This window comes from Leptodactylus fuscus, chromosome 1 (assembly GCF_031893055.1).
Source record: "Leptodactylus fuscus isolate aLepFus1 chromosome 1, aLepFus1.hap2, whole genome shotgun sequence".
NCBI classification, from domain to species: Eukaryota; Metazoa; Chordata; class Amphibia; order Anura; family Leptodactylidae; genus Leptodactylus; species Leptodactylus fuscus.
The window spans coordinates 61,285,241-61,357,329 of NC_134265.1; the positions used below are offsets into that span (position 1 = coordinate 61,285,241).

The window sequence follows — 72,089 nt, forward strand, 5'->3', positions numbered from 1 at the left end:
TGTCTACCCCTGCAATATAATATCGGCTGCGTGTGGGATGCTGACAGCACACTCCACATAACCCCTGAGGCCTGACCTCAGCAGTGACGTCCAGAACGCCAGAACATGACGCTGGACGCCTAGGACAGGTGAGTAAAAATGATGCTGGGTCTCTTTCTGTTATTGATATGGCCAGGCCTGTCTCCAGGTATTGCCCAGTTTGCTCCCCCCCCCCCCCCCCCCCTTAATGCCGGCCCTGTATATAGGACAAACCTCAGAGGAATTTCTTCTTGGATAGAAAAAAATATATTCATGATTTATCTCTAGACAGTTTCCTTCTGTTCAAATGAATACAATACCGTGTAAGTACATGTAAATGAATTCATAAGGCTCAGGGATTGCTGTGAATGAAGCGGGAGGATTCCTGCCAGACTGGTAAAGTCTTTGAATTATTTACTTCTCCCTTCTGAGATTTACACCATCTGATTGAATAATCTGCGGGCCGGGTGCTCTGCTAAACTTGTTGGCCCACTTTGAGCTTAAATGTGATACTTTAGCCTATATTGACTGTGTCTAAGAGTTAAATAAACAACACTTTATATAGGCCAAAGAGATGTAATAATGGAATTTGGATACTGTCAAAAAACTTATAAAAATGAACACAATATTGCAATTATTGCTATAAGCAAAATGCTGAAACAATGGAATTGAGAAGAGGATTTTTTTTTATGTACGGTAGATTGTGAGCCCCATATAGGGATTACAATGTACATTTTTTACTATTATTATTTTTTTCCTATCAGTATGTCTTTGTAGAATGGAAGAAACTCCACACAAACATGGGGAGAACATACAAACTCTTTGCAGATGTTGTTCATGGCGGGATTTGAATCCAGTACTCCAGCGCTGCAAGGCAGCAGCGCTAACCACTGACGCTAGGTTCACACCTGCGTTCATCTGTCCGTTCTGGGCTTTCCGTCTTCTGCATGCCAGAAGTCGGAAAGCTCAGACCGGATCCGGCTGTGAGCGGCGGTGAGCGTTTTATGCTCTCCGCCGCGAAACCGGATTTTTTTTATCCGGACACAGAGTACTGCATGTCCGACTCTGTGTCCGGATTATAAAACCCGGTTTCGCGGCGGAGAGCATAAAACGCTCACCGCCGCTCACGGCCGGACATCTCTCTCACCCATTCAAATGAATGGGTGAGAGAGACTCCTGCAGGTTTCCGTCTCCTGCCTCTGTTTTAGGCAGGAAACGGAAACCTCAAGTACGGAGTTCACAACGCAGATGTGAACGAGCCCTGAGCCACCATGTTGGAGACTTTTTAGCAGCTGAACATAAAGGTGGGATGAGATATTATTCATTATCTGGATCACTGAAAAAACTGGTGTCACATCCCCTGTTCCCTTGGCGGATGGCAATGTCCAGTCCAGAAGTGCAGAAGCTCATGTGAATGCTGCACCCCGTCACTTGTCACAACAGCCACCTGATGGGGTCTGGAGAAATATCAGCATTTATGTCACCAAATCCCATCAGGTGCCTGCTGAGGCTAGTTATTGGTTGTAGCGGCAACCTGAGCGTATGCAATTTTGGCTTGCCAGTGCTGGTATTGGTTGGATGAAATCAGGAATGCAATGTGAAGTGGAGGATCGGAGGTGGGTGAGTATCACTTTATTTTTTATTTTACCTGGCCCCTCTCAGGATTTCCAGTGATTCTGCAAAATTCACCATGGACTTGACAAAAAAAACCCTAAAATATTTTCCAGTGATAAACTGCTTATAGCTTATATGAACCTCCTCAAGCACAATTACGGTATTATACCTATAACTCTTCTATCCACTGTGTCCATCTATAATTACATGTACATAACTTTTTCTTTTAGATCTTTTCTCCCTGTAACTATAGAAAGCCAGTGTCAGCTCACCTCCTGAGTGTGTGCGTTGGCAGTGAACTCCCACGCAGAAAAAGTAAGGAGACTGACAATCTAATGGACAGTAAAAGAATCCACTTTATTTCAGCACATTCAACATCATAAGTAAAAGCAACGTGAACATTTCACATTAGGCATGCATCCGTCTGACATCTCTCTCCCATCTCAAGACATCAAAGCCTTTAAATAAAAACATTTATCTTAGCATCCACTGTGGAAGGCCATTAAAGGTCATCTTTCACACGTTCCTTCACAGCCCATCCCCAAATTAATAAAACTATAAAAACCATAGGACCCCAGAGGTATTTTATCTGTAACTTAATATTAAGAACAGATCTCACATGCCAAGGTAATTGAATACAGCTATACAAGCCAATTGTTATTTGTGCACGAGAAACAGTGGTACGTCTTTTCGTATTTCAGGCATAATGAGACTATATGGCCTAATATGAAAAGATCAAATTATTAAATATATCTGTAATACATTGTAATGTATCCTTATATCACCTAAGCCGATTTACTTCTGGCCCAGCTAATGTCTGCATGAAATTGAACTAGGGACCCAATGCTGGACCAGAGGACCAGGGGTAGGTGAATATTGCTTCTTTATATTTTACTCCAAGCCTGGCCACCTAGACCCAGGCACAGTGGAAAAAAACATTAACCAGTTCTGGCTGCCTATAGACTATATACATCCAGGTGGTCCATTTTTGACTCTGTAAGGACATACCTGTACGTCACAGCAGTGTTAACAGCTACACAAAATCGTGCAGCTGTGGAACTTGCGGGTCGGCCATAACCACAGCCGAAGCTCCTGTAGAGAAGACAGGGACATTAATAAACCTACCCGATGGCTGTGTACACAGCACTAAATGAGAGCTGTATACATAGCTATGGGAGACTCCCCTCTGATTCTGTGGTGACATCATGCAGAGACTAGAGACAGTAAGAGCTGTCGGGTCCGAGGACCAAGATCAATTCTGCAGTTATGATCAGGAGGCTGTATTCCTCTTGTCCTGTATCTGGGGCTAATACATATATAGAGATATATATCTATAAATATATATATATATATATATATATATATATTTATTTAATTTTTGGAAAATGTTGTTTTTGTAACGTGTTAGCCAGTGGGTAGGAAATATGAAAAACAAAAAACTTAAAAGTCTTTAGTAGATGATACCTATTTTAACCCCTTCCCGACATCCGCCGTAATAGTATGACGCTGCCAGGAAGGACTTCCCGCAAACTGCCGTAGTACTACAGCGGCTGTATGGTGCGCACACAGAACCTGAGTGCGCACCATGCCCTGCGAGTGTCAGCCATATGTTACGGCTGACAATGCCCTGTAACACCCGTTGTTGGAACCGGGTCCAATCGCGGGTGTTAACCCCTGAGATGCCAGCGGTCAAACATGACCGCCGGCATCTCAGGGGTTTCGGTATATAATAGTGCCGATCGGCACCCCCCGCGACGGTTTCAGGGGGTGCCAGTGTTGGTAGTGGGCAGCCCGGGGTCTAATCAGTGACCCTGGGTCTGCCCCATCACTTCCTCCTCCACGTACCTGGTTGATCCTGCCAAAATGGAAGCTGTCAGCCCTGTGCGTATGCACGGGGCTGAGAGCTTCCTGTACACTGCAATACACGTGTATTGCAGCGTACATCTAGTTAAGCAGAGATCAGAAGATCACTGCTTCAATCCCTGATGTGTTTTGACACAGGAAGGTCCATTCTTTATTTTCTAATTGTATTGCGATGTGTGTTCACTCTCATTTTGAGCTTCTGATTGGTCTCTCCAACATACAGATTTTCAGTGGAACATTTGGTGCATATTATGTATCTATATAATATCTAATTTAAAAAAAAAATGTGTGTATATATATATATATATATATATATATATATATATATATATATATATATTTTATTATATTTTTTTTATATTTTATTAAGATAAAAATAACATAAATAATGCCGTATGTGTCACCGAAAAAAGCCACAAAGATTATTTGAATAATCCGAGTGAAAAAATTGTTTTAGCCCTCAAAACCGCATGTGCGAGAAAAAAAACGAAAACGAGTCTTGTCCTGAATCAGGGAACATACCCCGTTACTGAAGTGGTTAAATAATGTTGTGCTTCCAGTAAGAGAGCCACAGTACTATTACCGTGTTTCTCCAAAATAAGACAAGCTCTTATATTATTTTTGCTTGGAAAGATGGGTTAGAGCTTTTTTCGGGGAATGTCTTGTTTTTTTCCCATGAACTACAATCCACTCACTAAACACAAAACAATTAGAGTTGGCAAGTGCAGATGGTGGATGAGCTCTCACACACAGATCTGTATCACTCCTATCAAAGGTGTGTCACTGTCAGGGCCCCTGCTATTACAGCAGCATACCACTTCAGCCAAGTATAGCGATTGCCTTCTCCTAGTGACCAGAAGCAGTCACGTCACCCGGGCTCAGGAGTGGGGTGATGCCTCTGGGTAACGCCCCCTCAGTACTAGTCTATGGGTGAGTACTGTTGAGGGGGCATTCCTCGTCACTCAGCGACATAGCTGGGCAGTAAGGAACGCCCCCTCTGACAGTATAGAGCAATGGACACTACTGTCAGGAGGGGTGTTCCTCATAGACTGCCAGAAAGGCCCTTCTGACAGTGAAGAGCTATTGGTAACGGCACCGATAGCGCTTTCCCCGGGGCACATAACGGGAAAGCCAACAGTTGGCTTTCTAGAGGTATATAGAACCACGTGTGCCAGAAAACATAAAAGATCCTCTTTAAGGTCTTTGTCTGATTCTTTTGGGGTGTCTGCTTTCTTTGATGAAGGGTCTACTGTATTTGTTCTGCTGTATTCTATTTATTTTTTAGATGTATAGCTGCCAGGACACTATTTCCAATGAACTGTAAATGGGGCTTATTTCTGAAGTTGGGCTTATATTTCAAGCATACTCCAAAAGTCCTGAAAAAATCATGCTAGGGCTTATTTTCGGGGAAACAGGGTAGCTGTAATTTGTTTATATATTAGCTTAGAAATATCTGGAGATCCTGCAACTATTACATTTGTTCTTCATAAAAGTAAATAGTTTAGCGAGACAGGAATGACATCTTTGACCTTTCAGTATGTATGTAGGGGGTTAAATAATGGTGCCTTTTATGAAGCTTAGATCTAAAAAATACAAGTCCACCACATGACAGAAAGTGATAGCAACACAAACTAAAAAGAGCTTGTGTGTGGGCGGTAGATAAAACCACTGCAAAAATAAAAGGATATATATAAACAACTGACATATAATATCACATAAACCACTGTAAAGAAACCGCTGGCCTTTGTTATGCATCATCTGTAACAAAGAATACCATACCACTAATTCAGGGAAATATGTTGTCAGTCTCCTGAGGCAAGCTGATCTCTAGGGGGTCTTGCTTGCTAGGAGCCACATCAACAAATAACAAGGGGATGTTTAATAACTAAACCATCACATAGCACTTACCGTACTTTCCCTGCACTAAACCCTTTTTTCATAAAACAGCCAGATGCCCCAGATCCAGAATGGAAATCTATGCCAGTTAGAAACTAGTGCAGATCTCCATTATAACTCACACCCAAAAACTATTGTGGATTATAATAAATATACACTCACCGGCCACTTTATTAGGTACACCATGCTAGTAACGGGTTGGACCCCCTTTTGCCTTCAGAACTGCCTCAATTCTTCGTGGCATAGATTCAACAAGGTGCTGGAAGCATTCCTCAGAGATTTTGGTCCATATTAACATAATGGCATCACACAGTTGCCGCAGATTTGTCGGCTGCACATCCATGATGCGAATCTCCCGTTCCACCACATCCCAAAGATGCTCTATTGGATTGAGATCTGGTGACTGTGGAGGCCATTGGAGTACAGTGAACTCATTGTCATGTTCAAGAAACCAGTCTGAGATGATTCCAGCTTTATGACATGGCGCATTATCCTGCTGAAAGTAGCCATCAGATGTTGGGTACATTGTGGTCATAAAGGGATGGACATGGTCAGCAACAATACTCAGGTAGGCTTTGGCGTTGCAACAATGCTCAATTGGTACCAAGGGGCCCAAAGAGTGCCAAGAAAATATTCCCCACACCATGACACCACCACCACCAGCCTGAATCGTTGATACAAGGCAGGATGGATCCATGCTTTCATGTTGTTGACGCCAAATTCTGACCCTACCATCCGAATGTCGCAGCAGAAATCGAGACTCATCAGACCAGGCAATGCTTTTCCAATCTTCAATTGTCCAATTTCGATGAGCTTATGCAAATTGTAGCCTCAGTTTCCTGTTCTTAGCTGAAAGGAGTGGCACCCGGTGTGGTCTTCTGCTGCTGTAGCCCATCTGCCTCAAAGTTCGACGTACTGTGCGTTCAGAGATGCTCTTCTGGCTACCTTGGTTGTAACGGGTGCCTATTTGAGTCACTGTTGCCTTTCTATCAGCTCGAACCAGTCTGGCCATTCTCCTCTGACCTCTGGCATCAACAACGCATTTCTGCCCACAGAACTGTCGCTCACTGGATGTTTTTTCTTTTTCGGACCATTCTCTGTAAACCCTAGAGATGGTTGTGCGTGAAAATCCCAGTAGATCAGCAGTTTCTGAAATACTCAGACCAGATCTTCTGGCACCAACAACCATGCCACGTTCAAAGGCACTCAAATCACCTTTCTTCCCTATACTGATGCTCGGTTTGAACTGCAGGAGATTGTCTTGACCATGTCTACATGCCTAAATGCACTGAGTTGCCGCCATGTGATTGGCTGATTAGAAATTAAGTGTTAACGAGCAGTTGGACAGGTGTACCTAATAAAGTGGCCGGTGAGTGTATAGGGCTCAGGTATCCCTGTCCTGCCGCTTCCCACCCATCTCTGACCACATTTGTGGTGAGCGAGGTGCATAAGTTCTGTGTAATGTACTGATGTGATACTTGGCTCTGTGTAATATACTGATGTGATACCTGGCTCTGTGTAATATACTGATGTGATACCTGGATCTGTGTAATATACTGATGTGATACCTGGATCTGTGTAATATACTGATGTGATACCTGGATCTGTGTAATATACTGATGTGATACCTGGTTCTGTGTAATATACTGATGTGATACCTGGATCTGTGTAATATACTGATGTGATACCTGGTTCTGTGTAATATACTGATGTGATACCTGGTTCTGTGTAATATACTGATGTGATACCTGGTCCTGTGTAACATACTGATGTGATACCTGGTTCTGTGTAATATACTGATGTGATACCTGGTTCTGTGTAATATAATGATGTGATACCTGGTTCTGTGTAATATACTGATGTGACACCTGGCTCTGTGTAATATACTGATGTGATACCTGGTTATGTGTAATTATGGAGGTTTTGGGTGCTGTACATGGTTGTTGAATCCATTACACTTTAAAGGGGCTCTATCACTAGGAAAAGTCATTTTTAACTAATCACATCCTTGCATAGCCTCTAGAAAGTCTATTCCACACTTACCTTTAGTATGTAAATTGCCTCAGTGCTTTCTGAATAAGTCAGTTTTTATTCATATGCTAATTAGTCTGGTGCACGATACATCGTGCACACCTCTCCCTGTTGTTTTCTATGGGAGACTGCTGCTGCTAAAGACTCAGCTTCCTGTTTGCCTCACACACATAGGAGATAATAGGAGAGAGGAGGCTGCTGGGAACTTCCTGAGCTGGCTGGAGGCTCATTAGCATATGAATAAAAACGGACGTATTCAGAGACCACTGAGGCAATCTACATACTAAAGGTAGGTGTGGAATAGCCTTTCTAAAGCCTATGCAAGGATGGGATTAGTAAAAAGGGCTCTATCATCAAAATCATGCTGATAGAGCCCCACATATGCGTGAATAGCCTTTAAAAAGGCTATTCAGGCACAGTAAATGTTATATTAAACTACCCCCCCCCCCCCCCGTTTTAAAATAATACCCTAAAAAAGAATGTGCTCTACTTACGCATCGTGCACGCTGGGCGGGCATTCAGGGTGCGCCGTCTTCTTCATCCCCGCCTCTTCTTCCTCCGATGTCCTCCGGTTCCGTCCTCCTCCCGCGCTCGCGAACTGACACTGATATAAAAAATGGCCTGGGCGCATGCGCAGTAGCATGCGGCTTCTACTAAGGCTACTGCGTAGGCGCACAAGCCATTTTTTTTTTTTATCAGTGTCAGTTTCCGAGCGCCGGAGAAGGACGGGACCGGAGGACATCGGAGGAAGAGGAGGCGTGGATGAAGATGAAGACACACCCTGAATGCCCGCCCAGCGTGTATGATGCGTAAGTAGATCACATTCTTTTTTAGGATATTATTTTAAAACGGGGGGTAGTTTAATATAACATTTACGGTGCCTGAATAGTCTTTTTAAAGGCTATTCACGCATATGTGAGGCTCTATCAGCATGATTTTGCTGATAGAGCCCCTTTAAAGAGGACCTTTCACCACTTTTGGGCACATGCAGTGTTATATACTGCTGGAAAGCTGACAGTGCGCTGAATTCAGCGCACTGTCGGCTTTCCCGATCTGTGCCCGGTGTAAAGAGCTTACGGTGCCGGTACCGTAGCGCTTTACAGTCAGAAGGGCGTTTCTGACCATTAGCCAGGAACGTCCTTCTGCCTCGCGGCGCCAATCGCGCTGTGCTGTGGAGCGGGGAGGAACTCCCCCCCCCCCCCCCCCTCCCTCTGTTCACACAGCTCGTCCATAGACGAGCATTATCAGGAGCGGGAGGGGGGAGTTCCTCCCCGCTCCACAGCACAGCGCGATAGGCGCCGCGAGGCAGAAGGACGTTCCTGGCTAATGGTCAGAAACGCCCTTCTGACCATAGAGCACTACGGTACTGGCACCGTAAGCTCTTTACACCGGGCACAGATCGGGAAAGCCGACAGTGCGCTGAATTCAGCGCACTGTCAGCTTTCCAGCAGTATATAACACTGCATGTGCCCAAAAGTGGTGAAAGGTCCTCTTTAACCTGTATTCTTTTTTCTTAGAAAGGACCTATAAAAGACCATTTTTCTGTGCAGTTTTGAGTGGTTGGCTTAGAGGTTCCAGTGTGTGCACATGCATATATAGATATACGTGCATGCACACATAGTATATATACATATCTCTGGCCTGTGCATCATTGTAATAGGGAAGTGCTCACAATGCAATTTACCACCATTCATAATTATTGACCATACCCGTTCTTGTTTGTGCTAGTTTTTAAATAAAGATGTAATGTTATTGAATCATTTAAAAAAAAAAAAATCCCGTTCTTCCACTCTGCGCGCCGCTCACATGTGGGGAGCGTCCTTGCGCCTGATGACGTACGGTCGGAGGGAGGGGCCAGAGAGGCGCCTGCGGCCCCGCCCCCTCCTTCTCCATAGCCAGTTTGGTGTGTGGCGCCCCCTCCGTTGCCGACGGTCAGAGAGTTACGGGGAGGCGGCCGGAGCGCAGACGCCAGGGTGTGCGGCCACCGGGCTGACAGGCCGCAGCTCCCGTAGAAGGCAGACCGTGGCATACACCCGTTCACTTCCGCCGCCGGGCTGCTCTCAGTGGTGCTCGGGATGTCAGCGACTTATGGCTCGCTGGGGCTGATGACAGGAGGCGGGGAGGCGGCGACGCTGCCCACAAGTGCCCCGCTGCTGTCACAGCCTCCGGAGAGCTTTCCTCCGTTGCCCCCGCTGCCAATAGCCTTCGATGGCCTGGGGCTGGGCCCTGTGGAAGAAGCGGACTCTCTGGACGGACCGGAGTATGAAGAGGAGGAGGTGGAGATTCCTCTTAGTGCGCCCCCTACCAACCAGTAAGTACCCGGAGCCGTGGTGGGCAGTGATGCCAGGACAAGTGCTGCACTCCCGGCTGTTTATGTGTCTGCCCGGGCACACCCTCCCTCCACACCCAGCCCTGTCCTCCCATGCTTCCCTGCAGCCTTCCAGCCCTGGCTATGGAGGACTCTCCTGCATTCCTCAGTGTGAGGAGTGACTGCTGGGCCTTGTAGTCCCCTAGTAGTTGGTCACTGATACCACTTGTCACTGTATGAGATGGAGCCATTCCTGCGAGGTAGGGGGTTGGCAGCCAGCCAGCCAGCCAGCCACACTCAGCTGCAGTGAAACTACAGATCCCAGCAAGCCCTGACCGCTGCACACACCACATCTAGCATGGGACTGTAGCTTTCAGCTATAGCTGTTGCTGTAGCTTTCAGGGCATGCTGGGAGTTGTAGTTCACAAAAGCTTCAATGACCCTGAGTGCTTCATCCGTAGACATGCTGAGAGTAGTAGTTGCACAACAGTTGGAGTGTCGCTGGTTGCTGATCACTGCTGTAAGGTAACTTGCCATTCCTGACACATTTTCTCTCCTCTACGCCCCACAAGTTGTATTTCAAATAAGAGCTCATTCACATGTGCACTGGTGTTTCCTTTTTCTGCGTTTCTAGGGTCAGAAGTTATTGGACGCTGTTGATCTAGATGGAAACAAATGACACCCAACAGGTCCAATTGACTGTAATGAGGTCTGACAGGTTTCTGTCCGGGAGCCTCGCATTTTATCAGGCACAAAATCCCAGCACATGGCACTATATTGTCATTTTTTACAGAATCTGCGCTGTAGCCTAAGGATTACTGCAGTAAACACAATGTATTTGTCTATAATTGCGCTTTTTCTTCATCTTTATTCTCTATTAATTGTTTACACTCTTCCGGATCTGTGTTTGCCATCCTGATCATATGATGATCAGCCAGAATGATCTCCACAGAGCCTGTCCGTAACAGATCAGCACGGATGGCACACAGGTGATATCCATGTGCTGTCTGTGACCTCCGCAAACCAATACATTTTTCTTGGTTCATGGACCTGTGATAATACACGGCTGTGTGTATGGGGCCATAACAAAACAATGGGTGCTAGTCATTAAAAAAAAATAATGGCTAAAACACTGACAAATCAGGCAAGTTCAGACATAGCAGACCCAACATTGTAAATTACAGTACAGTACATGTGAATGGAGTTTTTAAAACTGCTATCCACATGGAATAGAAACTTTTTGTGCAGAAATCACACCAATATTTGCATGTACCACATGCTACTACGATATTATACCCTGTGTATGACCTGCAGCATCTGGTGAGCCTGTAGCTCACGTCATCTGTATGTTACAGAATATACCTTACAATCTCTAGAGAGTGAAAAGACGGAGCTGGTCAGCCTCCCATTCACCAACTTAAGACGTGTAAACTGAGAACTTAGGGCTAGTTCACACGGGGACATGGACGCTGATTTTGACAGCAGATTTTGCGGCCAAATCAGCGTCCATACAATGTCCACACTATGTGAACTGCTCCCGCCGCGACCATCGCGGTCGCAGCTTTCACCTCCGCTGTCGGCTCAAATGAATGAGCCGACATGGAGGGCGCTGCGGCTGGGCGGAAGCCGCGGCTCATCGCGAGCGGCTTCCGCCCGAAAGATAGGTCATGTCGCTTCTTTTTCTGCTAGCTCGCTAGCAGAAAAAAAAAAAGCGAGCAGTTCACATAGGGATACATTGTATGGACGCTGATTTGGCCGCGAAATCCGCTGTCAAAATCAGCGTCCATGTCCCCGTGTGAACTAGCCCTTAGGGATTTCATTGTAAGTAGCAGTATCTGATGCATATTATAAGGGCGCTGGCACACAATGCGGGGCTTCCTTGCTCAGTCCATACCACCTTGTGTACAACTACGCTTATTGAGTCTTACTTGTTACCAGTTTGCAGCAAGTGAGGGGTTAACAAGCAATCATTAATAAAAGTGATTGTAAATCCGAGCGGCACAGACCTGCTCACAGTAAGCTCTTTATCATGTGACTGCACCCTAAAGAGCCACTTGTCCTGTCTTGACAGTTTAAAGGGGTAGTTTGGAAATTGGACGGGCAAGGTGTAACATGAAAAAGCATATTCTCTTTTACCTAGTGATCTGTTAACTGTTGTTGGTGTCCTTTTGGTCTCCTGCCGCATCTTTGTCATCGAAAGTCAGTCACTGATCTCAGGGGTCCCTGGAGATGGACTGGTGACGTCACTCGCAGACATCATCAGTTCGCTACCAGCAACCACTGAGGTGACTAATTGGTCTTGGCGGTCATGGGATGTCTGTACTCCAGCATTGAAGACACGTCATAAAAACAGACAGACGTGGGGCTAGACGATGGCCCAGCGGTTAGCACTGCAGCCTTGCAGCGCTGCAGTCCTGGGTTCGAATCCTGCCAGGAACAACATCTGCAAGGAGTTTGTATGTTCTCCCTGTGTTTGCGTGGATTTCCTCTCATTCTACAAAATACATGCTGATGGGAGGGGGGGAAAAAAAAAGTACTTTGTGATTCCTAATGTACTTTTAATGTATGATAGATTCCTAGAACTTACCATGAAAAATGCGTAGAGAACGGTTCTGTAAGCAGCGCTTTTCTCTCCGCATTCTTTGTGTGGAAACCACACAGACCTGGGGCACATCCTGGTGGGGACTCTCCTGACAAACTGCACCAGCACCTTACTGGTATGGATTTCGGCAACCATTTATGCTAGAAAACACAAATGTATGACATAAATTTGTCTGGGACAATCATTCTGTCCATGCCGCGCTCCCGTTCAAGAAAGAGGCATGGGTGGCATAAAAACCCTCTTTGCTACAAATATCGTTGCACTTGGCGATTAAAAAATAGGCTCATGGTAAATGTGTCCCAGTATGTGTTAAAAATGGCCGTGTGACGGCTGCTATGAAAATTGCAGTCACATGGCTGTTTTTCACTGTCTTGTGAATAAGGCCTTAGGGATTTCTTACAGACAGTGAGACTGATTTATTAAAATATTGGTCTTTTGTGCTCCAGTCTTAATACAGGTCCCAACTGAATTATGAAGAGGTTCCCCCTCGGAATCTAAGTCCTGTATAAGCCCTCGTTCACATCATTGTTTGGATTCCGTCCGAGGGAGTTCACGTGGAGACCCTCGACCGGAATACAAATGCAATTGCAAGCGCTGTGCTGTAAAAGTACACAGACCCCATAGACTATAATGGGGTCTGCGTGCTTGCCGCGCACTGCCCGCACAAATCATGTGGACAGGAAAGTAGATGGTGAACTACTTTCCTGTCTGCACGATGCCTGCGGAGATCTGGTGGTAAGCACACAGACCCCATTATGGTCTGTTGGGTCCGTGTGCTTTTACTGCACATCGCTTGCACTTACATTTGGTATTCCGTTCACCATGCGGACTCCCCCGGACGGAATCCAAATGCAGATGTGAACGAACCCTTACTCCCAAGATACTTTGGTAATATGACCTATATAAGTATTACCCCTGGTCAGTTGCATTTGGCTGATCTGTAATGAGTATAATGCACTATTTTATATTACTATATATCACTCTCTGTATGTGTTCTGGTAATTCACAACTTCCTCTATAGCATGTTCTTTACTAGGCCAATACAAACTACCCCCTCTACTTCCTAAATCACAAGTAATTGTGAAAATAGAAGTGCAAAAATTCACTCTGTAGGCATTTTCTTTTCTGCCAAACGCAGCCTACTTCAATCTACTTAGCTCTGTTGCAAAGTGAATAGTTTTTTGCTGTGCTATGAACTAGGTAGGCCAAACCACTGATGCTATGTTACACAGAGTCTGGAGGACTTTAATGTTAGGTGTCCTTTTTTTGAAACTGAAAGCGGAGGAAAAAGCCCCCGATACAGGACATTTTTCATCTTCCCTCCTGATAATTGTCTATAGGCGCTGCTGTGGAGAAGGACGTTCCTTACAGTGTCAGAAATGCCCTTCTGACTGTGAAGAGGTACAGTACTGGCACTGATAGCTCTTTACCCGAGGCACAGATCGGGAAAGCCGACAGTGCGCTGAATTCAGCGCACTGTCGGCTTTCCAGTGGTATATAACACCGCATGTGCCCAAATCCATGAAAGGTCCTCTTTAAGTGATGGGCAAATCTTTAAAGATTTCTCTTGCGAGGTTCACCACAGCGGTTTTGTTTGGACTGAACAGGACCAATACTATTATTATACTGGGGAGTCTCTTCAGGGGTAAATGCAATATTTGTTAGTGCGCTTAATGGGCTATGCGGGTTAATCTTTACCAGACCAGTTTTAAGAAATGAAAGCTGAGTTCTGATTGGTTGATTTTTGCCAGTTTAAGTGAGGTCATTTGTGTGACAGTGTTGGGCCTTATTTGCTTTGGTCACTGGACTGTGAGAGTTGTAAGACCCCGGGTGTTAGGGATTGGCAGCTAGACTCTAGTCATATTACAAAAAGGAGGGCACTCACCACAGGGCAGATTTCTTCTAAATACACAGTCCTTTATGGCATATAAGGCTTGAGAAAGCGCTTCTGAGAGCGCGAAACGGCTGTTGCCTTATTGCCTGTTACGTCATCGCTCCCTCCCAGGACATGTTTTTAATGCACCTAAATAAAGGACTGTGTTTTTAGAAGACATTTGCCCTGTGGTGAGTGCCCTCTGTTTTTCTGCTGTTTTGCTATTTTCATGTGTGCTTTGGGACGTTGAACACCACCCTACACAATGGCAGGATAATGATGAAGGTCCATACTTCTGTTGGTCGATATTCCTAACCAGGAAGCATTGAGTACCTAGTTTGAGGAACGAGCAGTGCCGCCGTGTTTTTCCTTCTTTTCTTGTGCTCTGTTCCTATTACGTTTGAGACAACCATTTAACATCCAGTAAATGTCTTGGGCCTGTAGGAGACTTAGGACATGTGTAACATATATAAATTCTGTATTCTCTGCCCTGGAGAAGGTGGGAAAGTCTTTTCTTACACCAGGTTCACACTAGTGAGGCATGTCTGCTGACCTGGTCTTTTGAAGGACCAGAACAACAGATAGGCGGACCACTAAAAAAAAGCAGTTACATCCAGTGCCTGATGGACCTCATTGACTATAATGGGATCCGCCAGGTGAAAGTAGCGGACAAAAGCTGTGCGCCCAGGACGACTTCACCCGCCGATTTCAGGTGGACATTAAGACGGAGCTTCCCATGGAGTCTCTGGCACAAATGTGAACATAGCCTGTATCCTCCTCACATGTCACAATACTTGGTCTAGATTTTGGAAACCACTGCCCTAAAGGTTTTATGGCATGAAGAATATGTATCTTCTCTACATAGAGTAGAGGACAAATGTCTGATCGTGGACCCTGTACCCCCAGCCTGACTGCAGTGTATTTCCAAGAAACCTGGTTACTCTGTCAGAGACCTCCTTGCTGTATTTTGCAATTTAAGGACTAAACAGATTATCGGGTTCTCCTGTCTAGGTTGTTGAGGGATCTCCTCTCTCATTACCTGACGCAGCCAAGCACCCGCACTTTGCCAGCACAGGATACCCATACGTACTTTATTTTACCACTCTGTAAGAATAGGACGAGGACTTTTAATGACTGCTGCTGTAAAATGGTCGTTAAGGGTTAAATCCTAAATAAGCCAGACAAGAAAGTGTATAAGCATACCGTAATTAAATGCTTGCGTCGATTAACCTTTTATTTTCCATCTCACTTTCTGTTCCATTAACCCTTGCTTTTGCGGAGGATTGCAGGAAATGTGGCTTTTGTATTGCTGCAGACAGGATGTGGTTTCTACCTCAAATTACCACTAGACATGATGATATGTGCTCTGCTCTTTACTTCACCTCCCACAACGAATGGCTGAAGAGCTCGATGTCCTGGAACCATTACTGCTTTATAGTACTAGAAAGTGTCAGGTCCAATAATGGTGCCGTGTAGGGTCACAAGCTGGCAGCAGAGCTGAGATCATCTTTTTCTGGATATGCAAATCCTGCTCGCCCAGGGTACACTTGCAAATTGATTTGCCTGTAGACGGCCGCAGATGGTCCCGCTCTCATCTGGAATCACTGCCTAACATTGTCCCTTTAACTGTGACGGCTTCAGCCACAGCATGGGTCACAGCTGTCTGTAGACAAATCCATTTAACAAAGCATAATTCTTAAGGCCGGTGCCCCATGTTGCAAAAAAAAGGAGAATTTTAGTGGGATTTATGTAGACTAAAATGTAACTTTTATTAATGCAGCTAAAAGTATCCTATAAACAATCATAAAACCAAGTTCAATTCAGTTGGTATACAGTCAGAATTAATTGGGAGAAGTATAGACCCCCAAAAACCTATAGATTAACCCCAGATCATACACAGGGATGGACAGCCGCCAGACCTACAACCCTCCTTGTTGACCCAAGTGGTATATAGTAAATAAACTGTCTGAACCCTACAGAAAGGAGACTATTTGTTAATCACCAAGGATAACCTATCGCCTCCTGAGTTCGACGCTGGGTATTGCTATACTACCATCCCTTGGCGATAGCTCAAGGGTAAAATAATGATTCCAAATGGTATTGCAATATTGAAGAGCCCACCTGTTTATGAATGGCTTTGGGTACTTGAGATGTAGTAGCTAACCCTAAAGAGGAGCCCTCATATTAATCTGCAATACCACCTTCAGGCTTAGAGCCCACGTTGTAAAAAAAAAAAAAAAAGGCTGCCCATATATAGATAGATAGATAGATATAATTTATTGTTTATTTTTTTGTTGCAGATTTTGCAGAAGTTTGTTGAGCCAAACCCTGGAGTTGCTTCAAAAGAAATGGGTAATGGGAACACTTGGGGTACGTTCACATGGCGGAAAGTGAAGAGAAATTCCTCTTTATTTTTGTCCGCGATCTGATCAGTATGGAGTCCCGTTCCATGAAATCCACAGCAAGGTTGAGCAGGATGCTTATTTTTTTTCAGGCAAAATCGAGCAGACTGCCTAATTCTTTTTAGGGAGCATTCATACTACCGCCAGTGTCCGCTGCTAATGTCCGTGCAAAATCTTGTGCGGACATTAGCATTGGACACTAGCTGTGTCCGTGACATTTTGCATTGATTTAAATGGAGATCAGGTGCGTTCTTTTACAGTCCGTGTCTGTCCTTAAGTGTCCGTTCCTAAAGATGTCTGACTTTTCAAGCGGACAGCAAAACCCGACGTAGGTTTTTGCTGTCCCCTTGAAAAGTCGGACATATTTGTGAACAGACAGTTAAGGAAGGGCACGGACTGTAAAAGAACGCACCCGATCTCCATTTAAATCAATGCAAAATGTCACGGACACGGAGATTTTGAATGGACATTAGCAGTGGACACTAGCTGTCAGACACCTACGGTAGTGTGAACGCCCCCTTATCTTTTTTTCCAAACAGAATCTGCCGTGGATTCAGTGACCGAAATTTGTAGTCAATTTCTTTGTGTGAACGTCCCCTAATACTTCTCCCTTCTGGTTAAGCTCCACCTGGGATTGGCTAAAAAAAAAGTAGCAAAATCTGCAACAAAAAAAGTAGCTTTTCTGCAACATGTGGCCCCCCTGCCTTCACCTCCATGCAATTTATTTATTTATTTATTTATTGGCATTACAAAGTGCAGAGATGGGACATGTCTGTTGTTTGCAGGGGATGATCTTTCCTCTGGACACGCTGGTGTGCTGTGCTATAACACGGGCAGCTCGGCGTTTCTTTCTTACTTAAATCATTTGCACTTCTACGTATATCCTGTTTTTTTGAAAATGTGTACAGTGAGGGGTTTCCTGAGGATATTGAGTTCATGCTTTTCTTTCTCCTAATTGCTGAATACTGCCCAAATGAACCACTATCCCTGAAATGAGTTTGGCTTCATCCCATTGTTCCAGTCTTGTGTGTCTGCTCTTTTATTCTAATGATTGGTCAATGACATTATTCAGACTCGATGATATGGTGCCCAGACCAAGCTGGTGCATACCGTACTTTGGCTATCTCTGGCGGCCCCACTGAAATGAGCACAGTGGAAGGGAGGGCATTTTGGGGATCCCTCCACTGAAGAAGTTACCGCCTATCTTTGATTTGCTGGGCAAAATAACCCTTTAAAATCCACACTACCAGCCATTTTCCACAGCAATTTGTTTTTTCTTCCTGCAGTGTCTTTTTGCCTGGACTAGTATACACTGGATTTTCCACATGTAAGGCCCCATTCAGATCACAATTTTTACATCTGCTTAGCAGATCCATTTCATGGATGCAAAAAAACAGGAGTAAACAGGCCAAAAAAAAGTAAAAGAAAAAAAATCAATTATATATTTTTTAAGTTCAAAAATAGTATCCATATTTTTGTATCTGTCCTAAATAATGTACAGAATCTGATCCAATGTGTGCATTGATTTAGCTGTAAAAGGTCGTCCATCTATTAGTGCCCTTTTTTTTTTTTTTGCATCGGTTAAACAAATGTGCTAAAGGAAAGCAGAGATGTGATGTAAATGGAGTCGTATTCTCTGAGAATCTTTAGCCTATCTGCAATTTGTGGACATCCTCTGATGGATTAGATTTCCTTGTATTTTAGCTTAGTTACAGTAAAAGATTTTCCAGCATTTTTTCGCAAGGAATGCAAGTATTCGAGATTAATTCCCCTGAGCCCGGCTCTTTCACTTTAGGGTTTTTGCTATGCGGCTGATTGTGTCTCTCTGCCCACCCCTGGCAAACAGATCATTTTGTTGGGATAGACCCTACAGGGAAAATGTAGTAATATATGGCATCTCTCTGGGTTATAGACCCACCCCGTTTATGATGTCCATGTATCCTAAAAATGTCTTTAAGGGACATCCCCTTTAAAATACCTCTAATATGGTGGATTTGGTGTTCTTCCCATCATATCCTCTCATGTTAGGTAGGAGTCTCTGCTTTCCTGAGGTGCTCAGTTATACAGACAGCCAAGTGTGGTGGTTGTACAGTTTCCAACAGGGCTGTAGGCCAAACCACCAACTCACTCTTATTTTCCACAGTCTGACACCAACTCCTTCATAAGTAGGTGACAGTAGATGTCTTCTCCGCGCCGCCGTTCGGTAGAAATCCATATTTTCTTTGGTATACAAATGAGTTCTCTTGCAGTACTGGAGGCGGTCCTCAGCGCTCAAACAGCACTTGGGGCGTCCACAATGCTGCAAAAGAAATCTCCAGCGCCGCCTCCATCTTCTTCTGGAATGCCCTCTCCCTGTGTCTTCTTCCATCCTGGCTTTCAATCTTCTAGGCCTCGGGCAGAGCCGACTGAGTGTGCCCGTGCCACAAGAAAATGGCCACTTACACAATAAGCTGGTGTAAATGGCCATTTTCTTTTGGCCACGTACACAGTAAGCTGGGGTAAGCGGCCATTTTCTTATGGCCCGGGTATGCGTAGTCGACTCTGCCTGAGGCCTAGAAGATTGAAAGCTAGGACGGAAGAAGACACAGGGAGAGGGCGTTCCAGAGGCAGCGCTGGAGCGTTGTGGAGAAGCGCTGGGGACCGCCCCCAGTGCTGCGCAAGAACTTATTTGCATACCTAAGAAAATCCGGATTTCTACTGAATGGCGACGCGGAGAAGAAATCTAAAGGTAGGAGAATAGCCTTTCTTAAGGCTATTCCTACATGTTAGTTAGAAAAAAAGGGGTATCAAGTGATAGGATCTCTTTAAAGAATATCTGTGGCTGCTTCAGCTTGTTCTGACTGTCTGCCTACGTGTAGTGAGCCTTGCGATCTTCCTTGATCTGACATGCCAGTCTTATGGATAATATGCTTTTCCCAGTACAGAGCCAGGGGTAGTGTGTAGGCGTGCTGTTTGGTTTCTTCTCAAATGAGGAAAGGATTGTTGAGTCTTTGAGAAAGCCTTGTTTGTTTCTCAGAACAGTCTTGTGATTCACTTGAGTTGGAGGAATATGTCGAGTCTACGGGACACGCTGCAGTACTCATAACCACCATTACTAAAAGTGCTGCTAGTGAGCAGGGCAGTGCCTGCCAGGTACACCATGATCTGCAGTCTGAATAAGCATTTAGAGAATGTTTCATGGTCTTTATAAACCACTATATATACTTGTCTCTGTGTGGTTACCGCTGTAGCTGTCTATCATTGTCACATTTGCTGTGGCTGTGTCACTTCCTGACATGATACCCTGGCATAGCTTGGTCACTTCCTGTCACTGACACAGGGATTACAGCCAGCATAGTGTGAGTGGTGAAAATACATAAATACATCTGCTCTTCATCCTGTTGTATACCATAGGTGTGAACCAGAAATTACCGTATGTCTATTCGCAATCCGATAATGTTTACTATAAAATTGGGTCATGCCATGAGATTAGTACTGTTATCTCTAAAATGGAGGCCTCTGTTTCTCGTCCACTCTCAAACAATTGGCTGGTGAAGTGTTGAATGCAGCGTGATCTGAATACGCTGTGTACGAAATGTCGAAACACCAGAGGGGTGGCGGCGGAGTCGGAAAAATTATATTCTACAAACTCCACAGCCCTTGATAAGAAAATATTGCCATGTATCTGAGTGTACAGACCCCACCACCATTACTGCATTTATCACATATCCTGCCGGGAATAGGTGGTAAAACATTCAACACACAATTAGAAAAACAAAACATCCGCATGGAAAAAAATGTAGAATATAGTATGGAGACAAAGTCTAGTTTGTCATTGCTGGTATAGTGGAGGGTGCCTGTGACATGATCATAAGTCAGAGTCTTATATGGTTCTTGCCCTCACAGTCATAGCTATTATTTCAAATGAATGCCAAGTCATGCCCAGCGTCACAGGGGAATGTCCTACTGTTAGAATATGTATGCCATAGGGCAACACGGTGGCGCAGTGGTGAGCACTGGAGTCCTGGGTTCGAATCCCGCCAGGAACATCATCTGTAAGGAGTTTGTATGTTCTCCCCGTGTTTGCGTGGTTTTCCTTCCATTCTACAAAGACATACTGATAGGAGAAAAAAAATGTACATTGTGAGACCTAAAAAAAAATATGTATGCCGTGCGCTTCTGGATGACAGAAGCAACATGTATACGCTGCTGCATGTGAATAGGGGCTTAGTCTTTATTTCAGTGCTAGCTTTTATTTGAACACAGCTTAAGCTTAAAGGGATACTACAGTTACTACAAGTTACCCCCTAGCCAAACTATAGTGGGTAACTTGCTGATCGGTTGGTGTTGGCTGTCTCCCGCTGTCCCCATTCAGTTGAATGGAGTGGCACATGCTGTACGACCTGGCGTCCTGGTTGTAACTGGAGAACAAAACACATCAGTTCTCAAGATCTCTGGTTGTCTCAGTGGTGGGACACCCACCAATCAGCAACTTGGCCCTCTATCCTTTGAATAGGGGTTAACTTTTTATAACTGGAGTAATCCTTTAATTCGCATTGCATCCGAGTCTGGGATAAAATGTAATTTCTACACTAAACAAAACATTTCTACACTAAAAAAAAACAAAAAAACAAAACAAAAAAAAAACTTCTTGTGCTCCATATACAGCAAATGACCTACATCCATTCTAATCTATGTACATGGGAACCAGGGAAGATGTCATCAGGCAGAAAGAAGAAGTGTATGTATTTTTAGGTTGGTGACCATTGCCCTCTACACAGTTCCTTCTACACACAAGTTGACATTTCATCTTTCTTCCCTTTTCTAAAAAGAAACTTTTCCTATATCGACAGTAAGGTATGGAAAAATCATTGGAAAGTACAGAAGGTGCCACATACAGTATAGAGTGTAAGCTCTTATGCACAGGGTTGGAGAGTACCTGAAAAGACAGTCGGAGTGAAAAGCTGCAAAATATGTTGGCTATAGAAGGAAAATAGTTTATTATTAAACCGTGTGGTCAATAGAGGGCAGCATTTTAGATGCATAAAATAGTTGTCACAAGGGAAGAGCCTGCTGTGGTGGCTACAATATGGAGTGGGCATGTCGGGCTGTATGCTGCCTCTAGATGGTTGTAGCTGCCATTTTCTTTGGCCTTGGCTGACTTCCTAATGTGCATGGGGAGGGGGTTCTGACTGTTACCCCCATTGAGAGAAGGATCAGGATGCTGAACTTCAGTAGTGCTGGGTACTACTTTGCTAAAGCGTTACCATACCATAACTAGGGAGGGGGCAGGCTGTCTCGTGGCCGTGTATTTGAAAGACGTTGACCCTTTTGCTGTCTCTCCTCAGGTGGTATCATGGAAAGCTGGACCGAACCATTGCAGAAGAGCGCCTTTACCAGGCTGGGAGGACTGGAAGCTACCTTATCAGGGAGAGTGATCGGCGGCCGGGGTCTTTTGTGCTGTCTTTTCTCAGTAAAACAAATGTGGTCACCCATTTCAGGTAAAGCTCTAAACCTCGGGGGGAGGGGGGGGGGGGGGTTAGTGGCTTTTGTAAAAACATTGTGTTATGTGAGGAATAAAGAAAACCAGAGGCCACAACTATTTACATTGGTGACATGGCGTCCATTTATAATCGTGTCCTTGTATGGGTTTCACCGTAAAACGGATCCTGACTTTAAACGTCAAATGTCATTGTCTTTTAATGGGGTCTATTAGAGTTCAGCCAAGGTTTGTCAAATGTCATGAAACCCTCAATGCAGGTTTCTGATGCCCATGCGGATATGGATGCTTTATGGATGCCAATATTTCTAATCTCTTTTCTTCATATTATTGCAGGATCATAGCAATGTGTGGGGACTTTTACATTGGAGGGAGACGGTTTTCTTCACTTTCTGATCTCATAGGCTACTATAGTCATGTGTCTTGTTTACTGAAAGAAGAAAAACTCCTTTTTCCTGTGGCACCACCAGAGGCAAGTCAGACCATCAGAATTTCTCGAGGGGAGGCAGGGATTGTTGACCTTCTTAGGCTGGATTTACACAGCCCATTGTCCAATTTTAGCATGTAAATATTGTTATTATTGTATAATCAAAAGTTATTCAGTTTTCCAATATACTTTCCATATCAATTCCTCATGGATTCCTAGATCTCTGCTTGCTTGTCATCTTTTTTTTTTTTTTTTTTTTTTTTTTTTTTCATGGAATAAAAATCAGTCAATGGTCGCGGCCACAAAGGTGCACAGCTCAATACAAGAGAGCTCGGATTACTGTGCTGCGACTGTAATGAGCTGTGCACTTGTGTATCATCACATGGTCATCGACTGTATCGCCTATCGACTTGTTATAAATCCTTACAACAGAAAACTTAGTTTGAAGCCCCTTTGCTACTCCATTTCCCCCTACACGGCAGCAATGACTTACATTATGCTCCAGGGTACTGCTCCTATCAATCACCCATCGACTGTGTATCACCCATCACCTGTGTATCACCTATAGACTTGTTATAAATCGTTACAACAGAAAACATAGTTTGAAGCCCCTTTGCTGCTCCATTTCCCCCTACACGGCAGCAATGACTTACATTTTGCTCCAGGGTACTGCTCCTGTGTATCGCCTATTGACTGTGGATTTGTATCAACTGGAAGTAAATAGATTAACAGTAACTCTGAGGAATTGATATAGAAAGTATATGGGAATATTGTAGAACCTTTCATTATACAAACAGTAACATTTATTTGATGCTGGACAACCCCTCGAAGTTGAAGGTTGCTGCACCTAATAATTTTTGATGGCCCATGTGTGGTGGCAATAACAATTGTGACTGTTACTGTAGCTACTATTTAATTTTTTTTTTTTTTTTTATTCTGTTAGCCAGTGGAAGATAGGAGAAGAGTACGTGCCATTCTTCCTTATACTAAAGTTCCAGAAACTGATGAAATCAGGTATAAAAATACACGAGGCTTCTATTTCTCTGTACATTGTCTATTACATAGCATTGCTCAATACATAGCCCAGTGCCAGAAATTGTTATGAGAAAATCTTGTTGGAAGCCCCTTTGCTCCTATCTCCCCCCCCACAAGGATTTGTTTACTAGACCTCAGCAATGACTTACATTAAGCTCCAGGGTACTGCTGCAGCCAATGCCGTGATACTTCATATTTCACCACTGGAATTGAGCATAGCTCCACCTCTATGGAAAGTGAATTGTTTGCCACACAAGCACTATGACTTCTGCACTATTTGCATTATTATTATTATTATTATTATTATTTATATAGCACCATTAATTCCATGGTGCTTTACATTTGGGGGTTACATACAATACACAGAATATACAGGTAAATATAATACTAACAGTGATCGGCTGGCACAGTGGGGTAGAGGGCCCTGCCCGCGAGGGCTTACAATCTATGCTAGCGGTAGTGGTGTAACACCCACTCACAACACTGTACTTCGCTCCTGGGAAATGTACAATAAGTGAATTTGAGCGTGCCTGGGATAAATGTCTATCCTGAGATAAAATGGAAATAAAGGGCAAACTAGATGAACCGTGTGGCCTTTTTCTGCCGTCAATCTATGTTCTATTGTAGTGGCTATTTTTGGTATTGGAGCACTGTCCCATTCACTTAAATGGGATGACTCTGCATTACCAAAAGTAGCTGCTATGGTAAGTGTAGTGTTCTGTGCAGGGACTCCAGACAACTGATCAGTGGAGATGAGTCTGTGCTTCACCCATCTAAAACTGATGGCTTGTCTTTAACCCCATCATAGGCAATGTTTGATTTTTCTTTTTCTGCTTTTGACTCCCCTACTGGGTATTAGTACGGCGAATGTCGGGAAGGGGTAAAAAAGCTGGGTGACCCCTTGAAATTACCAAGTCTGACATACACTGCAGAGATTACAGATATCCCTGTTCATGTTTTTGCAGCTTCTTGAAAGGAGATATGTTTATTGTCCATAATGAATTAGAAGATGGATGGATGTGGGTCACCAACCTGCGCACTAATGAACAAGGACTTATAGTTGAAGATTTGGTGAATGAAGTGGTCAGTAAATATGGTTTCCATCCTGTTTAACATTCGTAATTGAAGTTATGTTTTGGCGTGAAAGTTTGTCTGTTTCTAGACTGTTGATGCTTTAGACAGATTGATTCTCACATCGGGTTAATTTATGGTAGATGTCATTTTCACGGAATATATTGGTTTTAACTTTTTTTTTCTTTTTTTTTTTCTTTTTTTTTCCCCTCTTAGGGCAGAGAAGAGGATCCACATGAAGGCAAGACGTAAGCATTTTTAAGTTTGGTTTTCAGGATTTGGCTTTCCTTTCCCTAAATTATCTTGTAACTGTTTGTAGCCTCCATTTAATATCTTCTTGTACATCTTCAGTAGCAGTCAGCTGAACACTTGTTTATCCCCAGCTATTCCTGCTGACTGGTGTGTACACTTGGTTTGGCTACTTGTGTTATCAGTAGGAAGAGTAGAGTAAGTTCCCACCAGGCACCACAGGTGTTGGCTTATCTCAGGGATAAAAAAATGATCAGGCATCTGTAAGTTTCTTCCCCTGACTACATCTGTCCGATATAAATAACCAAAAACAAACAAACAAACTTGATAGTCTTCAGTAGTTGATACCTTTTTAATGGCTAACTAATAATGATGACAGATTACAACGTTTCGAAACGCCTTTCTCAAGTAAATTTAAAAACCATTTCTGAAGGATGCATATTTATATACAAAAGGGAGGAAGGGGGGGTAGAGGGTTATTAGCTATTGGTAGAAACCATGTAAACAATTCCAGGTTCTTATCAGTTCTCAGGGTCTCAGGTCAGTGATTTCTGTAAGATTCCATAAACCCATGTGACAGATTTAACCCCTTCTCCAGTTTTTGAAGCAGGGTCATATGTTTATACTCCTAAATTCATCGCTCTTTCCTTGATTTAAAATTCCCTTTTAAAACCAAAATTTTCATGTGATCTGTGATATTATGATCCTCATTGCAGAAATGTTTTAAGAGGGAATTTTAAGCACAGATAATGGTTTGCTTTCAGATCAGATGGTCTTAGCGCTATCTAACTCTGCTGTTTTTGCTTTTCTTAAGTTGGTTCCATGGGAAAATCAACAAGCAGGAGGCGTATAATCTACTCATGACAGGTACATTCAGGTTTTTCAGTTTACTGAATGAGCTGCGAGTGTAGCATTTATCAGAGAGCATTCATTGATTTAATAATTTTACTTTGAGTTTGACTACACAGAACTTTTTTTTTTTAACCCATCAATGACAGTCAAAAACTGTCTTAAAGGGGCTCTATCAGCAAATTTTTAAAAAAGGCTATTCAGGCACCGCTAATGTTATTTTAACCCCTCCCCTGTTTTAAAATACCCTAAAAACATATATGCAAATTATACTTATCGTGCACACTGGGCGGTCCTGCACTGTCCGAAGTCATCTTGCTGTCACGCCTTCCTCTTCTTTCTTCTTCCAGCGACGCCCTCCTATCCTCGCTCTTCCACACCTTCATCATCTTTTCTTCCGGAATGAAGAAGTTCACAGTACGGAATGAAGACGTTCGCAAGGCGGGGAAGAGCCAGGACAGGAGGATGTTGCTGGAAAAAAAAAAGAGGAAGGCGTGACAGCAAGATAACGTCGGTCAGTGCAGGACCGCCCAGCATGCACGGTAAGTATAATTTGAATAATCGTTTTTAGAGGGGGGTTTTAAAACGGAGGGGTAAAATAAGATTAGCGGTGCCGGAATAGCCTTTTTAAAGGCTTTTCAGGCATATGTGGGGATCATACAGCATACTTTTTCTGATAGAGCCCCTTTAAGGACCAGGCCGCATTCTACAAAACCGACGTGTCCATTTCTATGGCAATAACCTTGAGAAGCTTAACTAGTGTGACACATTGCTCATCATGTTAATGGTAAACTTTGATTAATATAGTATGCATTTATGAAAAAATTGCTAATTTTTCCAAGTTTCCACTGGGTATTTGAAAAGCAGATTTTGCTGAAATAGTTTTCAGATGGCATGTCTCATTTGCAAATCCCCTAAAGTAGTAGTACAGTGGAATCTCCCCAAACGTAACCCAATTTTGGAAACGACACCCCTCAAGGGTGTACACCCTTTATCTAGTGGTATAGTGAGCATTTTGACCCCACAGCTGTTTTACAGACTTTATTAACTTTGGCATATGTAAATGAAAGATTACTAAAATGTCACTTTATTCCCAAAGCTTTCCTTTTCACAAGGAGTTAAAGGAGAAAAATCACTGCAAAGTTTGTTACCCAATTGCTCCTGAACACGGCAAAACTCCACATGTGGTTGTAATCTGCTGTAGGGGTACATTGTGGGGCTCAGACTGGAAAGAGCGCTATTTGGCTTTTGGATATTGGATTTTGCTAGAATAGTTTTCAGGTGCCATGTCGCATTTGCAGAGCCTCTACAATGGAAACCCTCAAAATTGACCCCATTTTGGAAACTACACCACTCACAGAATTTAGTGTTAAGGGGTTAAAATAATAAAGGATATAAAAATCTGTTATTCAAATCTGTCGTAGGTATACATTGTATATATGCTGGAACAATGTGTAACTTGGTGGCTGTGTTATACAGCAGATACTGCTGTCAATAGTGCATGACCGTCGGTGATCATGGCGTTTATAATTTTAATGGCGTCTGCCATCTGTAAACTGACTGGTACACCCCCACAACACTATATCAGGGCAGGATTCAGTTGTCGCGAAAGCCAGGAGCCTATTGAAGACTTCTGGACTTCCCATATCACTGTTATTATACCCTAACATGGGTGTGTTTACATGTTCAAATTCCCTAGGGGGAGCTGCTAATTTTTTTTTTTTTTTTTTTTTTTTTTTTTTTTAATGTAGATTGTGAGCCCCATATAGAGATCACAATGTACATTTTCCCCCATCAGTATGTCTTTGTAGAATGAGAGGAAATCCATGCAAACACGGGGAGAACATACAAACTCTTTGCAGATGTTGTTCCTGGCGGGATTTGAACCCAGTACTCCAGTGCTGCAAGGCTGCAGTGCTAACCACTGAGCCACTGTGTTCCCCCGCTGGGGATCTGATAAATTTCAGTTTTTTTTTTTTTTTTTTTTGTTTTTTTTTTTCTTTTTTACAGTTGGTTATAAAAACCTATAAAAAATAAATTGCTATTACTGACCTTGCAGTTTATTATACATGTAAACTAATTCCACACTTTGGTCTTTCACAGTTGGCCAGATCAGCAGCTTCTTGGTGAGGCCATCGGACAATACTCCGGGAGATTATTCTTTATATTTCCGCACGAATGAAAACATACAGCGATTTAAGATCTGTCCAACACCAAACAATCAATTTATGATGGGAGGTCGGTACTATAACAGGTAACAGATTGATAGAATGTTTGAAATTTTATATTTCTTCATGTATTGTAGGAAAAAAAGTAATGCGAAAAAAACAAAGAGAAATATTTGAGGGATGTAGCAATGGGACCACTTACTAAAACTACTGTATCCATTGATAGGTGATGTCAATGCTTTCTAATCATGGCGTCCGCCTTCTGAAACTATGCCACTACTGAGAATAGGACAGAGGAATTTGGAGTTGCTTTTGAGGCGGATTTCATCTCAAGATCAGATTCATATTGCATCTGAAATCAGCCTCAGTATGAGGCATTTTTTCCTTTAGCTGATATTTCTTCAGTTAACAGAAAAATTAATAATCATACTTGTACTTCAGGCAAATTCTGCCTGAAAACTGTCATTGGAATTAAGATATACCTTCAGTTTGTGATATATATATATATATATATATATATATATATATATATATATATATATATATATATATATATATATATATATATATATATATTTGCGCACACACACACACAATATGTATGTGTATTCTTACACATAATATTTACTGGCATGTTGCAGTCTACCCAAATATACCCTGGCGCTTCTCACTCTACAGGCTTATTGGACCAAGAGTCTGCTGAAGCCCGTATAGGCCGAAATGTCATACTGCTCTGTGTCCAAATGTGTGTTAAGTAATAACACAAATTAGTCTCATAAAAATCCACTACAGTGTAAGATCCGTTATTTTACTTGGATGTAAGGGGTGGGACCCTATCTTCACACCTTCCAAGGAGTGCAGCCTACACCCTATATTACGTTATTCTCTCTTTGATCCTTATGGTGTAGTTACACTTAATACAAAAAAAAATAAAAATCTAAAGACAAAATTAGTGGATTAGAAAAAAAGGACAAACTTCTTGTCTGGATACATGGATACTTAGCTTGCAAACAAAATATAACATGGCTGGCATTTGGGTTGCTGTAGGATTTCAGTAAACACAGGGGTAACAATTAAGTGCCCCCTCTATATTCTAAATGGAGTGCCCACCCATCTATTATTTTTATGTTTTGTTTTTTTTTTTTTTTTTTTTACTCAAGCCCCACACTTGCCCATTATTACTTACAATATACCTATAGTAAGGTCCCATGTGAATTGGCAAGATGCTACCATGGAAGATTACATCACCCTTGTGAAGTTGTCCTCTTTATTCCATCAGTCTCTGTGGTTTAATAATTTTATCTATTCCTATTGAATACATATGTTTGACTTATGTTTTTTTTTCTTGTGCTACACAGAATTGATGATATCATAGAGCACTACCGGAAAGAACAAATTGTTGAAGGCTATTATCTTAAAGAGCCCGTTCCTGTACAGGTAAGGTTACTGAAATTATGCATTACATGCATAGTGTGTGTAAGTGTTAAAAGTGAATGATATGCCATTAAATCTTAGAAATAAAATTTGGGCTCCATGCATATAAACTTCTGCTTTGTCAGTCTGCTAGCTATGGTTTTAAATGGCTAGCACACTGATCCATTATTTCTAACCTAATTTTCACTGGGGGACACAGTGGGTATTAGCACGGCCGCTAGAAGACTTGACACTAGTAGTACAAAAAGTTTGTTGGCTCCACCTCTGGGCAATACAGTCAGACACTATTGCTAATCAGTTTTGAACCTAGTGTGCATAAGAGATAGATATGTACGCTATACTAGTCGCACTCCCTGTGGACGCAATGCTCAATTGAGCACCTCGCCGGTCACTTGTCCCCAATTGCTGCATCTGCGGCTGGATAGCCGGTGACCCAACTTCCATGTGGATCGCCAGGCTGGTAAGTATTTACAGTGTATGGGTGAATCTTCCTACAAATCACAGTCCTCCTCTCCACCTGGGCAATCCTGGGCCTCAGCTCGCGGCTCCACTCTGACAGGTGGATCCCTGTCTCCCCCTACTCGGTCTGCTTCTCCTGGGGACGTCTCTGACTCAGACATGGACTATCAGCCAGGTACATCTATATCTGCTGCTGTGCAGGAGCTCATACGTGCGTCCCTTTCACTCAGTTCCATTCCTGCCCACTACAGTTGGCGATTCTGGCCCGCTGGAATCGATCTCTAGCTACCCTCAACCGACTGATTCTGCTTTCTCAGGTTCGTCGAAAGCTCCTTTGGTGGCTCCAATCCCCAGGAATATCTCGGGAAAAGTCCTTCCTTCCCTTCCGTTGGCAGGTGATTTCCACAGTTGCTAGCCTCTCTGGCTGGGGAGTAGTCTTCGGTACTTTGACTTTTCAGGGCCTGTGCTACAAAGAGTCCTCCCTACTTATCAGTCTGCTAGAACTGAGGGCCATCTTTTTATCGTTATCTAATTGGACCTCCCACCTCCAAGGACGTCTGGTCATAGTCGAGACTGACAACTCCACCACAATTGCCTACTTGAACCATCAAAGGGGCACCAGGAGCCGTGCAGCTTTTCAGGAGGCCTCCCGTTCTCTCTTTTGGGTGGATCACCATTTTCCAGCTCTCTTTGCTGTCCACATTCCAGGTGTGGACAATTGGGTGGCAGTTTACCTAAGTTGAGTTTCTCGACCCACTCCATCAGCAGATCTTTCTTCAGCTGTGCTGCTGCTGGGCCACGCCCGATGTCGACCTCTTCGCCTCCCGCCTGAACCACAGGCTACACTGTTATGTGGCCAGGTCTCTGGAACCTCGAGTCATCGCTGCCGATGCTCTCTTCGTTTCCAGGGCAGGCTTTTGCCTTTTGTACCTATTCCCTTCTCTTGCTCTTCCCCCTCACGTCCTCAAGAAACTCAAGAGCAAGGGGCTTCCGGCCATCTTGGTAGCTCCAGATTAGCCCCATCGGGCCTGGTACACAGATCTTATGTTTCTGTTGGCAGTTTCTCCTTGGCCTCTTCCTCTGCAGTTCAACCTTCTGTCTCGAGGTCCTCTGTTCCACCCCACCTTACTTCAGCTGAGTTTAATGGCATGGCTGTTGAAGCTGAGGTTTTGAGGCGTCATGGTTTTTTGGAGCCAGCTACCCAAACCATGAGCATGCCCGAAAACCTCAGTCGGCAAAAATTTTCCATCGCTCTTGGAAGGTTTATTTCCACTGGTGTGAGAGCAACAAATTCTATCCTCTTTCCTTTTCCATTCCCAGGATTCTGGCTTTTCTTTAGTCTGACCTGGACCAAGGTCTGGGTCTTTATTCCCTTAGAGGACAGGTCTCTGCTCTCTCTATTGTTTTTCAGAAGACCCTTGTGTTCTGGCCTCCAGTGAAAACCTTCCTACAGCGAGTGGCGCATTGTGTTCCACCCTACCGACCATGCTTGGAACCATGGGATCTTAACCTTGTCTTAGAGGTACTTCAGGCTCCTCCCTTCGAGCATTTGCGGGATATCCTTCTTAGTCTCTTGCCCTGGAAGGTTGCTTTCCTGATAGCTATCACCACCTTTTGTAGGGTCTTTGAGTTAGCTTCTCTTTTTACGGTAGCCCCCTTTATCATTATCGACAAAGATAAGATTGTCTTCCGTCCATCTCTGTCCTTTCTTCCTAAGGTAGTCTCCTCCTTCCACATCAGCGAGGACATTGTTTTTTCCTCTCTTCTGTCCAGACCCCAAGCATTCACATGAAAGCGTCCTTCACTGCTTGGATGTTATCCAGGCAGTTAGGATCTATTTGTTGTGCACTCACCCTTTTTGGAGCTCGGATGCTTTCGGGCCCTTAGAAGGGTTTGCTTGCCTCCAAGACTTCCGTTGCGCAATGGATTAGTTATGTGACTAAGGAAGCCTATCGGCTTAAGGGTAAGGTCCTGCCCTTCTGCGTGACCGCTCATTCCACAAGAGCTGTTGGTGCTTCCTGGGCTGTTTGGCATCAGGCTACTGACAACCTGGTCTGCAAGGCTACCACCTGGGCCTCCATCGACACCTTTTCAAAATTTTACAAGATCCATCCTGTGGCTTCTGCCAATGTAGTTTGGGTCGCAAGGTTTTGCAAGCAGCTGAGCGTTAGGTGATTCCACATGGCTGTGGTAGTGCTTCCGGACATCCCACTGTGTCCCCCAGTGAAAATAAGGCGAGAAAAAGGGATATTTGTACTCACCGTAAAATCCATTTCTCGGCGTTTTCACTGGGGAACACAGATCCCACCCTAGTTATTATGTTTGTTCCTGTGCATTCGGGTTTTTTTGGTTCTTTTCGGGTTCAGGACATGTTGGTTCCATATTCCTTTTTTATCTCCTTAGGTTGTGTGATTCTGATTAGCACAGTGTCTGTGAGAGGGTATTGCCTGGAGGTGGAGCCAACTCGCGGCAATACATTCTACTAGTGTCGAGTCTCCTAGCGATCGCACTAATACCCACTGTGTCCCCCAGTGAAAACATTGAGAAATGGATTTTATGGTGAATACAAAAATCCCTTTTTTCTTATGGACACAATACATGCCCCCTTGTTTTATCACTGGTCCCTGTGTTAGGGGCTGTTTGCTCAAGACAAAAATCGGAACAGGTCGTGTTTGTTTTGGTGCCCATTCTTGTATATGAAATGAATGTGTCCATGGAGGGCATGTCTCACTCAGTGTTTTATTCATTAATACATGTCCGTACTTCTCTGTAATGTCCTATATGTTTCTGCTGATGCTTCTGAGTGACTGCCTTATGGAGCAGAGTCTTCTCTATTTTGTGTACAGTGTAGGGCACACAACATGGCAGCTTAGTCTTCACACTCCAGATAGAGCCCATAGAGACGAACACTGCTAAAAATGCAAGTCGTGGACCGCTCACATAATGTCATTGTACCTTTATAATCCCACTTGCTTAATTTTTTGCAATTCTTTGGCAGCATCAGGAGCAAGTACTGAACGATCTTGTGGATGGGAAAGAAATATACAACACAATCAGGCGAAAAACGAAGGATGCTTTTTATAAAAACATTGTGAAGAAAGGCTATCTCTTAAAGAAGAGTGAGTATATTAGAGAAGATTTACACCTGGATATTGTTAGATTTGTCTGACTTATAACCAGGTCTTGTAGTTTCTTGTACATGGCAATGATTATTGTGCGGAGGGAGTCTTTTTTTTATTTCCTTTTTGAAGCTGGGAATTTTTATTACAGATATGAGGATTTGGGGGGATTTTTCAAGACTGGAGATGAATAGAGATCAGCCGATCCAAACAGCATGCTCCCATAGAAATGAATGGAAGCACCTGTGACGCCGGTCGGCCGCCAGCAAAGTCAGCATCACAGGTGCTTCCATTCATTTCTATGGGAGCGTGCTGTTTGGATCGGCTGATCCGAACAGTGTTCGCTCCTCTCTAGAGATGAATGTATTAATCTATAATGGTCTTTTTAAAGTTTTTTTGTTTTTTTTTCCAAACCCAAGCAACAGGTCCAAAATCCCAGCATGCCCTCATACTGCTGGGGTTTGGGATTAGGGCCACAGACGTGCTAATCTCAGTCCCATCTGTTTCTTTACTATTGCGTCCTTTAGTATAGGTCCAATCACTGTGACTTTGGCCGCCAGTTCGTTCACTAACATGACTGAAGCAATCACAGCGCAACACAGCGATGTTTGGTCGTGTGATGGGCAGCCTTGTGTGTGTGTGTGTGTGTGTGTGTGTGTGTGTGTGTGTGTGTATATATATATATATATATATATATATATATATATATATATATATATATATATATATATATATATATATATATATATTTATTTATATATTTTTTTTTTCCTTCATAAAAAAGACCATGGTTTAAATTCCACAGCGTATGTGTCCTGTGTTACCATAATCTTAGGAATATGTGTGTGTCAGAGTTCTTGTACATATTTGGAAGAGACATAGGATACATCAGCTCTCGGCTAACATGCTTTGTATGTTTTCTTCTTTGTAGGTAAAGGCAAACGGTGGAAGAACTTGTATTTTATCTTAGAGGGTAATGACGCCCAGCTTATTTTTTTTGAAAGTGAAAAGCGTGCGACAAAGCCCAAAGGATTAATTGATTTGAGTGTGTGTTCTGTCTATGTAGTCCATGACAGTCTGTTTGGCAGGTGAGAGGCTCCAACCAAATGTCGTTTTTGTTTGGATGTTCTTTTCTCCTACTCTTTCTCCTGAAAAGATTTGCTTGGGTTGGGATTAAAGCTGCTACATCAGCAGAAGTTATTGGTGAGTGTCTTACATCAGGGAATCTGTGTGTACACCTACTGTACACCTCGCAGCAAATGAAAACGAGGGCTTATGCACACAACCGTATCACAGCTCGGTTTATTGTGGAACACAAAGGCACAGAACAGCCATGTTTCAGCATATGCAGCCTGGGAAAGGCCTCGATTCTGAAACGTTGCGATTATGCATTTCTGAAATACACTTTCTCACATATTACGAGGGGGCTGTAGAAAGACGCCATATGGAAATACACAAAGTATCTGCTCTCTTGTACTGTATGCCATCTTTCAGGCTGTCTGTGCACATGGTTCTACTTTAATTGAAAGCTTCTTTCAAGGAAACATGACACCAGATTTCGACCCCCTAAACCAGCAGCATGTCCTTTTCCGGAGATGCATAACTGGCAGATGTTATTTGGCTGTCATTTTGATTTTTTCTGCTTTTAAGAGGTTAGAAGCAGCTGCACTAGAGCTCTGCAGTAGATCGCACTCAAAGTAGGTCATGCAAGCTTTGTGTTACAGTCCACAGCTGAGAACCCGTTTCAGTTTTGTCAGTATGTGCCCTCTGTTGCTTATTTAACTGTTGTCCACATCATTCCCGTTACATATCACGTCCATAAATGTGTGCGTTTTCACTTTGAGGAACTACTTTCCATGTTAGAGGTTCAGGGTGGGCGTCTTTTGGTTTACATATGTAATGCGTCATTTCAGTTGCAGTCTTGTGGACAATAACAGGTGGTTTTTCCAAAATGTCTAAGCTCTAAACATGTTTTCATATTGCCTTATTGCGGATCTTATGTGCATAAAGTGTCTTGTTTCTCTTTCAGGCCAAACTGTTTCCAAATTGTAGTTCAGCACTTTAGTGAGGAGCATTACATATTCTACTTTGCTGGGGAAACTCCAGAACAAGCTGAGGTAATTTTGTATAGTGCACGTGGATTTTGAGAGTGAACACAAGAAAACCAGACTGTGTGGAGTCAAAGTCAAGGGAAAAAGTTAGACTCCGTCTCCAGAATAAAATGATTTATTTTTCTTATACGCTTTTTTTTTATTATTAGATGAATAGTTCAGAGCAGGAGTCGGTGGTTTGGCCTACCGACTCCACTGCATTATAAGAAAGTAATGATACTCCTCCTTAAGGCCCTGTTACTGAAAAACCGCCTTTAATTGAAGATTTTCTGCAAATTTTTTTTTTTTTTTTTTAAGCCAAAGCCAGGAGTGGAGGGGTGTAAGAACGTCCTCTATATATTTCCAATTCTTGGCTTTGGCTCAAAAAAACCACAGCAAAATCTACAACAAAAAAAGCAGTGTTTCCACAACGTGGGGCCTCAGCCGTAATCTGCTTATTATTGTTCTCAATAGAAAAAAAAGATATTTTCAGCTTACAGAAAAAAAGTGCCTCTGTTTTTTCGTGCAGGTTCCACAGCCAAAAATGTTCACTGGATTTTCTAAAGTATTGCTTGTGTTTTCTAATTTATAATTCAAAGCTTATGTGTATACGAAGTGCAAGTACAAATCTGCTCAGAGTATTCTCCATTTTCTTCATGTCTTTTTAGGATTGGATGAAAAGTCTTCAGGCATTTTGCAGCTTACGAAAAACAACGCAAGCCTCTTCTAATAAACGGCTTAGACAGGTTTGTCTTTCTGGAGTAAATCTTTTCATGAATGTATGCTGCCTACATAATGGAAATCTTCCTACCGTACCATACTAGTGCAAGTTGTACCACAGTTATCGCAATGAGCAATTGTTTTTTTGGAGAAGTGGTCGAGCATGCACGTTGTCACGCCATCTCCCATGCAAATACTTCATATATATCTGCCCCTGTGGGATGCATATGGTTTCATTACCACATTGTGCTGCTTCTTTTGGTAGCCATTCCTTATGGGGGACTTGAATGCATAGGAGTAATGTACAATATATCGAAAAATTGCCTACCAAGAAAGCATGTTACTGTGCAGACATTTGGAATCTTTACCGGCTTTATCTTTTTTCCTTTCTCTAGGTCAGCAGTCTTCATTTGCACATAGAAGAAGCTCACAAGCTCCCTGTCAAACATTTCACTAGTCCTTATTGTAATATTTACCTGAATAGTGTACAGGTAGCAAAGACACACGCCAGAGAGGGCCAAAATCCTGTTTGGTCAGAAGAATTTTTCTTTGAGTAAGTTTTCATTTTTTTATATATTCGTACTGCACTGTTTAGTGGTGTCCTTTTTGGTGTCTGGCGACTTAACAGGTGCTAAGAGGGTCTGCTATTGTCTGCAGCAGCATGCAGTGAAATACATCCATATGACACGGGTTGTAAACTTTAACACCATCAACTTCTTTATTAAAGGCGTTTTCCAGGAATCTGATAATGATGCCCTGTGTGTACGCCATATAGTGACTCTGCTGGGTTACTGTAGCACTCCCATTCAAGTGGCAGAGGCTGTTTGCTCTGTGTTGTGCTCTCAGCTGATCCACTGGGGGGTGCATTTGGTAAGGCTACAGCATCATTATCGAAATCCTGGACAACACTTCTAGGGTAAGGCTGGCGTCACATCTGCGTCTGATATCTGTTCGCTTGCAAACAGTTTTAAGAGGGAAAAAAAAAAGGTTTGGTACAAAAAGGATTCCAAACAGTTACACAACTGACACCCAGATCGTTTTTTTCAGGCTGATAAGGTGCAGTTCACATGTGTTTGGGTTTCTGTTCAGGGAGTCCACTTGAGGACCCTCCAAAAGGAAACCTATACGCATGAAAAAGTGTTTACCTCTAGGAAAGACGAGGACCCCATAGGCTATAATGGGGTCCGTGTGGTTTCCTCTCGGTGTCTGCACGAAACATGCAGAGAGGAAAGTGCTGGAAGCAGCACTTTTCTCTCCACATGAATCGTTCGGAAACCACACGGACCCCATTATAGTTCTGGAGGTAACAGATTTTCAATGTGCATAGGTTTCAGAGTCCAGAAGCGGACTCCCCAAACGAAAACCTGAACGCAGATGTGAACCGGGCCTTAGGCAAAACAGCTGAAATATTTCTGTGGCGGAAAAAAAAACCAGTCCCTTCCGTTGCGTATTCCATTCTTTCTTCTTACCCGTATGCTGTAAAGATATATTTACACAATAGTGAATAATGGCCATGTGACTTCCTTTTTCCTTTTTTTTTTTTTTTTTTTTTTTTTTTTTTTTAATGAACTTCACATAGCAACATGAAATTCAATTCAAGTGAATGGGGGCCATTCACATAAAGGGATTCATGGAAAAGTGTGTCCTTCGGGTTTGTTTCTTGTGTAGTTTTTTTTTTTTTTTTTTTTTCTTTTAAGTGCTAAGTTTTCAGCAGCAAGGACATTCATATACACAATGTGCGGTCTCAGCATCAAGGTTTTTGGTTTGTTTTTGCTTTTTAAATTATGGCATGCCGTTGTGATATGACAAAAGTCTGATCAACAGTAGTCTGTGTGCGGAGACCCCAAAATGGGTTTATATATGCAGCAGCATTGCAAGTAGAACGCTTCTGGGAAAAGCATAGCATAAATTCCTATTACGCAGGTTTTCAAGTCGCAGGGACTGTATTTGCAGCATCTATTATGCTGGATTCTGTACATCACATTGGGCTAACCATATGTGAGTGGTGGCGGCTTACTCACCGTGTGTATGTTATCTGTGACCCCAGCCTTTTATGTTTGGTTACTACATTCACATAACTTGGGTAGTTTAAACAGTGAAAAAAAATTAGTAGAAAGAACTATAAAACTGAATTCTTAGGACTGAAACTGTTTCTGAAATTTGGATTCCGTCTGTTTTGTAGTGATTTATCAACCGATATAAACAGATTTGAAATTAGCCTTAGTAACAAAACGAAGAAAAGCAAAGATCCCGACATATGTGAGTAGCCTCTTATATTTTTGGAATTGTGTCCTGCTTATACAGATATCTTAGTTGACGGTTTAGGAATCATACATGTGACTTGAATTCTTGTTCTCCAGTGTTTATGCGCTGCCAGTTAAATCGATTGCAAAAAGGACATGCAATAGATGAATGGTTTCAACTCAGCTCTCACATACCACTGAAAGGTATAGAGCCGGGGTCCCTGCGTGTGCGGGCAAGGTACTCCATGGAGAAGATCATGCCCGAAGAAGAGTACAACGAGTTCAAAGAGGTACCAGTCTTTAGTTGAGGGATTTTTTGTTTTTCCTCTGTTCTTTATTATATAGCTTTTAGATTGTAAACTTGTTCATCTGCTGTGATCATAGTCTTAATTACCCAAAGGTCCTAGGAAATGACCACAAATATTGTCCTGCTCCCTCCCACCCATACCAAATGTTCAATTGTTTATTGCCAAGGGAAGCAGATGTTGCTACTCTTCTGTGTGAAAGCCTCTTACTTAAAGCGGGGTTGTCTCCCATTATGGACACTCATCCCCTGTCTTGTGGATAGGGGATAAGTGCCCATTCACTAGGGGCCGGATTGCTGTCATCAGGATGATGGAGCGAAAGTCTCCCCAAAGGCATCCTTGTGAATGCAGCACCAGTGCACCATTTACTTCTATGGGGCTGCAGACACTGCCTGTGGACAAGGGGATAAGTGCCCATAGTGGGACAACCCCTTTAACAGCTCCCCTTTTAGATTAATAAAGGGGGTCTGAATATAACCCCTTCATTGCACGAGGTATGGTTCTGTAACCTGTTTCATTTGTCTCTTTTGCAGCTTATACTTCAGAAGGAACTGCATGTTGTAAATGCATTGTCACATGTATGTGGACAGGATCGAACACTACTTGCTAGCATTTTACTGCGCATTTTCCTCCATGAAAAAATGGAATATTTACTTTTGCGAACACTAAATGACAAAGAGATCAGCGTGGAAGGTACAAAACCCCTCATTTTTATGCATCTACTTGAGTCAAGTGATTGTTTACATTAAAAGTGCTGCAGGAGTCAAAGATTTATACTTCATAGGGCCATGATGGTGAACCTATGGCATGGGTGCCAGAGGTGGCACTCAGGGCCCTCTCTATGGGCACCGATCTGTGGAGCAGATTGTACTGTGTGGGTGGCCACTGTGGAGCAGTTTGGACAAAATGTTAGCCCCTTAACTGTTTATATCACACAGTATCTGTTTTATACCAGACGTGATATTGTTACAGGTCATAACAACATTGCATGGTCACTATAAAACAGATCTGTGTGATGTAAATCCAGTACAAAGTTGATTGTATAATTGAAAGCTCGTTAAAGCCTCATTGTCTGCAATTATGGATCTGCACAGTATTAAGGTTAAATTACCGCTTTGGCACTTTGTGATAAAATTAGTGGGTTTTGGGTTGCAGTTTGGGCACTCTGTCTCTAAACGGTTCGCCATCACTGTCACAGGGGTTTTCCTTCTACGATTTTTTAACATGGTATTCTTTCTAATGCAAATTGATTTTTAAAAATGTAAATTTCATTTTTTTATTTTTTTTTTAAACTTTTCCCACAATATAGATGAAGCCACAACTCTGTTCCGCGCAACAACGCTAGCAAGTACACTCATGGAGCAATATATGAAAGCTACTGCCACTCCATTTGTTCACCATGCTCTGAAAGACACCATTTTAAAAATAATGGACAGTAAACAGTCGTGTGAGGTAAGAAAGCTCTATCGATTAAAAGATCTGCCTTGATCACATTTATCTGCTCAAATGCTGGATTTTCTGTAATACAGTAGTAGTGCAGTATGTGATACAAGCAACCTAGAGATCATAGGGTAAAGCTTAATGCTTCATCTTCCCAAAAGGATGTTATACAGTGATCAAAACATCACACATTACTAAAGATTAGAGATGAGCAAATGGCGTTCCATCGAATTGATATTCGATCGAATATCAGGCCATTCGAGGTATTCGATTATAATCGAATACCATGAGGCAAACGCACTAAAAATTTGAATCCCCTCCCACCTTCCCTGGTGCTTTATTTGCACCAATAACTGTGCAGGGGAGGTGGGACAGGAACTACGACAACGGAGGCAGTGAAAAAAATTGAAAAAACCCATTGGCTGGCTAAATCAGGTGACCTCCAATTTATACGAATAGTGGATTTAATATCCGGGTCATATGAGACTGAACTATGTGACTGTGAGACAGGGATAGATGTACTGGGAGGGTTAGCTAGGGATTGGCTTTATTTAGGTGGAAATGTTACTGAAACAGCTCTTTGGGGCTCTATCTGATTGGGATCCCTGTCAGCTTGCGATATGCGGGAGCTGACTTTTTCCCATAGGAATGCATTGACCAGCGTTGATTGGCCGAATGCCATACTGAAGTACAGCATTCGGCCAATCAATGCTGGTTCTGCTGGAAGAGGCAGAGTCTAAGATCAGTCCACAGCTGTCTCCATTCTGGTCCGATCTCAGATGTAGTAGTGTTGAGTGCACAGCTCTGATACACCGGAGAGGTAGCAGAGCTGGCCGTGCGCTGAGATGGATTGCACGGATTGTACAAGACTTAGGGGTACACTTCTTAATAATCTTGGCACATCCCACTTCAGCTCTGCAAATGATTAGGACAGGCGTACTCAATATTTATGTAGTTAAATCCTATCCAGGCGTCTTACCTTTTCTTATTTAACCACATGGGGAACAATTTAAATCAAGATGCGCAGACAAATAATGTTATATGGTATCTAGTGGTGCCGCAACTACAAATTGTCACACACACACACACACACACACACACACACACACACACACAAAGTGTTTGAAATTGGGGGAAGCAAAATGAAATCTGAGATAGGAACAGTTAAAAATGTTCACCGTTCATTCACTATATCTATCTACTGTTCCTACAGCTGAATCCCTCTAAGCTGGAGAAGAATGAAGATGTGAATGTTAATTTGGCCCATCTCTTAGCTTTACTTTCAGAGTTGGTGGAAAAAATTTTTATGGCGGCAGAAATCCTTCCTCCGTAAGTCATAAGTTTTTGTTCTAAGTGATAAATATAAATTTATTGCGGGCTGTAGCTTGTTCACTTGTGTTGGCTGTACAGTAGTCCATCACTAGCAAGCAGAAGCAGTAATCCTTTCCTTATCTACGGGTAACCACAGGCCATATAGTCATGTTTGTTTTTTCATGTTTGGGGGGGAACGACGACGAAGACAAAGCTGTGGTTATCCATATTATATTTTTGTAAATGTGTTATGTCTTTAAGATGTGTGCAGACAGATAACCATCTCACACACTTTCTTTTACCAGAACCTTAAGATATATATATGGGTGCTTACAGAGATCTGTTCAGCAAAAGTGGCCTTCTAATACAACAATGAGGACGAGGGTTGTTAGGTAAGTAACATTGTGCAGTCAACCAAAAAATGATTTATATCAAAGGCATATTTGATTTAAAACAAAAAACAAAACGTAAAGGGATTTTTGAGGACTTTGATATCGCTGACCTACCCTTAGGAACAATTTTCGTGTAGAATAACTAAGGTCATTATACAAAGCAAATAGAAGGGCAGACTAGATTCTTCCACCAGTCTTTTACAGTATGTTTCCAGTTATAATATCGAATGACCAATGTACCAATAAATTGTTTAAAACTCCAACCTTTTTTTCTTTTGTCCAATTTTCAGTGGGTTTGTTTTTCTGAGATTAATCTGCCCCGCTATCCTTAATCCAAGGATGTTCAATATCATCTCAGGTATAGTATCTCCATTCCATTCACACACAATTGTTGTTGTTTTTGGGGGATTTTTTTGTTTGACATGAAGCCATGTCATTTACCGGGATAAAAAGTAGCCTATGTGTTGATCGAGGTTACAAACTACGGTAACGATGTGCCAAATTCCATTGAAATCTGTTCAGCCACCTTTGCGTGATTGTTTATAATATTAGTAGGATTAGTAGGATAGGATATAGTCCTAAAATGTGAGGGAGGTCCCACTATTGCTCACTATAACTAGATAATATGGAATCCAGAATGTGCTAATTATATCTCCCAAAGGAAAAGAGAATAAAATGTGCGATCATATGATCTTTCTGATTGCACCATTTCCATAGAAAGTGAATAGAGTGGAGGTCGCGCACTAGTGCTCCATTCACAAGACCTCCTGATCACTGGGGGGACCTGGCAATCAGACATTTATCCCCTGTCCTCCTGGATAAGGGAATGTGTCTATAACGGGACAGCTCCTCTCCTTTAAGTAAGAGACTCCCACTCTGAATAATAGCAACAGCATCTTCCCTTGGCAATAAACAGATGAACAGTTTGGGTGGGGGGGGAGGGGTACCAGGACAACCCCCTTTTAAACATGGGCTGATCCTTCTTTTTATTTCTGTTAACCTCCATCTCTCTCTACTCTGCCAGACTCTCCGTCACCAACTGCAGCAAGAACATTGACGCTGGTCGCCAAATCTTTACAAAATTTAGCAAATTTGGTTGAATTTGGAGCCAAAGTAAGACAAGTTTTTTTGCACAGCTTTATAATTGCATATTATGTGTTTGTTTGTATATGTTATCTAATGATGGACAGACCTTCCATATGCACTCATTCACACTGCTCTCCTCTACCACCTGCCTGTGATGATTCTCTCTGTCAGCTCTTACAAGCAGAAGGAAAGGGGAGCAGTGAGAATCTGCCTAGAAATACAACAGTGTGCACAAATTATTGCTGCTCAGAAAGGGTACTGCCATCTTGTAGAGTGTAGAGTCTTACAAGACCATAAATGCTCAAATAGGAATTCTGGGAAAGGAATATGCAAATAAGCTCTCCTTTCTATCGCCACCTTTTGGAATATAGCTCCCTATAGATTAGGGGTCAGCAACCTTCAGCACTCCAGCTGTTGTAAAACTACAACTTCCAGCATTCATACTTCCTCTGCTATTCTTGGACCTCTCATGGAAGTGAGTGTCGGATGTTGGGAGTTGTAGTTTTACAGCAGCTGGAGTGCTAAAGGTTGCGGAACCCTGCTATAGATCTGAAAAAAACAAACAAAAAAACATTGTCTGGCATTAAAGCCAAACCAGAACGTCTCCTCTGAAAGGAAGAGCCACCCATCTGCATACAACTGTGAAGGAGGGTAATAGTGTCTAGGTGAGTGTCCATAGTCATGGATAGAGATGAGCGAGTACTGTTGGGATCATCCGATCCAAACAGCACGCTCGCATAGAAATGAATGGACGTAGCCGGCACACGGGGGGTTAAGCGGCCGGCCGCCGTCAAAGCGGAAGTTCCAGGTGCTTCCATTCATTTCTATGGAGCGTGCTGTTGGGATCGGCTGATCCGAGCAGTACTCGCTCATCTCTAGTCATGGATTAGAAGAGGTACTACAGTATATCTCCTTAGGAAGACATTGCACATCAAAAGGAGGCCTCTTAAAGGCATAGCCTTACCAACCATGAATGCTCTACTAGGAAGTCTGGAGAGGAATATGCAAAACTCAGTCTGGTACCACTTTTTAGAAGGTAAAAATCTAAAGACGTTGGGGCAGATTTATGAAAACTATCATTACTCACGCCAGTCTTCATAGTCCTGAAGCCAGGGGAGGGTCTGCCTCATATAGGTCAAGGTACATATTTTGTAATAAATGATACACTCCCACCACTGGCCTGTGCGCCTTAGGTTAAATCTTCCCCTATTTACAAAGATTTCTGGTGAAAATGATGATAAATCACCTTTTCATGCAAGCAGTGAAGGCGGCAAAAAAAACCCAAAAAAACATTACCGTTTTAAGCAAAATGTATTTATATTTTTTAAAATGTACACCAGAAAACTACAAGAAATAAGAAATCTACCCAAGTGTCTTAGATTTAATAATAAGCTAAAATAGTTGTCTGTGGATGGATCTCAGCCTTCACTAGTGCATTGTTCAGACCACTAAATCAGCTATTACACTCTGAGACCAGCGAACCCCACTGACTGTAATGGGGTCTGTTGTTTTAAAATTGAAAGCAATAAAGTCCTCTTGTGCAGTACTTTTTTTTTCTTTGCCAATTTTCGGCAAACTGAGACTAGATGGAGACTCCAATGAAACCTTAAACAATATCTCTTAAGTTTGCCAGAAAACCAGGCATTGATCTGTAGGGAGCAATGGAGGCATATTGACACCATAAAGTGTAGTCTCCAGCTAAGACCATCCCCAGTGTGATGGACCTAAAGGTTGGTTGACTATGACTTTCCCCAGCAAAATCAACTGTTTGGTAGGGAAGGAGACCTGGAGTGATCAGCTGACACTGCTTGGCCCTTTATGGTAAGTTGTGCACAGGTTCTCTCGTCACCCTGACCCACCCTATATGTATTCAGTGTTCTATTGAGATTGCAAGTAGAGTTTATGTATTAAGTTTTGAAAGCGTCTAAATCCATATAGCTATATCTCTATTGTATAAGATGAATATATTTGTATTAACCGTTTTAAATATAAAGTAAGTAGCCCAAATGTTTTCCTTTAGGCATGTCCTCTGACTTGTCAGACAAGTTCAATAGTGCACATGAATATGAAATAATGTTGCATAATACAGAATACAAGTCATCCCTTAGACCATTCATTTCAGTTTAATCTATTGGCTTACACTGTGTACCTATAACCCTTGCTGCATTCTTAGTATACATGCACGAAGTACGAAATACAATCTAATAACAATTCCTTTTATTCTGGTTGGCACGGGAGGGACATGATGCTGCTGTGCCACAAAGCTGCGTTATTAACTCCGGAGCTGTAAGAAAACAAGCTTTTATTTCCTTTAATCTTATAACTGGAACTGCTTCTGCACTTGTCATTGCATGACTTCCATTTCATTGTAAGTGTAGATCATCCTTCATCTTATTTTGCCACTCTCACTGTACTGCAGCCACAGAATAAATATTCTCCATTTCTTTTTATTTTTTATTTTCCTTATATTGGATCTGCAAATTCACCCGATGTGTTTTTTTTTTTTTTTTTTTTTTTCAATTGGAAATGAGCTCAAACTCTAATGTGCTTCAACCTACTGTGAGAGAGGATTCACTATGTATACCTTCATCGCTTTAGTGTTCCGTGCCTGGGATAATGCATACATACAGCACACTGCACAACCATATTACATTTCTCAGCAGCCTCACATGACATGACTGGCTAACCGCATTAAAGCACCATCTGTCTGCCAATTTATAAGGTGTATTATCGATATTAAGCACAGGTTTGGAGCCACTGTTATCGGTTTTGACCAATCAGGACTGTTGACAGTGCCAAGTAGGAGCCCTGGAGAGCTATTCAGAGCAAAGGACTGCCTTTAGTGCACTTGAGGGTACACATACAGCATACACTAATATACATCTCTCTTTGGGGCTCCTACCTAGCACAGTCAGCAGCAGGGACAATACGTCTGGCAGGTTCCCTTTAAACTCCTCCATTGGGGAATTACATGGTAAGCAATTTCCTAATAATTTTCAGATGCGTTTCCTTTCTAAGCAGAAGTTATTAGGTTTTCATTTTTGTAGTGTCTCTGCAAGTACCATCAGCAGAACACAAATAATTGACAAGGGTATATTCACATGCTGCAGAGATTTCTGCTCCTCCTGATACATCTGCTTGTCCATTTATTCAGATGAATGGGACTGATTTTCAGTTGCAGATGTGTCTGCATAAAATCTGACATATGTTGACTCTACCCCAAGAGACTACACAGACTTTAGTAATACTACTGAGCTAAAGCTACAAGGCAGCATGGTTCATGGCAAACACAGACAACTCTAAATCAGGGCGCATATGTAAACTTTGAGACACGGAACAGCTGTAATGGGGGCACCATTGAGTCAGTCCCTTAAGTGATATTTTCCCTGTCCGCAGTATAGGGTCTGATAAATGGGGTTCCCTGAATCCTTTGTTTGAATGGAAATATACACTGTCTACCAATAAGTATTTGGACACCTGTGGTAGAATAGAAGAACAACATTTATTCATATTCAGTAGTTGGTAGAGCCTCCACGAGCGGCAATTACAGCCTCAACCCTCCGGGCATGCTTTCCACAAGTCCTTATATGATGGCTAGTGGTACTTTATTCCATTCGGCTGGGAGAAGACAGGTAAGTTCTTTCGCCGATTTGATGGCTGCTGCACCCCTTTCATATACGGTGAGCTCCGGAATTTTTCCTTTACCTGCACCCCTTAGTTCGACAATCCAACTCGATAGGGATCAAGTCTGGGCAGGCCAGTCCAGTTGGTTAACCTGATTGTCACTGTACCAAGCCGTGGTAGACCTCGCTACATGACAGATTGCATTGTCATCCTGGAAGTGACATTGGTTGGGTCTGTGGTACCCTACAATTACCCCTTTCCCGAAATCGGACAACTCTGCGCTTCATGGCATCTTTTATGCTACTAATGCCAATGCTGTTTCCTACACGTATTTAATGGCGGAAGGTGTGACATACATCATGACCGCAGATATCTTCATTTGTATGGGTGTCCAAATACTTCTTGGTAGACAGTGTAGAACTATAGTGTGGACAAACAAACACCACTTCATCCACTTTTATGGGACTTGGGAGTGCTCTTGCATGTGTAAGTACCGCCCAATTCACACGAGGGACTTGAACCCCCAGTGATCACAAAATTGAGGAAGCTGACCCCCGATCTGTCACAACCTTGTTCCCTTTTCCTGTGGATAGAGGAAAAAACTTAAAATACATAACATTTTTAAATGTTGTAGCCTAAGGGCTCATCCACACGGGGAAAGAGGGGGTGGATTTTGACGCTGAATCCACATTATAATCCGCCCCCTCACAATAGAGGTCTATGTAGATATGTTCCCGCTCATGGAAAAAAAAGAATTGAGCTGCCCTTTCTTCAGGTGGACTCTGCGGCTAATTCAGCCCCGGCGTCTGCCTCACGGCAGCACTCTGCACTAGGCCCATTCTTTTGAGCCTACTCTGGAGGGGGAGGTTGTGGCAGGCGCATTTTGGCCCTATTGTTACGTGGCTTCCCGCGTCCCAACTGGGACCAAAATGCGCCATCCCGCCTCCTCCCCGTGTGAACTAGCCCTTAGTGGAAAACAAGAAATCTTTATTTCTTTTCTCCTCAGTATACTCTCAACTGCATCTTGGTTGTGGAAAACCATGTCTCCATGCTATGGCCGCAGTGGAGGATTTCTGGAATTGTATATATTGATGACCTGTCGTTCAGATAGATCACCAATATCAGCTTTTAGGGAGTTTCCACCAATCAGCTGTTTGAAGAGACTATGGCTGAGCAGCGTGGTGTAGATTGTGTAGGGGCTGTGCTTTGGTATTGCAGCTCTTTCGTAGTCTCTCCAATGGAACTGAGCTAAAAACAGGTTATTGTGATCAATGTTGATGTCACTGGTCTGTGACCTGGAAATGGTGCTCACTTAAACAGCTGAACATTATGGGTCCTGGGTATTAGACCCTCACCAATCACATATCAATGTCCTATTAATGGCAACATGATTTTGCTGATAAGCCCACAGTGTTGCTGCATCGAGAGTACTGAACAACTCAGCGTTCTCAGTCATTATATTGACATATGAAATAAAACCCACCACTTTTCCTTGCCGAATAATCCGTTGCAGGAATTTACTCCATGTCCTATGGGGAAAAAAAATCCATTTCCAAATAATTTCTATGCTCTTTAAAATTTCCCGCAGAAATCTGCCACAGCAATCTGCAGTAAAACCTCTTCCATATACCGTAATACAAGGACAGAGTAGGTTTCAGATATTGTTCTTTTTTAGTCTAATCAGTAGTTTAAGAAGCACAAAATGTCTGTATACATAGAGGATAAGGAGGTTGGTGATCTTTGTGTATTGATCTGATGGTTACTGCAGCCATGTATCCTGGGCAGGGATTGTTCATACACCCCGGCCATGACATCAGTTTTACTGTGTAGGGAATAAATGATTGCTGGGGTTCAAACTACAGAAGCCACTGAGAGAACAGGGCCCTTCAATTCCTCAAATATCCCATGTTAATGACCAAGCAAGTGATCTGCTGCTATAAAGGTGAATGGATCATAGCTGGGGATATACAGCATCTCTTGGGACGCTCAGGAGGGCTTGTGATTACTGAGGGTCCCTTTTGTGGAATGGGGGGAAATAAGTGTTCATAGTTGGAAAACCTTTAAATGAGCGGATAAGTTTAAGGCTAGTTGCAGATAACCGTGCTGCAACTGGCCTACTGTGAATTAAACTGGGTGGAAACAGGAATTTTCTTAAATGTATAGAAACTACAGAAGGGCGGGCCGCAAAATAGGACCTGTCCTATCTACTGTGTCCCGTGCTGTCGGCCTGCACACAGGACTGTGAAAATCGCGGTCGTGTGTACGGGTCCATAGAAAAGAATGGGTCAGTGTGCTATCTGTGAAATACACAGCACGCTGACCCGCACCGCAGCTGTCTGCAAGGGGTCTAATGCATAGTCGGCTTGTCTACTTGATTTTTGATCATCTTAGGTTTCCTTTACCACTGGAAATTGGATTGCATACACCTTCAGGACCACAGTGACGCTAGGTTCACACCTGCGTTCTGGTCTCCGTTCTGTGGTTTCAGTCTTCTGCATGCCAGAAGAGGGAAACCACAGACCGGGTCCGGCCGTGAGCGGCGGTGAGCGTTTTATGCTCTCCGCCGCGAAACCGTTTTTTAAAAATCCGGACACAGAGTACTGCATGTCCGACTCTGTGTCCGGATTATAGAACCCAGCTTTGCGGCGGAGAGCATAAAATGCTCACCGCCGCTCACGGCCGGACATCTCTCTCACCCATTCAAATGAATGGGTGAGAGAGACTCCTGCAGGTTTCCGTCTCCTGCTCTGTTTTATGCAGGAAACGGAAACCTGCAGTACGGAGAGGAGAACGCAGATGTGAACGAGCCCTGACCAATAGTTCACTGAACATGCTTACATTTCTCCTATAGGAGGAGATTTGATATCGAGTATCTATACAATATAATTTATATTGTACCAGATACCATCCTTGTGCATCCCTCTGATAGCTAGAGTGAGAAGTTTTGCAGTATGACTGTCATCAAAATTAATGCAGCCAAAGCAAATGCACTGCATATTAGATAGATAGATAGATAGATAGATAGATAGATAGATAGATAGATAGATATTAGTGTGTATGTTGTCATGGTTAATAGGGGATAAGTGTCTTATTGCTTATTGCTCTCACTGCTGTGATCACTCACGTTTACTCTGTACTGTAGATTGGGAATCATTGTCCTTAGTGGAAAGACCCCTTTAAGAGCACAGAAGAGTGTCTCAGATTATCAAAGTGCAGAGTCTGAGAAACTGGTGACCATTTTGCAGAAATTAAGTAGGGGGGCTAGGAATTAGAGGAAGGACACCAGAGACATTAAAAAGGAGGGTGCCATGTATTTTAACTATGCTTTATGTAGTTGTGATATTTTCATTGAAGAGTGTAGGGTCGCTTTAATATTAGGGAACAGGGACTCTAATGACGCCATTAATATCCCCATGAGAATTAAAAGTGCAGAAACGCTTCAATGAGTTTTTCTGAGATTTTTATATTGATAACCTATCCTTAGCAGTGGTCTAAGTACCAGTTCAGTGAAGGTCCAACTCTTGGCATCCGGCCGATCAACTTAATAGGTCATCAATATAAAAATGAACAAACCACTTTAGATACTGGGCCTATATGTTAGCAGTGGACACTGTGTGAAAGCCTGTATGTGGCTTGTTTATCTGTATAGTGGCAGTATATACATGTGCAGTAATTGGACTGTATGCTCTTGCCGCACGTCTTACATTCTTACCATTTCTGCATCCTTTACAGCTGTCTTGTTGGTGCTTCTATAACTAAATGGGTGAAGAACAAGTCACTTGTCTGTAGATCCGGGGTGTGTTGTATATCATGACATGTAACTAAAAGCTGTAGTTGATGTTGCATTTTTCTTTGACTGCACTCTTTCTTCATTACTCACATAGCAGAGTCAAATGACCCTTTAAACTGAGCTGCACTTAAGCTTTTTATATTTATTTTTTTAGGAACCCTACATGGAAGGCGTCAACCCATTCATTAAAAGTAACAAACACCGCATGATTATGTTCTTAGATGAACTTGGGGTAAGTTCCAACTTTTGTACAATGACAATTGTGAGCTGTGACGGCACAATATGACATTTCTATCATAACCTGAAATCTGCCTAGCTTGCAGTAGTGGACTTATAAAATCTTAAAGAGAGGAACAAATATTCCAGCACTTCTAGAGGCAACACAGTTGGCTCAGTGGTTAGCACTGCAGCCTTGCAGCGCTGGAATCCTGGTTTCGAATCCCGCCAGGGACAACATCTGTATGGAGCTTGTATATTCTCCCCGTGTTTGCGTGGATTTCCTCCCATTCTACAAAGACATACTGATAGGAAAAAAAATGTATATTGTGATCCCTATATGGGGCTCACAATCTACTTAAGAAAAAAAAATATTCCAGCACTTCTCCCTTCATCTCCTTCTTTCCTTTTTATCTAACATATTAAACTGAGAAATATATAGAAAGAGATCTTTTCTCTGTGTCCCAGGAGCTCAACTATAGCATCCCCCCTTCTCCTCCTCATGCTTGCTGTTCTTTGTTGTAAGACAACTGGCTGGAGCAGCATCCTCCTTGCTGTGCCTTGTCTCTAGTAGGACAGAACCTTGGCAAAGCTCCACCATATTGCTTGGTCTCCAACTAAGAAGGAGCAGATCAGTAGGAGTTTGTACCCTTTACTCCTTTGTTTGTTGTAGGAGTTCTACGAGACAAGTTTTAGTGATTTGCATGTGCCGTCCTTTTTATTGCATTGTCTTTAGTGTTCCTTCAAACTTAGGCAGACTATGTAGGCACGTCTTGCCCTATTCATACTTCCCATTCAGCAAAGGGTCAAAATGCATTTTTATGACCAGTGCTGACCCTTTGCTAGTCTTAGATTTCCCTGATCCAATAATGATCTAACATTATATAGTTATGTCCAGTCAAACAAACTAAACAACTGAATGTAAAATCTGGATTATTAATGGTCAAGCATTTTGACAATTTCAGAATGTTCCTGAGCTACCGGATACTACTGAACACTCGAGGACTGACCTGTCCCGCAATTTGGCAGCTTTACATGAGATGTGTGAGGCACATTCTGACGAACTCCGAACCATTAGTAATGAAAGAGGTGCACAGCAGGTAAGGTATACTACTTGTACAGAGTCCAGCTCAGCCGTCTCATAGTCATATGTTGTGTCCTGCTTTAACCCACTATTGCCTGAAACGTTAACTTTTGCTATTTATTTTGTTCACCGATTCATTATTTAAAAAGGAGCTATCGGCTCTGGTGACACTAAGTTAGTAAATAAAGATGTTCAGCAAGATGTGTCACAAGAGGATTAGCTTTTCAACACAATACGGTGCCACAAACTGATATATCTTTGGCCACCCAGTAGTTTGGTTCAGGGCTGGTTTTTGGAGTGGATTTTGTGATGGAACACAGCCACAGAACCCTCCATGTGAACCCTTAGGGAGGGTTAACACGGTGTAACGTGGCACGTAGACGCCGCGTGAGCTTTTGCGGGCTGTTCACGCTCCCATTGATTTCAATGGGAGCGGGGATCGTATGTGCCACACTATTTTGCGGCCCGCAAAAGCTCACGCGGCGTCTACGTGCCACATCACGTGGCACGTTACACTGTGTGAACCCTCCCTTACACTATCTTCACTTACTACAGTCCGTTTGCAGTGTCGAGGAAAATACCCACTCTGTTTTTATCCTTTACCCCTTTGTTTGTTGTTGGACTTTTACAAGGCACGAAACACAGAATGTGCCAGAATTGTTATTTTATAGGGGTTAAATGTAGAGCAGGGCAATTCATTGAAAAAGCATCAGACTGTCAATCTTTATGGATGTTGTTTGCTTTGGTTCGGTTATTACAGTTAAGCTTTAACCTACTGGTTTCATTCAGAACCAGAACTACTATTATGCTCCGGGGTCCCTTCAGACACAAGAGTATAAGTAGCAGAAGCTCCGAGGAGGTGAGCAAACTTAAAAAAACACTTCCCTGGGCCTCCAGATCTGGTATTTGGCCTCTCCCAGCCTCCTGAATGATGTCAGACTGTTTCCTTTTGATTGGGTCTCAGGAGGCCTGAAGAGGAGCAGGATCAGCACTGGAGCACATGGGAGGTGATTGATTTTGTGCCAGTTAAAGGTTTTGGGTTGAATGGGGTTCAGAGAGGGCCCCCTCTATAATGTCTCTATCTACTAATAGGGAACTGGATAGATGTCATCTTGAGACAACTCTTCAATATTATGAGGACTTGGCTACATTGTCTTGATATGTTCTAAATGTTTTTCTGCCCCCAGCATGTCCTGAAAAAGCTTCTGGCAATCACAGAACTACTTCAACAGAAACAGAAACAGTATTCAGCATCGAACAACACCAGGTAGCACCGACCTCTGCCTAGCCTGCATGCGAACACCTGGAAATTACTTCACAATATCACTTCCTTTTTGCTCTTTCCAAAAAAAAAAATAAAAAAAATAAAAAATAGCACATGATGTTGGGCACATGTGATAAGTGGGACTATGCGGCAAATACGTTGCGCTGCCAGACCTGCGCTTGCAGCTTTGGGGACACCTGGTCCGGAGGAAATGCACGTTTCACACTTTGAACTGACTTCAAGTCTGAGCCTTTATCTACTGAACTCCAAAAGACCCCAGTTCACTGCATTATGCCAAAGTCTACAATCCCAAAACCCGGTGGCTGACGGTAGATGTGTTCTGCTTCCTGACAGTCACTTATAACTGGATTACAAGCTATTTTTATACTGGTATTTTTAACTGGTTTCTGTTCTTGCTTGCGACTGTTAAACCAACTTGACAATGTATGTAGTTTCGACTTCAAAAAAACTGACAATGGAACAAGTGCTATTATTTTTATTTGTGCCCTGTCTTACTGGGATCATGTTTTATGTGTCACTGATTTATGGTAGATGTTTTTTTTTTTCCCATCAATACCATGTATAATGAAAAGTTTTTGTAAAATGTTTACACCAGTAAATAATTCATTTCATTAAGTTTATTGATTGTTGTATCTGATGTGCATGCATTAAAAACATTTTGTAAAGTATTCTCTGGTGCCTAGTTTTTATTCATTTCTGTAGTTCTTTCAGTTCTCTTGTAAGAGTATGGTAGCAATAGGTTTGATCCTACCAAACGGCTGACAGTGCTTCATAGTGGGTAGAGAAGTGATTGTGAAGTCCCTGACACTGCGGTGGTAAGTGCTTGGGTGTGGACCAGCCATCTGCAGTCACCAGAACAATTTCTAACCTTTGCTATCGGCTTTGGTATTCAATAAGCTGACTACAAGTGCGACAGGTTGGGGAGTTTTTTTTATATGCACAACTTGCATAACCAGCGCCCTGCTGTCCTTAAAGTGGGGATATCCCATCTATACTGGTAGCTTATGTAAATTGAAGAGTTTTCCTAAATATATTGCTTTTGTAATGCTGCTTTGTTTTCCTGCTATGTGAAATTATTCTCCCCATGGTTTACACAGCGTTTCTTTAACACTAGACCTTTGTGATAGGACAATTGACGTCACTCACTGCTATCTACAGCTCTGCAATCAGTTCAGATAATTGCAGTTTGCTGATAAAGCCAAGTCTTATCTATGTAAACACATAGATAACACTGAGTCAGTTCTCTACAAGCTTGTATATATCTAATCTGTATAAGCATTGTGATACTTCATAGTGTCCTATTCAGCAAGCTGGGAGGAGGGATACAGGAAGTGTGAAGAGACAGCAGGTAAAGCTTCAGAGATGGGGGAAACCCCTTTAGTTCAGGGCCCCACGGGACAAACACAAAATTGTGTTTTACAGTAAGGGCAAAGTGGATGGGATTTATGCAAATCCCATGCCCACTTTGTGGGGAAAAAAAAAACGCAGTGTGGACACACTGCGCAAAGCCATTGCGGATTTGTAAATCGCAGTATGTCAATTATATCTACGGAAATGCCGGCAGCTTTCCCATAGATATAATTGTAACAGTCCACAGAGGTGTGTAGCGATACAGACGTAGTCCCAGTCAGTGAAGTTAGGGTCCCAACCCGTCTTCAATAGGAAAAGATGAACTTCACACTTTTGATGCCGAACCAATCACAAAATATTTTATTGGTAGAGAACGAGTAAAACGTTTTTGGTCCACTGACCTTCCTCAGACTACATGGGGTGCAGAAAACTGTGTAAGCAATATAATTGTTATGTAACATCTATGTAGATGTATGTGACAATGCTACATACATATATACAAATTATATACAAAAGAAGCCATGTCGTTGAATGGTCTGCAGAGGAAAACTCCGTGAACTTTCTCTTGAAAGCGCTGCTGAAAGAACCGCAGTGTGTTCACGCAGCTGTTCTTTCCGCAGAGCTTTAGCGCTGCAATTATGCCCAGTGGGGCCTTAGCCTAAAGGAGGCTTACAGGCTCAATGGTTAGCCATTTTCATAAGATTCATTATGTGGTATCTATATTGAGTCAAAATTCTACAGGCACCAGTCAGCTGAAGTGAATAATATGATCTATGTTACATGTAAAGAGTATCTGCCGAGAGGTGGGAAATATTGGGGAACTTCTCAGTTCTTGAAGTTGGTGTTGGAAGTAGGAAAGATAATGATTGATAGATGACGGGTCACAGAATAACTGATCCTGGAGTATGGTCGCTCTACAGGAAGTTTTGGTCTGTCCCTGAACTCAGTGTAAAACAATCCAGCTACACTTAATGGTAGGAGATATTATGCTGAGTACCATCATACCGTGGTTAGTCCAATAGATGCATCCTTTACTTACAGCCATCTTTCTAAATATACTTGAACCTCATTTGCATGAGGCTGTGATAAAGGGGTCAGAACCTAGGCCAGACCTGTCAGCAGGATAATAAACCCTGCAATAACATACAGGAAAGGTTTGAGGAACATGACATATCAGGCTATGTGCTAAAACCAGAAGTGTGATCTATGGAGGCCGCATCTTGCAGGTTACAGAACAAATGATTAGCTGCTATTGTCTTGGTGCCAAACCTCTTCAGAAAATTTTTTAAAAAAAATAAGTTTTTCTTCTATGGGTCTTTTCCAGTTTTCCTCTAAACTTTCTGCCCCTATTACATCTATACAGAAAACACCAGTGTTTCCATAAGTATAATAGACACGCTGGGATTTTCAAAAACGTATTTTTTCTGCAATACGTGGATGGGATTAGCCAGAATCCCTTCCTCTTCGCAGGTACTGTAAAATGCAGCACTTTTGTAACATGGAGCCCCAGCATCAGTGCAGCAGCAACTAATGAAGGATGAAAAGAGGTGGTAGGTAAGCAATGTGTACATCAGGGCTTTTGGACAAGTACAAATAAAGGCAGTCAAAAACATTACAACAAAACTTTATTGAAATGCAAAAACATGTAAAAAGAAGATATACAATTATATACACCATACGATGGCTTGGATAAGTTACTAGAGAGTGTCCACAAGATCATCATCGCTCCACTCCTTCTAGAAGAAAAAAGAAAATCAGTCAGAGCCAATACAGACATCAGCAAGAATGTAAGCTTGGAAGTTCTGCTATAGAGCTCTGCATGAAACTCTTCCCATCCCTAGTCCTATTACACCCCCCCTCAGATATGTGGTCTGTACCATCCAGACTGGGGGAGTGGTTGTGTGTGCGTGGATGGGGGGACACTACTACAAACATAACACCTACTACCAATGCCAACCTTATAAATTGAGAGTACAAACCTCCTCTGTTTTGGGCTTTTTCGATATGTAATCATCATCTTCATAACCTTTTCTTTTTTCCCTACAATAAAGCACATGTACACAGCTTAACATTTTTCACAGGTCTATCAGTTTAGGAAATCTCAATGCAGATTTATTTTTTAATTAAATTCATTACTGAAAGGATAGGTCAGTTTAAGAATTCAAAACCCCCCCAAAAATAATCGTTTAACACAGGGGTAGGGAACCTTCAGCTCTCCAGCTGCTGTGAAACTACAACTCCCAGCATGCTCCATTCATTTCCATGGGAGTTCCAAGAACAGCAGAGCAAGTATACAGGCTGGGATTTGTAGTTTTGCAACAGCTGGAGAACCGTACGTTCCCTACCCCTGCTTTAACATGTATAGGCCACCACTTACCAGAAGCAGGCCAAAGAGTGTCCACCACATATCTCTCCCTCCCTTCTCTATAGATCGATCTAGCTATATCTCTATCCATATACCGTATCTCCATGCAATGACAGGCTGGTCATTTCTTATAAGGTGCCACACTATGTACCTGGAATGCAGTTATTGCCACAAAGCCTGTATTGATATACAGGTGAAATTTTTCAGCCAGGGATGGGATGTGGCTATAATCACACCCAGGGTACATTCGCAGTTGCTCCTCCCTTCCATGTTGCAGAAAAGCAGTGGTCAAGGGGAGAAGAAAAAAAACAAAAAAATCCCCCTGCATGTTACAGTAACAGCAACTTGAATTAAATTCGGGTTATTCTCATCTACACACTACAGGCAAAAGAGACTCGCTAAAAAGTTGCATTTTGAATAACGTAACATGTATAGATTTAATAAAAGGAAAAACGCAGAGAAAAATGCTGCAGTTTGTGTACAAATGTGCATGTATAAATAGGATGAACTAGAGCAACTTCAGAAATGGGCAGCAAAGGTAACTGGACCTCCCGAACGGAAACCCGACTGCAAATGTGAACCAAGCCATGACATGTATTATATGTATATATGTTCTGGACCAGACATTACCTCCCTGCTGGCCAGAGTTCCAGATTCTTTAGCGGCCGTAGCCTCCTTCCTCTCCTCCCGCTTTCTCAAACTCAACCCCACCCCGTATGGCCCGTCCACCTGACCCATCTATCAAAGTTAATGGAACCACAATTACCCCTGTCCCACAGGCCCGATGCCTTGGGGTAACCCTGGACTCTGACCTATCCTTCAAATCACATATTCAAACCCTCAACACCTCCAGCTCAAAAACATCCACCAAATCCGCTCCTTCCTCACCCTGGAAACTACCAAGATGCTCGTCCATGCCCTCATAATCTCCCTCTTAGATTACTGCATCACCCTTCTCCATGGACTCCCAGCTAACACCCTCGCCCCCCTCCAGTCCACCTTAAACTGCGCTGCCCGCTTAATCCACCTCACCCCCCGATCTTCATTGGCTGCTCCCCTCTGCCAGTCCCTCCACTGGTTACCTATAGCCCAGCGAATTGAGTTCAAGCTACTAACAATAACATACAAAGCCATCCACAACCTGTCCCCTCCATATATCTCTGAATTAATCTCCCACTACCTGCCCACACGTAACCTCAGATCCTCCAATGACCTCCTACTCCGCTCTGCTCTCATCCGCTCCTCACACAACCATCTGCAAGGTTTCTCCCCTGCATCCCCCATACTCTGGAACTCCTTACCAAGACACATAAGACTGATCCCCACAATCACAGGCTTCAAGAAGGCGCTGAAGACTCAGCTATTCAGGAAGGCCTACAACCTCCAATAACACTATCACCGCACCGCCATCTGTACAGTCTCCCCCTCTCCTTCTGTCTCTACCCCCTTCCCCCATAGATTGTAAGCCCTTACGGGCAGGGCCCTCTACCCCACTCTGCCAGTCGGTCACTGTTCATTTTATATCTACCTGTATATTCTGTGTACTGTATGTAAACCCCCGAATGTAAAGCACCATGGAATTAATGGTGCTATATAAATAAACAATAATAATAATAATATATGTTATTTATTGTATTCTATGTAACATCTGTAGCAAGCACAATTGCCAAAACACACAAATATGTAGAATATCATTTTTGGGCTACTTACAAATTTTCAACAAAGCCACCTTCAGCGTTGTAGCACTTTTCCAATTTCTTTTCAACTATGTCAACGTCGTCAAGTCTGGAATATTCATGTTTTGACATCAGTAGCTGAAGTCCTAAAATTATTATATAACGTTAAAGTCTTATTATTAACTTGCAAGAATCTAAGCTAATGCCTCTACTGTTTCTGGGAACACAGAGGGGTAGAGCATCGGCGCCATATTAGATACTGCGTCACTAGGAGGCTCTGGGAGCCCACAATTGACTTCTGATTTCAGGCGGATGCACATTGAGATTTTGTTTTTAATTAACCCCTTCCCGCCAACAGCATTTTTACATTTTCGTTTTTGACTCCTCCCCCTTCCAAACCCCATAACTCTTTTTATTTCTCTGCTCCCAGAGCCATATGAGGTCTTAATGTTTGCGGTACAATTTTTCTTCATGATGCCGCCATTAATTATTCTGTACAAGGTACTGAGAAGCTGGAAAAAAATTCAGAAGGAGGGGGGGGGGGGGATTTGAAGAAAACGTACATTTGTGTGATTTTCTTATGAGCTTCGCTTTTACGGTGTACACTGTGCAGCCAAAATGACATATCCCCTATATTCTATGTTTTGGTACGATTCTAGAGATACCAAATGGTTTTATTTACATTTTAACCCCTTAACAAAAATCCAAAACTGTGCTAATTTTTTAATTTTTTTTTTGCATTTATTACTAATGCCATGCATCACTAATGCAATGCATTGCAAAAAATTGTCATTTCTTTTGCAAGCTGCATAGAGCAGCCTGCAAAAGAAAATTACTTCAGAAAGCTCCCGGCTGTCATGCCAACGTGGCGTCAGCCCTGGATCTTGCTCCAGGTGCTGTTTATCACCGGCAAAATGGCGGCACCCATGCACCGCCGGGAAAACAGCACCTCTGTCAGGTTTGACCGAGGCGCCAGAGGGGTTAATGCCCCTAATCGCTGCAGGCACCGACTGGGGGCATTAGCGCTGGGTGTCTACGGTGTAAAACAGTAGACACCCAGCAACTATGGCGGCCGCCCGACTCCCAGGCGGCCGCCATACTAGTACGGCAGATGTCGGGAAGGGGTTAATAAAGAAATTGTGAATAAAATAAAAAAAAGTAGCATGTTGTACCGTACAATGTAAAGCTCTGCTCCTCTAGAAGCATTATAGCTTATGGCACCACATGGAGTATTCACCGATCCAAATTACTAAATCCCAGGAGCTGTGTGCATGAGGAGTCACACTCCTTATATTACATGTATTAGCTGTAGCTATTAATCTATTAAAAAAATAAAATCTAAATATATAATTCAATGTATTTAAAGTAAAAGCCACAAATTACACCCTTGTTGCCAAGTTGGCAGGGTATGAAGGTTGGAATGAATGACTGTACTTCTAGGCTGCATTCTTCTAAAAGTAGCAAGTACGGCTTTTAAGTGTTACAGTCAAAACTGAATATGGGAGACAATTATGATCCAAATCCATTAGATTAAATACAGAGGGAACCATAGAGGCACAGAAAAAGTATATAACATACGTCTCATTCCATCCAGCAAATGTGCCATGGTTTCTGGATCCTCCTTTAGCGACAGACACTCCAACAAATAACTGGAATATAAAAGAATAAAATGGGTTGATTTGGGTTGTTAAAGGAACACTAAACACATAATATATACAGTCCTATGAAAAAGTTTGGGCACCCCTATCAATCTTAATCATTTTTAGTTCTAAATATTTTGGTATTTGCAACAGCCATTTCAGTTTGATATATCTAATAACTGATGGACACAGTAATATTTCAGGATTGAAATGAGGTTTATTGTACTAACAGAAAATGCGCAATATGCATTAAACCAAAATTTGACCGGTGCAAAAGTATGGGCACCTCAACAGAAAAGTGACATTAATATTTAGTAGATCCTCCTTTTGCAAAGATAACAGCCTCTAGTCGCTTCCTGTAGCTTTTAATCAGTTCCTGGATCCTGGATGAAGGTATTTTGGACCATTCCTCTTTACAAAACAATTCAAGTTCAGTTAAGTTTGATGGTGGCCGAGCATGGACAGCCCGCTTCAAATCATCCCACAGATGTTCAATGATATTCAGGTCTGGGGACTGGGATGGCCATTCCAGAACATTGTAATTGTTCCTCTGCATGAATGCCTGAGGATTTGGAGCAGTGTTTTGGATCATTGTCTTGCTGAAATATCCATCCCCGGCGTAACTTCAACTTCGTCACTGATTCTTGAACATTATTCTCAAGAATCTGCTAATACTGAGTGGAATCCATGCGACCCTCAACTTTAACAAGATTCCCGATGCCGGCATTGGCCACACAGCCCCAAAGCATGATGGAACCTTCACCAAATTTTACAGTGGGTAGCATGTGTTTTTCTTGGAATGCTGTTTCTTTTTGGACACCATGCATAACGCCTTTTTTTTTATAACCAAACAACTCAATTTTTGTTTCCAAAATGAAGCTGCCTTGTCCAAATGTGCTTTTTCATACCTCAGGCGACTCTATTTGTGACGTACGTGCAGAAACGGCTTCTTTCTCATCACTCTCCCATACAGCTTCTATTTGTGCAAAGTGTGCTGTATTGTTGACCGATGCACAGTGACACCATCTGCAGCAAGATGATGCTGCAGCTCTTTGGAGGTGGTCTGTGGATTGTCCTTGACTGTTCTCACCATTCTTCTTCTCTGCCTTTCTGATATTTTTCTTGGCCTGCCACTTCTGGGCTTAACAAGAACTGTCCCTGTGCTCTTCCATTTCCTTACTATGTTCCTCACAGTGGAAACTGACAGGTTAAATCTCTGAGACAACGTTTTGTATCCTTCCCCTGAACAACTATGTTGAACAATCTTTGTTTTCAGATCATTTGAGAGCGGGCTGTCCATGTTCGGCGACCATCAAACTTAACTGAACGCGAATTGTTTTGTAGAAAGAAATGGTCCAAAATACCTTCATCCAGGATCCAGGAACTGATTAAAAGCTACAGGAAGCGACTAGAGGCTGTTATCTTTGAAAAAGGAGGATCTACTAAATATTAATGTCACTTTTCTGTTGAGGTGCCCATATTTTTCCACCGGTCAAATTTTGGTTTAATGCATATTGCACTTTTTCTGTTAGTACAATAAACCTCATTTCAATCCTGAAATATTACTGTGTCCATCAGTTATTAGATATATCAAACTGAAATGGCTGTTGCAAACACCAAAATATTTAGAACTAAAAATGATTAAGATTAATAGGGGTGCCCAAACTTTTTCATAGGACTGTGTATATATATATATATATATATATATATATATATATATATATATAAAACCAAACACAACAAAAACTCACCACACAGAAAAAGCAATTAGCTGCCAAGACAGGAATAACCGCTCCCCATCCCAACCCCTACTACACCCAGAACTTACAGGAACACCCAGCAACACTGCACTGTTCTTGTAACTTCCATAGAGGAGAATAGGAGCTACAAAGACAGCAGCACAGCTCAGCTACATTGCCTTCTATGGGAGTTATGGGAAGGCGTAGGAACAGAAAATGCAGAAATAGAATGACATTTAGAATTTTCATTATACCTTTCCATATTAATTCCTGCCCTGGACGCACTGGATAAAATAGCTGTTAAAGCAATTATGGATGGTGTGAACAGTAGGCAGGCATCGGTCAGGACAACCCGATGCAAGAATTCATCAGCATTTTTTCTCAATATTTCAGGATTATCCAGTAAGGGGTATCGAGTCTGAAAAGAAAAAGTTGAGGCAGTGAGTTTAACCCCTTCCCGCCGATGGCATTTTTTGATTTTCGTTTTTTGTTTTTGACTCCCCTCCTTCTAAACCCCATAACTTTTTTATTTCTCCGCTCCCAGAGTCATATGAGCTCTTAATTTTTGCGGGACAATTTTTTCTTCATGATGCCACCATTAATTATTCTGTATAATGTACTGGGAAGCAGGAAAAAAATTCAGAATGGGGTGGATTTGAAGAAAAAATGCATTTCTGCGACTTTCTTACGGGCTTTGGTTTTACGGCGTTCACTGTGCAGCCAAAATGACATGTCCCCTGTATTCTGTGTTTCGCTACGGTTCCAGGGATACCAAATTTATATGGTTTTATTTACATTTTGACCCCTAAAAAAAATTCCAAAACGGTGTTAAAAATTTTTTTTTCTAAAAGTCGCCATATTCCGACAGCCGTAACTTTTTTATACGTAAGTGTACGGGGATGTATAGGGCGTCTTTTTTTGCGGGGCCGGGTGTACTTTTTAGTTCTACCATTTTCGGGAAATGTTATTGCTTTGATCACTTTTTATTCAAATTTTTATCAGAATTAAAACAGTGAAAAAACGGCGGTTTGGCACTTTTGACTATTTTTCCTGCTACGGCGTTTACCGAACAGGAAAAATATTTTTATAGATTTGTAGAGCGGGCGATTTCGGACGCGGGGATACCTAATATGTATATGTTTCACAGTTTTTAACTACTTTTATATTTGTTCTAGGGAAAGGGGGGTGATTTGAACTTTTAATACTTTTTATATTTTTTTTATATTTTTTTTACTTTTTTTTTTTATTTTTTTTTTGCATTTATTAGACCCCCTAGGGGTGTTGAACCCCAGGGGGTCTGATCACTAATGCAATGCATTACAATGCTAATGCATTGCAATGCATTGCAAAAAATCATCATCTCTTTTGCAGGCTGTATACACCAGCCTGCAAAAGAGAGAATTTGCAGACTGGCTGGGAGCCCTTAACAAGGCTCCCGGCTGTCATGGCAACGGGGGGGGGGGTCGGCCCTGGATCATGCTCCAGGAGCCGGCGATCCCTGCCAAAATGGCGGCGCCCATGCGCCGCCGGGAAGATGGCGCCTCCGGCGCCTTTGACAGCAGCGCCGGAGGGGTTAATGCCTCCGATCGGTCCGGGGACCGATCGGAGGCATTAGAGCCGGTTGTCTACTGCTTAAAGCAGTAGACACCCGGCGGCTATGACGGCCGCCCGGCTCCCGGGCGGTCGCCATAGTTACAGACCCGACACGCGCCGTACTATTACGGCGCATGTCGGGAAGGGGTTAAGGAACACAATCTTACTACCCAACTTATCAGAGCAATGGCTCTTCGACAACATAGAATATGGATGTATTATGACACTTGGGCCAAACCTGGGACTATGATGATCCAAGTTTACTTTACTGATGTCATGAGAGGTCCAGGCACTGTTTTTGACTACTTTCTTTTCTTGAAAACAGGCCTGAGCACCAGAAGCCATGTAAAATAATGAAAACTATTACTCATCCTTTAAATGCCCTTATATTCCCATAGTGTTGACTTCATGTATATCATTTATGTGACCAGTGCAGCCAATAACATGAATAATGTATGAGAAGTCGTCGTTGCAGGGAACTTAAAGGGTACACAGAGTAATGGATTTCATTTTATGTTCCCCTTGTTTCCTGTACTTAGTCCCCCAATAACCCTTTAAGGCACTGTAAGTACCTTATATACTCGAGTATAAGCCGACCCGAATATAAGCCGAGACCCCTAATTTTACTACAAAAAACTGGGAAAACTTATTGACTCGAGTATAAACCGAGGGGGGTGGGGCGGAATACACCATTGCAGATAAAAAGTCTGGTCATGTGTATTATTACAGCTTAGTAACTCCATGGGGATCATAGTAATAGCAGTTAACCCCATCATGTCCCTCACATTAACCCCCTGTGTGCCTCACATAAGAGTTACTGATATGTGGGACATATGGAGGTAATAATTAGATATCTTCATAATTAAAGTCCTTCATTAGTACCCTCATGTGTCTCACATATTAGTATCCCTTATCTGGGATACACAGGGGTTAATATGAGGGACATGATGGGGTTAACTTATTAATGTGAGGCACATGGAGTTACTGATACTAAATGAATAACCCCAAATGCCTGACATTACTAGGCAGAGTAACTAAAGGAAGGTCCCTGTGTGTCATGTTACTGTAGCTTCCTCTCCTCCATATAACAGACATCTTCCATAAGACACATTGAACCCTGGCCACTGACTTATCTGCATATATTACATTCTAGTGCAGCGGTTCTCAACCTGTGGGTCGCAACCCTGGGGGGGGGGGGGGGGGGGGGGGGTCGAACGACCAGAACACAGGGGTTGCCTAAAGCCATCGGAAAATACATATTTCCAATGGCTTTAGCCGCTGAGAAGCTGCGCTACGGTTTCACCAGCGCTATTCAGTTGGAACGCATGCTGTTATGGAAGTGTATGTGGTAGCATCATCCGTCCGGTGACTGCGGAGAGAGCGGCGGGGGAGCGTTGGAAGGTGAGTTTAAGTGGTGTTTTTTTGTGTTAAACATTAAGTCGGAACATAATGAAGGGGGCCCATGAAACTGGGGGGGGGAACGGCATGACACTGGGGCAGATGAAAGGGGGATGGAACGGCATGAAACTGTGGGCAGAGGCGGGGGGACATGAAACTGGGGGCAGAGATGGAGCGGGAACATATAATTTACGGGTGACTGTAGGAGGATTATACTGTGTGGGAGCACATGAAAAATGAATGAGAATAGGCGGAGTCAACATAAAAGTGGGCGGGGCTAAATTTGCTGCAGCAAATCTGTCCCTCTTTCTGGTCTTCAAAAGTTGGGAGGTGTACCCATGTTTATTATTATGATTATGTTTGATTTGTAGCAATGAGAATACATAATGCATGGCAGGTATTTACATTCTGAATCATAACTGTAGCTAAATTACAGTTATGAAGTAGTCACCAAAATTATTTTTTGGTTTGGGGTCACCTCAACATGAACTGTATTGCGGGGTCACGGCATTAGAAAGGTTGAGAACCACTGTTCTAGTGGCTACAGGACCTTTGATGACATCAGTCACATGACCTACATGACAAAGCCAATTACAGAGCAGTGGCACTAAAGGACCTCCCCCTTCATTTAATTTACGCAGGTCCTTCAAGTTTCTGTGCTCCGTGGACCCTGACTCGAGTATAAGCCGAGAGGCATAAAAACTGTGCTGAATAAGTCAGCTTATACTCAAGCATATACGGTAATTAAAGCAGAATACGAAGCACCTACGGAGTCACCATACAGAATTATAGGAACCCTACATGCCATTGTACAGCTTTTGCTGTAGAACTGCAACAGAACTAATACTAGGCATGCCATCAAGTGAACAGCCCCCATTGACCTTATATCCCAACACATTACACAACCTCTGGCAAAAATTATGGAATCACCAGTCCCCGAGGATGTTCCTTCAGTTGTTTAATTGTGTAGAAAAAAAAAAAAAAAAGGCATTTCATATGGCAACGTTCTGGCTTTAAGAAACACTAAAAGAAATCTAGAAAAATATTTGTGGTAGCCAGTAACCGTTAGATTTTTAGAACAAGCACCGGGAATAAATTATGGAATCACTCAATTCTGAGGAAAAAATTATGGAATCATTAGAAACAAACAAAGTAAGACTCCAACACCTCACTAGGACTTTGTTGCACCACCTCTGGCTTTTCTAACTGCAGAGGCATTGAATTCATGAGTGATAAACAGGACTCTTCATCAATCTGGCTCCAGCCTTCTCTCATTGCTATTGCCAGATCAGCTTTGCAGGTTGGAGCCTTGTCATGGACCATTTTCTTTAACTCCCACCACAGATTTTTAGTTGGATTGAGATCCGGACTATTTGTAGGCCATAACATTGACCTTATGTGTCTTTCTTCAAGGAATGTTTTCACAGTTTTTGCTCTATGGCAAGATGCATTATCATTTTGAAAAATGATGTCATCGTCCCCAAACATCCTTTTGATAGATGGGATAAGAAAAGTATGCAACATTTCAATGTAAACCTGTGCATTTATTAAAGATTCAATAACAGCCATCTCCCCAGGGCCTTTACTTGACATGCAGCCTCATATTAATGGCTGTGGAAATTTGCATGTTTTCTTCAGACAGTCGTCTGCATAAATCTCTTTGGAAGGACCAAACAAAAGTTCCAGCATCATCACCTTGCCCAATGCAGATTCGAGATTCACCACTGAATATGACTTTCATCCACAGTCCATGATTGCCTTTCCTTAGCCCATTGTAACCTTGTTTTTTCTGTTTAGATGTTAGTGATGACTTTCTTTTAGCTTTTCTGTATGTAAATCCAGTCTTTGAAGAGTCCTGTTTATCACTCATGAAGTCAATGCCTCAGAGACTGCAAGCAGTTAGAAAAGCCAGAGGTGGTGCAACAAAGTCCTAGTGATGTGTAGGAGTCTTATTTTGTTTGTTTTTCATGATTCCATAATTTTTTCCTCAGAATTGAGTGATTTCATATTTTATTCCCTGTGCTTGTTCTAAAAATCTAATTGTTACTGGCTACCACAATTATTTTTCTTGATTTCTTTTAGTGTTTCTTACAGCCAGAATGTTGCCATATGAAATGCCTTTGTTTTTTCCATGGCTGTGATCTGCTTTTTTTTTTCTACACAATTAAACAACTGAAGGAACTTCCTCAGGGACTGGTGATTCCATCATTTTACAAAGTTAGTATATGCCCAGCTGACCCTATTATCTTGACACTCCTCCTGGGAAGCTCGGATGAAATGGAGACTTCAACCAGCGGATATCAATGTAACATGGAAAAATCCAGCGTCGACCAGGGAGTATAATAAAACATAGCTTTTATTCTTCCTTTAAAAAGCAGTTACATGGTAGCAATGAAAACGAATCAGAGATGTACTGACATAACATGTTCTGAAACACGTAGCCACATGTTCTTTCCTCATGCCATGGATTTTTCCATGTTACATTTATTCCATAATTTTTGCCAGGAGTTTTAGGATGAAAGGTTTTTTTTGGACGCAATGGCATTTTTTTTTTCTACACCGATTACATATCCACATAGGCCATCAGTATTTGGTGGGGGTCAAACACCTAGACCCAGCACCAATCAGTTGATGCCGTTATCTCCAGGCCCAAGAAACTGCTGTGGATAGGGCCAGATGCAGGTTTGTACCAAATTAAGTAACAGACACAGAGTTGCAGCAGGGGTGCATCTATTCATTGAATAAGGGCAGAGCAGCTTCCCACCAAGCACACAGAAGTAGCATCTGGCGCTTGGAGTCAACCAAAACAACTGTCAGATACTAGAGGCCTACCCTGTGGCTAGGTCCTTAGAATAATAAAAAATAAAATAAAAAAAAAAAGTCTTTTTTGGGGCCAGAAAACTCCTTTAAAGGGATTCTACCATTAAAACAAATTTTTTTTTCTCATTGCCTTAAGAAAGGCTATTCTTCTCCTAACTTTAGAGGTCTTCTCCGCGCCGCCGTTCCGTAGAAATCCCAGTTTTCGTCAGTATGCAAATGAGTTCTCTCGCAGCACTGGAGGCGGGCCCAAGCGCTCAAACAGCACTGGGGGCGTCCCAAATGCTGAGAGAGAAATCTCCTGCGCTGCCTCCATCTTCTTCAGGTACGGCCTCTATGCACATCTTCTTCCGGTGCTGGGTTCAAATTTCTAGGCCTTGGGCAGAGCCAACGGCGCAGGCCCACAGCACAAGAAAAATGGCCGCTTACACAGTAAGTAAGCAACCATGTTCTTGTGGCCTGTGGGCATGCGCAATTGGCTCTACCCAAGGCCTAAAAGTTTGACCGCCTGCGCCGGAAGAAGATGCGTGAAGAGGACGTTCCCGAAGAAAATGGGAGTCGGCGCTGGAGAGTTCTCTCACAGCATTGGAGACGCCTCCAGTGCTTTGAGAGAACTAATTTGCATACCGACAAAAACCGGGATTTATACCGAATGGCGGCGCGGAGAAGACATTTAAAGGTAGGAGAACAATAGCCTTCCTTAGGGCTTTTCCTACGTGTCAACGAGAAAATAAAATGTGTATTAAAGGGGCTTTATCACTGGGAAAAGTCATTTTTATCTAATCACATGCTTGCACAGGCTTTAGAAAGTCTATTCCACACTTACCTATAGTATGTAATTTGCCTCAGTGGTATCTGAATAAGTCCGTTTTTATTCATATGCTAATGAGCTTCCAGCCAGCACAGGAAGTTCCCAGCAGCCTCCTCTCTCCTATTATCTTCTATGTGTGTGCACAAACAGGAAGCTGAGTCATCATCATCATCAGCAATCTCCCATAGAAAACAATAGGAGAGGTGTGCACGATCTATCGTGCACCAGTCTAATTAGCATATGAATAAAAACAGACTTATTCAGAAACCACTGAGGCAATCTACATACTATAGGTAGGTGTGAAATAGACTTTCTAAAGGCTATGCAAAGGTGTGATTAGTTAAAAATGACTTTTCCTAGTGATAGAGCCCCTTTAATGGTAGAATCCCTTTAAATGTGGAGATTCCAAACAGTATAGAAACAGAGTTGTGTATGTTCTGCGCACCTGTTTTTCTGCTCTGGTCAGAAAGCCCTATAAACATTTCTGCAATTTGAAATGGCTGATAACAGGGAACAAGATACAATCTACCTGCAGAATGAATGAAATTAATGTATTTTTACAACTTTAAGCCAAATGATAGGATGAAAACATGTAAATACCTTCAGATCGATTAAATAGCCTTCAAATGGTCGATATGGATTGTGCACTATAAGGTGAAAATTTAGCTGTTGGATTAGCAGCAATTCATACTCCAAGATCTGGTCAAGGATGTTTTCATGAGTGGTGGGGTGGTCTGGGAGGTTACAAACAAAGTGGACACTGGATACATTAAATTCATCTACTTTACAAGCCAGGAATACGCAGGTCCACCTATAAACAGGGAGCATTGAGATTCAGGTCTGAGTATATCATACAGATTACAACAACCAGATGACACCCAGCTCTCTACACGATGGGTATATATTCCCCATACTACAGGGTTAAACATTTACTACAGCCGAGGGAGAAGCGAATGTAACACAGAAAGTGCAAAATCTTCAGTGGTGACTAGGGCACCAGTTTAGGATCCCGACTCAAGATCTTGTCATATGTTGTCCATGATACAGTGACATCCTAGTAAGGCGACCTCAGATGGGGGGCGATTTATTACCTGTAATTTCATGGCAGGGGAGAATGGAGAAGGGAGGGTTACACAGAAAGTGAGATCAGGAAGATGAATCATGGGAAATATAGTTTGTCTAGATTCACTGCGTGTAAATAACAGCGATACAAATAAGCCAAACGAAGGCTGTACAGGGGAACAGTGAGGATTTACAAATGCTGTGGATGTATTTGCAGATAATTTTTGGAAGCTGGATAACCCCTGCCGGCCTCTTCCAACACCAATGAGAGGGGGAGGTACAGTTTTTTTAGAGCATCAATGCCAGACATAAAGCATTCATTGACAATAACTAATCATGTACAATTGTGTTTTTTGTAAAGCCACAAGACAACCCCTCTAAAGAAAATTTCTATTACAGGGTTTTCTCTCATAAACAATTATTAGCCACGGGAATCCTTAAGGTTTCACGAGAATGGTTGTTCAGGAGACACCTGTGTGAATAGAGTGGTACCGTACATGCATGGCCGCTCTATTCACTTCTACTAGACCTGACAGAGATAACCAAGTACAGCACTTATCAGTCCCATAGTAGTGGATAGAGTTATGGTTCCATATGTACACTACCACTGCATTCACAAAGAAGACCCCTGTTCTCATGGGACCACAGATCAGGCCCGCTAATCCCCTATACGAAGAATAGGGGGAAAGGTTTTCAAAGCTGGACTAAGCATACATTTCTGTACAAATAGGCAGACAATCCGCACTTACATTATTATACGGGGATAATGCTCCATGACTGAATTATTGAGGAAAAAGCGTTTGAAGTACATACAAGCTGTCCCCTGAAAGAAAAAAACTCCCAGAATTAACATTTTACACTCCTTATGTCAAAATTTGGTGGTAAAAAGGTTAAAATGATTACTAACCTACCTACAGTAAGTCATCAATATCAGATTGGTGAGGATCAAACACACAGCAACCCCCCCCCCACACACACACTTTTCTCTCAGTTTCAGCTGCTGAGAACAGATGATGACGGCCATGAAAGAAGACTACCGACCTCACAACCCTGAAAACCATTTTACATATAGCCATTTTGATCCTGACCCTACTCACCATTACAGATTTGGGCATGGTGGGTTTGAAGGTACTGCAGAAATCGCGTAACTTTTTCTCATAATATCTACAGATGATCAACTCCTCATGAGGATCCACGTTAAATATATCCAACAGATGAGTCTGCAAATAAAGGGTGGCAGAAAGTGGTTAGTGAATGTGACATGTACCGATGAGAAGGCTCGCAGCATCTTCTTGCACACATAAATCTAGCTGAAAGGGCTCTAGCAGAGGCTGAATGGAGCAGAACAGCTCACGTTCTTTCAGATTCAGCCATCCATATACAGATGTAGAAAAGGTTAAAGAGGACCTTTCATGGGTTTGGGCACAGGCAGTTTTATATACTGCTGGAAAGCCACAGGGCGCTGAATTCAGTGCACTGTCTGCTTTCACAATCTGTGCCCCAGGTGAAGAGCTACCGGTACCATAGCACTTCACAGTTAGAAGGGCGTTCCTGACAGTCTGTCCTTCACAGCAGCGCCTAATGCGCTGTACAGTGTGAGCGGGGAGGAATGCCCCCCTCCCTCTGCGCTCCTCCCCGCTCACACTGTACAGCGCGATAGGCGCTGCTGAGGAGAAGGATTTACCTGAATTCAGTGCACTGTCGCCTTTCCAGCAGTATATAAAACTGCCTGTGCCCAAACCCATGAAAGGTCCTCTAACTCAAATTTAAGGTTAATTCAAATGAGTATAAGAAACTTTGGGAAGAATATGCAAATCTGTCTTCCATGATGTAATTAGGAAGTCAGGTGCCTCAGTGTTGTAAACCAATAGAGGGCGCTCACTGGAATGTGCAAGCCTGTCTTCCCTGATGTAATTAGGAAGACAGAATCTCAGTGAAAATAGCCCAATAAAGCTTTGTTATATATTTCATCTCCTGCTCATTCATCTCTGATAAGTGGAGAAAGAAGCATTTTCCTCTGATAAGATATATAACAAAGTTTCTCAAATATTCACCTTAAAGGGGTTGTCCAAGCAAATATGGACAATCCTCTTAACGTTTAAATAACCTGGAAGCAGTGAAACTTTAAAGGGACCCTATCATTTAAAATCATTTTTTTCTGCCTATCCTGTTGGAATAGCCTTAAGAAAGGCTATTCTTCTCCTACCTTTAGACGTCTTCTCCGCGCCGCCATTCGGTATATAATCTGTTTTTCGTCGGTATGCAAATGTGTTCTCCCGCAGCACTGGGGACGGGCCCCAACGCTCAAACAGCACTGGGGGCATCCCCAAAGCTGCGGGAGAACTCCATCTTCTTCATGAACGGGTCATCTTCCGGCGGTGGCTTCAAACTTCCAGGCCTCAGGCAGCCAAATGCGCATGACTGCTGGCCACAAGAAAATGGCCGCTTACAATACTGTGTAAGTGGCCATTTTCTTGGGGCTGACAGGCATGCGCAGTCGACTTTGCCCTAGGCCTAGAAGTTTGAAGCCACCACTGGAAGACGCGAAGACCCGTTCCTGAAGAAGATGGAGGCGGCGCTGGAGAGTTCTCCCACAGCATTGGGGATGCCCCCAGTGCTGCGAGAGAACTCATTTGCATAACGAAGAAAACCGGGATTTCTACAGAACAGCGGCGTGGAGAAGACATCTAAAGGTAGGAGAAGAATAGCCTCTTAAGGCTATTCTGACGTGATAGGCAGAAAAAAATTGAGTTTAAATGATAGGATTCCTTTAAAAACAAAACAAAAACAAAAAAAAAAAAAACAACATTCACCTGTCCCAATTGATTCAGCGTCCTCCCACACCTCCCGGGTCTCTTCCTGCATTGTGCTGAAGCCACCAGAGCAGATGAAGCGGGAGAACACTGGAGCAACGGGGACAAGCGTTTTTTTTTTTTACTGACCTCAGCTTATTTAAACATTAAAAGGGATAGTCCTTTTTTGCCTGAACAATCCCTTTAACTTTCCATTTATGAAAAAAGTTAAATAGTTAAACTGTTTCAAAACATGGTTTCTGGCATTTCATATAAACTTATGAACATAAGGAACATCACTCCTCATCCCTTACTTTTCCATGGACATGGGTAAGCTGATACATGTGACCTTCTTTCTGCCTT

General features: G+C 42.6%; 2 protein-coding genes across 5 annotated transcripts in view; one reads left to right on the forward strand and one right to left on the reverse strand.

Moving 5' to 3' along the window:
- The first annotated feature begins 9,312 nt into the window (after positions 1 to 9,312).
- Positions 9,313 to 53,151, forward strand: RASA1 (RAS p21 protein activator 1). 3 transcript variants are annotated; one of them, XM_075271052.1, is made up of 26 exons: positions 9,313 to 9,733; positions 21,935 to 22,087; positions 22,423 to 22,562; positions 23,461 to 23,527; positions 24,514 to 24,631; positions 24,836 to 24,867; positions 25,683 to 25,735; positions 27,821 to 27,971; positions 29,244 to 29,322; positions 32,777 to 32,897; positions 33,829 to 33,985; positions 34,927 to 35,014; positions 35,656 to 35,733; positions 36,103 to 36,260; positions 37,890 to 37,966; positions 38,068 to 38,240; positions 38,789 to 38,948; positions 39,565 to 39,707; positions 40,909 to 41,024; positions 41,312 to 41,398; positions 41,689 to 41,756; positions 42,423 to 42,520; positions 44,723 to 44,770; positions 50,053 to 50,130; positions 51,080 to 51,214; positions 52,386 to 53,151. In XM_075271052.1, exons 1-26 carry the CDS (start codon positions 9,498 to 9,500, stop codon positions 52,467 to 52,469), a joined length of 2,898 nt encoding a protein of 965 aa, XP_075127153.1. In that variant the 5' UTR covers positions 9,313 to 9,497; the 3' UTR covers positions 52,470 to 53,151. The 3 variants fall into 3 exon arrangements, with proteins under 3 accessions (XP_075127153.1, XP_075127163.1, XP_075127171.1); XM_075271062.1 differs by having other exon boundaries at positions 42,423 to 42,511; XM_075271070.1 differs by lacking the exon at positions 44,723 to 44,770 and having other exon boundaries at positions 42,423 to 42,511.
- A 2,329-nt stretch (positions 53,152 to 55,480) lies between these two features.
- Positions 55,481 to 72,089, reverse strand: part of CCNH (cyclin H) — a 17,912-nt gene continuing 1,303 nt past the window's right edge. The window contains exons 2-9 of one of the 2 annotated variants that reach the window (XM_075271321.1): positions 70,032 to 70,154; positions 69,684 to 69,757; positions 68,473 to 68,683; positions 61,508 to 61,671; positions 59,453 to 59,523; positions 57,909 to 58,020; positions 55,813 to 55,873; positions 55,481 to 55,569 (exon numbers count right to left, since the gene is read on the reverse strand). In XM_075271321.1, the coding sequence (XP_075127422.1) occupies positions 55,531 to 55,569; positions 55,813 to 55,873; positions 57,909 to 58,020; positions 59,453 to 59,523; positions 61,508 to 61,671; positions 68,473 to 68,683; positions 69,684 to 69,757; positions 70,032 to 70,154 (855 nt within the window). In that variant the 3' untranslated portion in view covers positions 55,481 to 55,530. The remainder of the gene's footprint in view (positions 55,570 to 55,812; positions 55,874 to 57,908; positions 58,021 to 59,452; positions 59,524 to 61,507; positions 61,672 to 68,472; positions 68,684 to 69,683; positions 69,758 to 70,031; positions 70,155 to 72,089) is intronic. The other variant, XM_075271329.1, reaches the window with a different exon arrangement.

Coding starts and splice junctions, on each gene's coding strand:
- RASA1 (XM_075271052.1), top strand. CDS start 9,498: ATGTCAGCGACTTATGGCTCGCTGGGGCTGATGACAGGAGGCGGGGAG. Junction 29,323..32,776: donor AAGAGCCCGTTCCTGTACAG/GTAAGGTTACTG, acceptor ATTCTTTGGCAG/CATCAGGAGCAAGTACTGAA. Junction 37,967..38,067: donor AAGCAAAGATCCCGACATAT/GTGAGTAGCCTC, acceptor CTTGTTCTCCAG/TGTTTATGCGCTGCCAGTTA.